Source organism: Pinus tabuliformis, chromosome 9 (assembly GCF_031772625.1).
Source record: "Pinus tabuliformis cultivar Carrire ecotype Pingquan chromosome 9, CPIR1, whole genome shotgun sequence".
Classification (NCBI taxonomy): Eukaryota; Viridiplantae; Streptophyta; class Pinopsida; order Pinales; family Pinaceae; genus Pinus; species Pinus tabuliformis.
Genome location: NC_142307.1, coordinates 245,254,604 through 245,326,692, shown reverse-complemented (window position 1 = coordinate 245,326,692; position 72,089 = coordinate 245,254,604). Strand labels below are relative to the sequence as shown.

The following is a 72,089-nucleotide window of genomic DNA, read 5'->3' as shown; positions in this document are numbered from 1 at the left end:
GTGACCCAACTCTACTGTCTCTAGGAGTTACGAGGACTTTCAACCCTTCAGGCCGACTCGGTGAAAACTCAGGAGGTTGGCCCTGAAGTCTACAGGACTTCCACGGTAATTCAGCCACGGTTAAAAACTTTTAACTACTTCACATGCAAACAAAGTAAAATCTCAATGAAAACCACCTAAAGTCTCTAAAGAACCAAAAAAAATTGAATCACACGCCTAAAGAATCTAGGAGATCAAACACACACAAACAGTAACTTTCCATACTGAAAACACTAGTTGGTGATGAAATCCAACGTCGCATAGTTCAATACAGAAATGGCGGTTGGAGCAGTTACCCCGATGACCTGCTTAATGAATAGACTGGCACAAGTTCCTCCACTTAACCGTCTCGAGTGAAGAGAACCCCCCAGAAAATCCAAGTGAGTCTAGCTGACGTCTGCTCCAGGTATAGTGGGATCTTCCCACCACTGTCACCTTAGGAAGAATCCTAAAGAATATGGCCACTAAGGTTACCAACTGAAACAAATATACCTGGGGGAACAATCTACGATCCGATACGCACGCAAGGGCAGAGTAGCAAGCTCAATCCCCTTGAAGGCTCCTTGACATAATCCAAGGTTTACCAACAAGTGACCCCAGGCTCTTCGATAATGGTTAATCCGAGGTTTACCGTTTTTAATACGTGAATATCTGGCGTCGTTCCCAATGAGGAAGGATTGATTCCCACACTGGTTCGGACACAATCTCGTGCTTCTCCTTTAAGAGGAGCTTTCCTAGAGCATAAATGCAACAATTGGATTTCTTCCCTACCACAAGATACAACTACTTGTTTGTTTTTATTGTCTTGGAGAGTTAATTACTCTCCTACTCCAAGACACTAGCCTAAGCTATGTTGGTGTGTTAGAGCCCTAGAAATAAAAATGTTACTAGATGAATTTTACTTTAAGCGTTATTTTTATTGGTTTTTGTTTAAGTCAAAAGGTGCGGAGATGAAACTTGTGGTATGAAGACTCGACTCAAAATCACTAAAAATGCACCTAAGATGATTTAAACAATCTTTTCCCTTCGATGAACTTCTAGCTAAGAAAGAGTTTGAGAATGCAAATACTTTGTAAACACAAATCTTTCTTAACAAACAAATTAAAAGAAGAGCTTTTTTCCTTTCCAATGCACTCAAAACGAGACAACTAGTTATTTTCACAAAAATTTTCCCTTTTCGTTTCAAAGCACTCAACCACTACAAAAACAAACTTTTTTCAAAAGAGATATTTTAATTTTTTATAAAACACTCAAAACTATGAAAATGGCTAACTTTGAGATCTATAAATTATAAAAACCTATTTGAAGTCAAAGCCTACAAGATGTATTTTTTAAGGATGTTTTACTTAGCTATATGTAAACTAAGGACCAATTTATGCAGAATCACAAATCAGTAAAAAACAACCAATTTTGTTTTCCTTTTAAAAATGAAAATCCAAACTTTTAAACACAAGCTTTTCAAAGTTTTGTAAAGAGAAAACACAAAGCGGATTCCTCAACAAGGGTAGATTTCATAAATGGTCAGACTCATAAGAAGGCTGGCAGAAACCAAGGTGATTTGAGGTCCCTACAGCTTCTAAGCTCAAAGCTACTACAAGACCAAAATGAAAAACAAACACAACAAGCAAAACTCCTAGGAATTTCACCTAAAACCCTAACACCAATGAAATAAACCTAAGGAAAGCTTCTGACAGGTTATATGCAAGTCTGGGCAGTGGATAATAACTTCTAAACAAAAACTAAGCTGACTAACAGAGGAAAACTTAGGTTTTCCAAAATTTTGATAGGGTTCGCAGGCCCACAGTTAACACAGGTGCGGTACCGCTCTGTGCTAAAAGCAAAAGTGCAGATAAGTATGCATTGTGTCAAAAGGCTAGGGTGCGCTCCTCTCCCAAAGCTATGAAAAACGAAAGATAACCTTGGATCTACAATCTCTACCCAATTCCACACACAACAAGCCAAAAACAGAAACAAAAAAATAGTTTCTCGGGTCAAAGTAAAAACAAGGAAAAAATCAAGTCCCCAGTATGGTCACCATTTTGTCAGACGGAATGAGTCGATCTTGCGGACAAGATAGACCTTCCTAGAATCTAAAGAAGACCTAATGACAAGCAAACCAATCACAAACTATCTTTCTCTAAATATGCACTTATAAACAAAGGCAAACAAGTGTTTTAGGCCTACCTTGGGTCCAAAGCAAGTTTGTGGAAGCCTCACTCCTTCAATCCAAATGAGCTCCCTCGTCGCGAATCTGCAAACACAAACAAGCAAACACATTAAATAGCATATGAAAAGCCAATATCATAAAACATATTTAACATGAAAGTCAAGGAATTCATGAAACAAATGACATGAGACAATTTGTTGAGAAAAATGAATCTGATTGTATTAATTCAAATCAAAGAAGAACTTTACAAGCTGTGCCTTGACGCTGTACAAGCTCCTCCCAGGGTCCAACAAGAAGTCTCCTCTACTTTGACAAGTTTCACTCTCTTCCCAATGAAGCAAAAAAGGTATGTGATCTCTCGTCTTAAGCTCAACTAGGAAGTCTTAATTTCACCAACATTTACCCTCAAAAATGTTCAACTTCTAACCTCCCTAGCAACCAGCCCAATGTCTTAATTTATAGTGCAATGGAGGGAAGTTACTAGGTCCTCCTTCAAAGGGATAAAGCCCTCCTTCAAAGGGATAGCTCCTCTCATCAAGGGATTAACTCCTTCTCTTTTGGGATGCATGAACCACCTAAGAGCGGCCAATCCACATCAAAATTCCTTCTAAAATCATCTATAATTAACCCAAAGTGAGTTTTTTAGAATAAACTTGCACCTTTTTGACTTTCATAGGGATCCACACCCACACCTTTAGGGACAGAGCGGGCAGGTCCGCAGTTTTTTGTAAACAAAAGTTGCGGGACCTCAGGAAACAATGAGAGAAAGTGCGGAACCAGAGTTTTATTGATTTTCAATGTCTTTCTCTCATTTTCAAAGCTTGACTTGAAGAGCTGAGGTCTGAGACTTGCTTAGGAGGACAATACAAGTGATGATAGACCCATACTGACTGCAAATAATCATGGTGACGATATTTTTGTGTAACAGGTATGAAACAAAACTTTTAGGGGTTTAGAAGCCCTTGGTTTATGGACATATGTGATTGGGGTTGCAATTCCCAAATATGTCTATAACAGTTTCCCCCTAAAGCATGAGGTCGTAAATCTTTTGATGTCGGGTGAAATGCTTTATAATGAGGATCCGAGGTTTTTCCAGCTGGAAGGTGACCTGTAATAAGATACAACACAATACATTATCTTCATAATATTTTCATGATCTAGCTGAGGCGGGAATTCCCATGCTCAACTTTATAAATTCATATTCATGTACATAAGATAGACAATCGTCTGTGTGGCAAACTGATGATTCTTGTAGAGACATCATCCTTTAGTTTGGATGATTATTTGTGCAGCTGTGATGTACATTTGATGTCTTTATTTTCTTGAATATATTGCAGCTTAGATGGATGAAACTAGATTCGGGGTCTTCAAACTAATTCAATCTTCGCCCGAAGTACAAGTCGATCCATGTGAAAAGATGTTCTGATGTCGAACATGGAAAGAAATCGCCTAATTACCAGCCAATGATGTAAGTTGTTAACAGGCGCGAGAGGAATCACTGATGATGATGATGACCCTCAAGGTACTACAGTACAATTCATGTGGTGTGAATACATGAGTTGATGTCGAACACCATGTAAAATCTTTCGGTCGAAGGCCATTGATGTAAACCTGTCACCAGAAGTGAGAAACTTGCCATTGAGGCATGCAAGCTTCAAAGTACTAAAAGGGTTGTTATTAAGTCAACTTCTTGGATAATGCGCTGATGTCGACAAGAAGTGACCCATTGTAGGAGGGCCTTAATGAATCCCACATCTATGACATGAAACGGAGCAAATTATTTTGTGGAGGTGAAAATGATCTGATGATAAAAGGTTTAGGGTGGCGGTCATGAAAAATGGAGAGTGAAGGTATTGTAGCAGATGCGGCGTTAGCTAGGTTGGTGAATTCTCTGAGCGACTTCTCTTTAACATACCGATGACACTGAAATGGATTGGTAGCATTAACCCCAAGGTGGATGGTACGACAGACCAATGGTGATATGACCGGTGAACGGAATAACCCAACCCGCCTCAATCATGGTGACAAAGTGAAAGTGTCATGTTCAAGAGCGACCTGCTACCAATGAAGCTATTCAAGTTTTCTTCCCATTTTCCCCAGTCATTGCTGACCAGTACCTCTTTATTTTTGTCAAGCTTGAGGAGGATAACATATGCTTGTTCTATAATTTGCCCTTTGGGCAAACCTATCATTATGTTTTAACAAGCCTAGAGATAGTGAAACTCGCTCTTGTCTGCATGGACAAGTTTGTCGCTATTGTTTTAATGGGTTTAACGACAAAGATAACCCAGTCCTTTTCAATTTTAGAGAGTCTAAAAAGGGACGGAAAGGCAACTCCAATAATCCTTTTTCGTAATGTAATCCCTTACATCCAAAAAATTATAAAATAATACAAAAGGGATGACTTTTCGATAGTTTTAACGAGCCGAACAAGACAAGCACTCGATATTTTTGTGTAATAATCCCTCGGGTCTAAAAAGATTAAAATCTAGAGGAGGGATGGCACTTCCGATCGCTTTAACGAGCTGGAGAGGCCATTCTCGACAACCTTTTCATATTTTACGAGTTAGATGAAAAGAGCTTAAAGGAGGCTCGTTTTTTGAGGAATGAGTGATGCTTTTGGATAGCAACTCATTCCAAGTAAGGTTTGGAACCTTTCAATCACGGCAGTGTAAAGAAGGTTGCTAATAGAATCACTCGTTGCAGCTGTTCCTCAAAAGGGCTAAAAAATCAAATGGAGGCGTATGATCAACTAAAAAAGAGTGGAGGAGATGGTAAGAACACGACCAAGGTTCAAACACTGATAATTATGCAATCGAAAAGATTATTTACTAAAGGTGGGTTCATTTTTTAATGAGCTTAAACTTTGGGGGAACATTTTCTCATTGCTAGGTTTATTTTTTAACGAGCTTGAACTTCACGTAAAACTGCTCATGGCTAGGTTTATTTTTTAACGAGCTTGAACTTCACGTAAAACTGCTTGTGCCAGTCGTATAATAAGGATGTCTCATCAGTAGGTTCATTTTTTAGGGAGCTTGCCCCATGCGCAACTTTGCTCCTAAGCCTTTCGTTATGCAAGCTAGGAACAACCAACCTATGAGTTTAAAGGGTTAAGAGCCTACAAACTAAGAAAATAAATGGTCGCTTTTCACTTGCATGCCAAAAGGTTTGCATGCCCCCAGGTATAAAGTAGAGTTTCCAGGTCACCATATGGAAGTTCTCGCATTAGCAAGATTGTTCCATCCGCGTCGTAGACAAAACACTTCCTTGGCGATGTCCATCGAAATGGAAAAAGGTGACTGTTGTCAGTGCCAATCACATAACCTTTGACGGGGGAATCCTTTTCCAGTCCAAATCCATTTTCCTAAATGGACAGGGGTATCAGACTAGTCATATTCCTACGCAGAAACCTACCTTATATCTGGGGTTTTCCTGCTGAAGCAGACTAGGGCGCATGCCTCCTAGGTTTCAGTCACAATCACCGAATCACTCACGATCATCAGGTGGACAGACTGGAGATTGATTAGACATTCCTTGTGCAAAAAGACCAGTTAGGGATGGAATTTGACTAATAGCTGTGTTTGAACCAGGGAATGAAAGCTGATCAACTAGGTGGACCACTCTGCCTTCATGTGGAAAACACATCACTTGGAAGAGTGAGGAAACGATAGCTCCCATGCTATAAATGTAGTCACACCCAAGGAGTAGATTGTAATCTAGAGGTCCTTGGACTACCATCACATTTAGATGAACGATTTTCCTTCTCAAAGTTATAGGCAAATTTGGAAGGATCCCTAACGGTCGATTGGTTCCTTTGTTGAAGCCTGTCAGATTTCGAATCTCAGGCAGAAGCGATGGCGAACCAAGCGCTTTCCAAGTAGTTGAGGAAAGGATACTCAAAGAAGCCCCTTCATCTATGATAATACCAACCATGATCACTCTGTAAGCTTGTACTATGATTCAGAATGGTACATTAGATGGTAGGCGGGGTCTGCCTAGTAGATTCCAATCGAAGGAAACGACTAGATTGCTTGGAGGTGGGACCGAATAAACGGCCGGATAAATATCTGACAAACTTCCTTCCTGCGGTAAAGGAATAGGTAGATTTCCCCCATGTTCATCGGAGTCTGTGTTTATGAAAAGAATTTGAACGGTGTCGTTCTCATTCTCTTTGGTGACAATATCATCTGAAGGTGGACCCTCTGAAGACAAGATTGGGTCGACTGTCATCTTGACTTGTTGACTTTGGTCCGGTGTGGACTCAAAGGGTTTATCTTCAATGATAGGTGCTTCAACCGACAACAATGGTGTGCCAGTCAGATTTTCAACTAGTGATGGACTCGGCAAAAGTTTCTTGTATCCAGGAGGAAGTCGCTGTGGTGACGTAGGATGGTTAGCCAAGACTCTTTTAGCTTCGTCTAGGAAAGGACAACGGTGGAGCACATGATCGCCTTCACACAGTCTAAAAAAAAATTTAGATCTTCCTTTATTTCCGTTGGCTTCGTTTTCGCTAGTTGATGGTGTGCTTTCAACATGATCATCAACGGTTGAAGACACCAGATTATGCAAGTGGGGAGACTAGTCCCTCAGGATCCGTGGGATGCAAGGACAATCTTGATGATAATGGTCTCCCTTGCAAATGACACATGGAGATTTAGGTTTGGAAGGTGCAGTGTGTGGATTTTCACCAGACAATGTAGCCATGTGTGGAGCACCAACATCCCCCCAAGAGGAGAAAGGACTAGGATTTCCCCCAAGGGGAAATCCTTGATTGGTAGACTACATTTTCTCAACCTAAGATCAACGAGGGAATAGTGACGTTATTCCGATTAAAATAAATTTTATGACGCTTTGACACAACTTTCTTTTTCAATTTTTAAGATCTATGTAAATTTTGAAACGGGAATTATAAACTCAAAATGGGAACTCTGGCCAAAAAACCCCGAAAAAACATAAAAAACAGTGCTAAAAATGAAAAGTGTGTATACTGAAACGAGGATTTTATTTTTTAGGGGTCAATTTTGAACATGTTTTAAAAATGGCAGTGACTACGAAATTTACTATGAAATTTTCATGCAAAATATAGCTTCAAAACGAAAGTGATGATACTGGAACAATGATTTTTTTTTTAGGGTCGATTTCCAAACTTTTTAAAAAATGTTAGTAAAACCAAATTTTTATGTGCCAAACAAAGTTGTTTATGAGGAGAAAAACACATTAATGTTTCTGGTAGAATATCATTTTTATTTCCTAATTATAAATTCAACATGTTTTCAACCATAACATGTTAGATACAAAAGAAATTGAATTTTATTCAACTTTAAAATTAAAAAACCATGACATTATGAACGAATTACATCACTAAATGAATTCAAAAGTCATTATTTGTATATTGAATAAAACATACATTATATATCTAATTAATATTGCATTGTAGATATTTTAAACAATAAAAATTATCATAACTAAGACATATAATCCAACAATATAAAAATGCCTCATAACTTCTCATTTAACACGATATGGAAATCATTAATTTTATTTCAAGATACGATGCATACATCAGTTATATAAACTGTCTTAAACAATTATTCAAAATCACTCATATTTTCCTACACACCATCAAAATTCACATCTTCAGATGAGTGACTGGATGCTGACGAAGATGTTCCATATTCTTCTCTTTCATCAACTAGTGCCCCATCTGAGTCCACATGCATGCCCAACACTTCAGGTTTCAAAATTCTTCTAGATCTACGACTAGTTTCAGCAGACTCCCATCTCAACACTGTTCCTTCTGGTAACAACCTTTTCAGAATCTCTATCATCTTGAAGCAAAGAGTTCCTCTCTTTGTTAAATTGAAGTCATAAACAAGTATGTCAACATCCTCCAATTTTAATATGTCTGTGCGACGACAATTTATATTTGTACCCTTTCTTTTTCTCTTTCTGCCATTTTTTTTGTCAACTACCATCTCTGGCTTATACACACCATTGAATGGGTGTGTATTTGTGGCATACCAATGTACTTCAACACTTGTAACATCCTCATTTTCTGTAAAGACCTTTATAACTTTAGCAACCCAGAATGGATACCCATTGGGATCTCCATCTGCTAGAACTGCAATCATGCAACCCTTCTTAATATCATGTACTGAACCCCTGTAAAGGTCTTCCATGGCTTCACGTTGTGCACGATATCTTTTGGAACCAATATACATCTCTCTTTCCTCTGCCTGTGAAGAATTAAAAATACCTTGAGATTGTTATTGTTCAACAATGTTTATTTCCTCATGTTCATTTGACACATTTTGTGGCCAAATAAATGGATTTTTCAAAAGTATATCTTCATTTGTTGTTGTTGAAATGATATCACTTTGATTATTGAAAAATGACTCCCACCAAATTGAATCAGCAATGTCAAAGTACTCATATGTATATCTAATACATTTTTTAATTTCTTCCAGGCAATCAGAATAATTTATATCTCTATTTTGTCTGCGTGCATTCTGAACTTCACCAACTGATTGTAATAATAATATTTTTGATGCAAATATTGGATGATCTGGAATGAACTTCAAAAATTGCAAACCTGATGGTGGTGCCCATTCTGCAGTAGTTGAATACTTCTTGCCCCATATTAGTGTTTTCCCATCAATTTTTGATACGAAATTGATGTTGGAAGCTAATGTCATTAAGTTGTTCAATGCATTTCCCCTCACCATATGATCCCAGAATAAACCTTCACATATCAACAGTTTCTTCCAACACATCAAAAGTAGGCTCTGGCGTGTATGATTTCTTAAGACATTCAATTAGTGATGGCAAGCTCCTAACTTTCTTCCTCCTCAATACGACTGAAAAACGACTGAACATCTAATCAATATGGTCATGAGTGTGCCCAACAAGAAGGAAACCAACCTTTACCTTTTGAAAAATTCTCAATTCAAAAAGCATGTTTAGATATCCAAAAACAACTTGATTTTTGTTTTCACGACAAGTGTTGTCCAATTGTAGATACAAAACTTCAAGAAGAGTACCAGACCAATGAGAAATCACATCATGAATTATGGTTATGGTAAGATTTGCATCATTATGAATATTTGGAGCTGTGAAGTACACCCTTGGCAACATTTTCCCATTGAAGACCATACAATCGACCAAGTGAAACTGAATAAAATTTTCCTCTTGTAAATTTTTGGGTGTGCAAACAAAATGTGGTAAAAGAGTTTTCTTCCGGTCCATACCATCAATTATCAAACCCAAATATTTATTTGGATTATCATAACACTTCTTTCAATGGCTGTACAACTTCTTCCTTTCGTTTGTTTGTTGTTCATGATGATCCTAAAGTTCTTTGACAATTAAATCTACACAACATAAAATAAATTCAGTAAGAAATATGTTTTCATAGTTGATGACTATACAATTTTAAAAGTTAAAGTTATGAATGCTTACCTCTTTCTGACCCTTCACATTTGTCCCTTTTTTATTTTAGAGAAGAACATGTACAACAAATCCCCATCCTTGCCTTCTTAGGAATATGGACATTGTTGAATTCTTTCTTCCATATTTTCACAAAATATTGATATGTAATAAACTGGCCATGTCCCTCAGCACCTTCTGCATATTCTTTGTACAAATTGTAGATTCTCATCTTGAAAAATTATCTGGAATATGTATTGTCTCTCTATTTGGCATACACTCTCCATGCTTTGAAAATAAATCTTTCATCCATGACATTGCAGTATTTGATAATGGCCCAAACTGTCTTTTATGATGTACTTCTGAATAAAATGTGGGATCCTTTTCCAAATTTTCTTGAATTCTCAAGAGACGAAAATTCCAAATTGAATGAAACATTTTGAAAGCTTTTCTACAGATAAATAAAATCCCAATATGATAATCATAACCTGACAATGTAGATTGCATGCACCCAACTAAATATGAATTTTGCATGCTTTTATTCATTGACAAATATCTCTTCCTACTTTCTGATGAAAATTTGAAATCCATATGTTTCAAGCAATCTTTTTGGCAACATTCACTTGAAATGAGAGCAATGATAGAACTTCTTCTCGTCAAATATTCTGCTCTACCCCTTGTATAACTAAAGAAACTTGCATTGATACGAAAAGGTCTTCTCCTACTCCTCGATACAATATTTCGTGGCAACATCTCCATCATTGGATCATCATTTGTATAAGGCTTTTCATCATCATTAAGAGGAATGTTATCCACACTATGATCAGCTCTGCTTTTCAAATATTGACTTCGAGGATATTCTTCATCTTCTGCTTCTTCAGTGCTACTGTCGTAGTCCTTAGAATTCAGACTGAATGGAAAATCTGACTCGATGTTTAATGGATATTCTTCCTCATGTGCATTGTCAGTGCTACTCTCATAGTCCTTAGAATTAGTACTACATCGAAAATGTGACTGTTTACTTATTGAAGATGCTACATCCTGTCCTTTGTCACTGCTACCTTTATACTCATTAGAATTAGGACTAAGTGCATCATCCTGTCCTTCATCACTACTGCTCTCATAGTCCTTAGAATTAGGAATAAGAGGACAAAGTGACACTCCATTCTTGTAAGGGCATGATTCCTATTATTAGAGTCTCAATCTATTATACACTAACAGATCTATTTTCCTGTTAATTTATAAATAATAAAAGGAGCTTGCTGACCTTTTCACATAGCTTTAAACATTTAACATCTAATCATTTTATCATAAGCAACATAAATTAAGGTGAGCATTCCATTGATATCAACTTAACAAGAGTAGTCCATGGAAAAATACCTGTTCCGGCGGTTGATGATGATACCTTTGTCCGATAGCTCCAGTTGAACGCTCCTTCTGGCCGACCCAACCGGATTTACCTCCCAGCCAACTAGGAAATAAATTCCTAGCCCAGGAAACCTCCACAGGTTCCCTAGCCCTCCGTGCCCAAGTCCAACCAGATATAGTGTGTCCTCAAGAAGAATGTGCAAAACTAGATAATGATACTTTCCTCCTCTCAAACCCAAGAAACCTCCACAGGTTTCCAAGGTCTCCCAAAATCATAACAAGGCCAAACAATCACAACCAACCCCCACAATCCTAAGCAAGACTCCCACTCCCCTCTTCTTCCTTCCCCCTTCCCTTTTATACCCTCTTTCCTCAACCACATCTCATTAATGTCATTAACTCTCACCCATCCTTGGTTGACTTCTCTTCCAAGCTAGAGTACATTTGGAATTGTGATATGAATTTAAAATTGAGAATTTAATGCAGAAGGATCATGTCTTCTCCCAAGTAAATCTGAAAAGTACATTTGGGAATGTGAAGTGTAATTACATGGGGAGGACCATGTCTCCTCCTTAGTAAATGTGAGGGTACATTGGGGAATGTGAAATGAATAAATATATATTGATGATAAGATGGAGAGGACTTTGTCTTCTCCTTAGTAAATGTGAGGGTACATTGGGGAATGTGAAATGAATAAATATATATATTGATGATAAGATGAAGAGGACTATGTCTTCTCCAAATTAAATGTGAGGGTACATTGGGGTGTGTGAATGAATAAATATATTTTGAATTAATGGAAGGAGACCATATCCTACACAATATTCAAATTGAGAAGGTAAGTGGGGAATTTGAATAATGGAAATCATAAATTTATTTTAGACAAATATTTCTCAATATTTTCAGATAATGTAAATATTAACACAATTTGTAGGATAAGATTTAAGTGGGGCATTACATACACCCCTCCTTCAGAAAACTTCGTCCCAAAGTTAGAATGAAAAGATACAAGGAGTTTGAAAGCATAGCAAACCAGAAAGAGTTATAGCATTAAAATTCGAAGAGTCAGATAATGGCATTACTTCCCATCAAGAGTCTCCAACTGATCTATAGCTTCCTATCCACCCTGGCCTACTTCCGTTCCCACCCTATCCGTCCTCTGCTGCCTTATCAGTGGCAAAGGCCCTACTGACCACTGATAAAACCGACATGGTGGGAGCGTCGAATGCCTCGACCAACTTTCCCCAGCAGGAATCTGGTAATCGTCATCACACTTCTAGGGGGAGCGTTCAGCTGCCCTCCCCATGATTCCAGGTTTCGGAGGATACACGGTGGGAAACACCTCCACCCCTCCTTCAGAGCACGGACCACACTACAGAGCTGGTTGGACTTGTCATCGAATAATCCAGTCAGGTCGTCTTGCCACCTGTCATTTGCATTTTTTTTTTTTTCTCGTGTCATAAGAGTGCATATCAAGTAGATACCAATAATGTACATTATACCTTCCTCATGAGAGGTCTCATCCTTCCCTCTTGGCCATCACATAGTTCTTTTCCCCTGCGGGTTAGCCTCTCATTCGTGCATTTATATAACAACAAGAAATATAATAATCACATTACTAAGTCTAGTATCCATGTGTCAATCCAAGAATTCTCGCTAAGTCATTCATTTAAATAAATCATATCCACTTGAGCTATATATGAACCAAAGTAATTCTGATAAGTTACGCACTAGATAGTCCATCACTAAGTGAGTCATACATGTAGTCCATACATCAACCATTTCTATCATTAATATCAAGTCTATCAACTGATTCCCCTACTTCTCTTCTGCATATAAAGATGAAGCAGCATTGTAAGCTTATAAACTATATATCAAAATAGCATATTCATAGTAGATGAGTGAAAGGCAAGAGAAGCTACAACCCAGTTGTTGTGTAGGCATGTACAAGTCATTTATAATAATAATCCTCTGAGATGCTGCTGTGAAGAAGCTCTAGGATTGCAAGACTGAAGTGATAGTTGTGCTGTCATTCAAGTGTTTGTTGAAATTGATCAGTCTCAGATAATTTCTTCGCTGTTCAAAATTCTCCTTCGAATTTGCTTTTGTGGACTTCTTTGCAACTTGCTCCTCTAACTTGCAAAATTCCAAATCTATTTCTCCTTTTCCAATGAATTCTCTTGTGAAATGGTATCTGATGGTTGTGTTTGCTGCATCTATGAAACACTTGATTATTACAAAATATTATTCTTCACTTTTGTTGTTCATGAAATCTTATATTATCTTTCTTAATTATGTAGTTTGACAAGCTGTTATGTTTGCTGCCACATGCTCCACTTCTTTTGTGGAAAATGACGCAATGGCTTGTTTCTTTGAAACCCGTGAGATGCTTCCTGACCCAAATTTGGAACACAATAAATATGCTCTTTCCATCACCTATGTTTTCTCTCCAATCACAATAAATGTACCCAATTAACTCAAAGTTATGTACTGCAATATACAAGATTCTTCCATGGTTTTTGGTGCCATTCACCTACCTTAAAAATATCTTTCTTGCTTGCAAGTGTGCTTACATTGGAGTCTCCATATCCGTAGAGATTAGACTGACTGCATACATGTTATCAATTCTTGTTGTTGTCACATACATAAGACTTCAAACCAAACTTCTATAAAATGTTGGATCTATATTGCTACTGCAATTATCTTTGCTTAGTTGCAGATCTCTTGTCGTTGTTGTTGGTGTTAGCTTGCTATTCAACTTCCTAAATCTTTTCAAGATAACCCCTGCATACTTGGTTCGAGATATAAAGATACTTTCATTTGTTTGTTCGACTTTAATACCAAAAAATATCTCAATAAGCCCATTTTTGTTATTACAAATTCTTTCTCGACTGCTAATCTAGATTCTTCTATGGATAGATTATTTCATGTAAAAATAAAATCATCTACATACAAGCAAATAATTATAATTTCACCTTCATTGCTAACTTTGATAATTTCACCTTCATTGCTAACTTTGATGTAAACTGTTTGGCTTCCTACTACTTTTACTAAAACCATTGCTCAATAGTTACGAGTCAATGCAGCTATACCAAGCATTTGGCAACTGCTTGAACCCACACAATGCTTTTCTTAACTTATACGTCATTGGGAAAAGTTGATTTTACATCCATCTGATGGACTTATCATTTGTATTGAGCTACTATTGCCATGACAACTGTAACGGTTTCCATTCTTTGTACAAGAGCAAAGGTTTGATTATATTCTCTTCCATATTGTCGTTTGTACCCTTGACTACAAGTTGTGCTTTGTGCCTTTCAATTATGCATTATACATCATTCCTGGGTTTATAAACTCACCTCACACTAATAACTCCTTTTTCTGCTAGAAGATTTACTATCTCTCAGGTCTCATTTTTCTCAATTGTTTGGATTTCTTCATCCATGTCATCACACCATTTTCTTTCTTTTACTACATTCTCAAAATAAATAGAATCAGATTAAAAAAAATATAGCAAAACTCACAAAGTCATTATCATCATCTTCACACTTGGATATCTCATATATTTCTTACAAGTAGAAAAGAGTCTTCATCTTGATGCACCTGATACCATTTTCCCATCAAGCTATGGCACACTACTAGCCATCTCAAAACTGCAAAATAAACACCAAAAAGCCTCCAAATCTTCTTCTCCATTCATACCTTTTACTTCTCTTTTACATATATAGATAAAACAACTCTGCAAGTTTAGAAACTAACTTCCACAATTCTAATTTAATTGTCAATAAAGTTTCAGGATCCATAGTTTGAGTAAATGAAAAATGTTACGCTGGTAATATATGATAAAAAGAAAGAATATATTCATAAACCCGGCACTTCAATTATCATCAAAATTTAGAAAAAGAACTAGGAGAAATAAAACACAACCATCTAAAATTTCCTAAATAATGGATCAGTATATAAATCATGGTTGAGGCCACCATAAGTTGTTAGATTCGAAGGCTGATATCGATACTCGAATTGGTCATTGAGACATGCGAGGCCCAGGGAATCTCAATCGCCAGACTATCAATTTCCCATTCCAGTTATATATCGATATATTCATTTTCCGATCCATTACCATTACCAACCCACTGCTATTAACTGCTACTGAATCCAATAATGGAATGCTGCATTTTGCCAAACGGTTCTTTTTTACATCACACCATACTTCTGCTTCATTCAACTTCCATATGCGAACAGAGTCATGGCCCTTGTGCTCCACTAGCACCACTTGCCCATTGTAATCCCCTAAATTTTCAGGACTAATCCTTTTGCATCTCTGTGGCAACGGGATTTCTGTCCACAGCCCGTCGGCAATATTGAAGGCTACCATGAGATTAGGGATGGGATTCGGGGGATTGGGAGGCAGAGACACCCAGTAAAACTTGCCATTACAGAAGATACCCTTTCCAGTAGGCCGAATATGGTCCGGACCATCATGGAAACTTGAGTCCAGGCGTTGGATTCTGAATCATAAATACACATCACAATTCTTCTCCTGCTACTAGAATATCTGCCCAGCAGGAGAGTGCAACGCCTTGTGGAACAATCGAAAGCCAATCCATTGCAAACGAAAGCAGGTATTGGAGGACGAGGCAGCTGTACCCAATTCCTGGTACTGGGAATGCCTATGGAAAGATCAACATATCCCCTTTTCTATGACAACAGAAGATGCCCTTGCAAGTATTCACAACGACGTGATTGAGCAAAGGAACTTTGTACATGTCTGAACTGCGTTCTTCTATAACCCAAGAATCCACGTCATCTTTTGGATTCCAATGGACCTGAATAAAAAACCCAAGGGTGGAGTACAGCGACCCAATTGGAACAAGTCCTTCGAAGGCATCACGGGAAGACAATAGATATTTCCACTGTTTGCACACAGTCCTCATTTTGCCAAGAACCCTAATGGGCAGCCTCACTAAAATCATATGCAACAACTCTTTTGGGATCCTTTGCCATATTTCAGCTTCCATTGCTACAATATTTCTATTTCACAGAAAATATAAGAAATATTTTTCTTCCTGTTGAGGCTGCAACTCTTCCTGGAAACCTCCCAGCACTTCTGCGTAGTCCGCTCTATTTTTCAAGATCCAGAATTACCTCAACAACATACACCAAGATCATGGCATTCCAAAACACCACACTACATATTCATAAGAGAAACCTTTATAAAAGCATATGACTAAAATCCATTCCTAGTTACATAACTATGAATCAATTTACCTTCTTCTAAAGTTTCTAAATGATCACAAGCTTAGAGCACACCTACCACTGTAACTGAGTCCAGAATCACACCCACCAGCTACAGCTGATGAAAGAATGCGAATACCTCCTTATATGATCTATGATTTCTCAGTGCATAATCGAGAAGCATTGTAGAGCATTAAACCACACTCAATTTAGATGTTTTCTCAACATTTGGCATGAACCTCGACAGATCCAAATTTAGGATAGAAGTGATTTCATCCACCACAAAACGTTGGAATTGAACCCATTTATGCCTATATGATAATGAACTTCTTGCCCTATTGCAAAGTTGATATGTCACTACAATCCTAGTACCAATGGGAACGTAAAGTAAATTGGAAATATGCCTTCATTTTACATTTGGTACTACAGTGTAGGTGTTTGCCCGCTCAGCCGGTTTGTGGCAAACTCTCATAATTACATTCCATGGGTTAATATTTTTCCTAGAATTTTATCATAAAATAGTCGGTCATCTCCTGGACTGCCATACTTGGCATACATGCTTACGATGTTGTTATCTCAAAATGGATTTGTTAAAGGCCACTTATAACTATTTGGGTATGATGTTTTTAGCTCTCTCAGGGCGCACGGATATCAGCATAGGCTTGCAATAGAGCAGCATCAGGGTCAATTAGTGAACCTCGATAGCTCTTGTCATACAAAATATCCATATCCTCCTTCAATGAACGATCGTTGCATTTGTCATGGAGGTTGTTGTTATTGTTTCATTGTGGTTTGGGGAGAAAGGATGAGAAAGTTAAAAGTGGTGATATGCATGATACGTATGTAAGCGTTCCAGTAATCTATTAGTTCAAAATCAGCATAACCTAGGGAACATTGTGTAGATGTTATCATTGTTAACTATAAGTATCCATTGAGATTGTGAAATCCTTCAATGAAAATTTGTTATTGGGTAGAATCATACTTGAGGAACTTAAAAACACACATGATTCAAATTGCAATGAAATAAACCCAAAATTTTGATATTCCTGAAAGGACCTTAACTGTGATGGTTCTGTAATTGACAGTTTACAATTGAGTATTAAACCAACAAGTGTGCAAGCATTCGAGTGGTCCACTGAATTGAACCTAGAAAGTCTGATCCTACTTTGATAACATGATATAGTGAACTAATTTCCTCAACCCCATCCTTTGAATACTACAATGCCAACCAATGCCTTCTACATATATGGTAGGTTTGAATCTCCTCAAATAATATTAATGTTCCTATCCATAATTATCCAAATTGGCCAATATGCCAACTAATCTACCCTTAGTCATTCCTAAAACTAATGGTAAACCTAAAGAAGATCCCTCCAACCACATTATATCTGTAGGGGAGATATATTAACTGTTGGTTGTAGTTTTTCATGTTATACTTTAAGGGCATGATTATTGTTCGATCACTCACAATCTCAACTACATGCGTACCTAAGGCACTATTATGGATGAAATTAAGTTGATACCAATACAACTAGAAATTGGTACAGAAAAGCAAGCCATGAAATATTAATTGAACCAACAAGGTCAAGGATGGCTTAGACAAAAGAAAAGGTTCACTCTTGGAATTCTTCATTCGTAAACACTGTTAGCTGTTCACTTACCAAGCTTGTAAAATGTAAAGTAAATGTGAATACAAAGGTCTTATGTTCAAATCCCCTATTTTTCAAATGGCTCCAGAAAAATTAATGGTTGGATAGGCATTTCCTCTGATTTAGTTGGTTGGCCCATTCTTTGGCATTCATCACAATACCTCACATATTCCTTTGCATCCTTATGCAATGTTGGCCAATAAAAACCTGTGGAGAGTACTTTCTTAGCAGTTCTTGTGGCTGCAAAATGTCCACCACTAAGTTAACCTAAAAACATTAAGCGTCTCGAACCACTTCCTGCATGTTCACACTCAAACCTCTGCATGAAGTTCCAAATCGAGCTACATTTCTCAATAGTTGGTAGCAGTCCCACATTCCCCTTTAATACTCGAGCTTGGTTTAATGATTACATGTCGCAGCATGACCCAGAATCAGTGCCTTCAACCCTTCACAGATACCCAGGCAGCAAGGTATCAAATCAATAAATTATGGATGTGGTAGGATAGTTATAATCCTGTGGTATGCGGAAAGAGGATGCTTGTACCCAGTTCAAGCAGGAAGCTCACACTCTTTACGTACTGAATGCTGGCATTCAGACAACTGACATTAGCCATTCATGGAAAAAGGACAAGGGCTTCATGAGGAAGGTGCTCATGCCTGGCTGTGGTAATGGATGATGTGAACGACAAACATCCACCTACCATTATTAAAGAGGAACCCATTATAGAAGACACAGTTAGCAACAAACGGGCAGATGAAGTAGGACCCTTACTTGAAGACCATATGGATAAGCTTGAGGCAAATATTTTGTTTCAATATCTGTTGCAATGGTTTACTTAATTTTTGTATTGGGGAATTGTGTGGCCAAAGAGTCATAGCAATAGATAGCTTTCTATGTTCAACTGTGATAGTACTTAGGACTAGGCACTGTTCTAAGCTCCATGGGGTTATCATGGTAAATTTTGTATATTTTGTAAATTTTGCTCTTCAAAGTGAAAGCAAACTGATAGTGGCCATCTGAACTGTGGATCTCTCTTTGGAGAGAATTATATATATATATATATATATATATATATATATATATATATATATATATATATATATATAATGTAAAAACATAGAATATATCTTGCTTTGAGACACTTGTGTTGACTGGCAAAAACAGGTGGCCAAAGTTATGGCTATCTTCCTGACATCCAACTCAGGTAAGTATTGCAAAAGACATCCAGCAGCAAATGCAAACTTAATCAGAATATTAGTCTAATAAATTATGCATGAAATTAGTGCTTTGGCACCTTCTTTCCACAAAATTCTCATGCCCGCCAACAAAAAAAACCAAAGTGAACCTCAATTAGCAACAGCGAAATTTTAGACAATGACGAGCTTTACTAACCTTTACAGCATCAATATTCTTCTGCTTAATGTCAGCAGCAGAGTGGAGAGATGTGAACTTTGCCACAAGTTCTTGTCTTTTATGGCATTATACAAGAATGCAAAATATACCTTAAATAAGGTGACTGTAATTTGATGACCGCTCTTGAGTGACTGTAATTTGACTTTAACAGAAGAGTTACTCTATATTTGCTATGTGAAACCGTAATATCGATTACGCAGGTTGTTTCTGCCAACCAGCATGATTATAGTGACTCTCATGTGCAACTAAGGCAAGTCAAACCAGGGGAGTAACTCAACAAGATAAATGAACTGACAAGTAACCTCTGGTTATCAATCCCATGGTACAGAGGAGAAGATCTGCCAAAGTTAAAATGCAACCTTCTTTCTTGGGATGAAGTGGCAGGAGACCAAATGAAGCTATGCACTCTCCTGAAATGGCAGGAGACTAAAAGATACATTCCTTCTGCAAAATTCCTCCTCGGTTTGGAACGTAGGGTTGAGAACCATAAGGACCATCAATGCAGATCAAAAATCGATTAAAATCATTAACTCAGAATTCCAACAAAGTTTATATGCACTCGCAGTAGCACCTCCAAGACTATATTGGTGAGGTAAATTTTGTTGCAATGGATATTACTGCTGGACCACAAGCAGAAATTTGTCAAATCATAGAAGATAAGGTCCTCAAACTATAGTTGTGAGAATGGCACAGATGTTCATGTTTTGCTCCTGGGACAGAAAAATCAGTGCCTATTGAGAAGTATTCCAATATCCATTGACTTAGAAGAACCGGGACCTCAATCTATAGAAAGATATTCAAGTTGCATGGTGAAACATAGCCGCATTGCAGCTGGGCATAGTGGTCAAAAGTACAACAAATCGCTGTAACTCTAAGATAATATGAAATGTTAACTCGGTAATTGGGCAGGCTTAATTTTCTTCTACATTTTCATTAAATGATTATTTAAATGGCCCATATGCACATGCAAAATTTTCACATCATGTTGCAATTTTTGAGATAACAGGAAATGGCATATGACCAGGCATCTTCATTAATGAAGTAATATCAGATTTATCATAGTTAAACATCCATTGCTTTTGCTAGGCCTGAGTTTGAAACCACTAAAAGGCCCCATGTCTTCAGCATATCTGATTTATCATCTCAGTGGCAGCTATATTGGCATCACAGTGGTATACCATCTCAGTGGTATGATTGATCTTCGCCCTTCTCATCTTGGCTGACAATAACATGGTTGACTTCTTATGTAAGATGGCATCACAACTGTGTGTATGACAGCTCAGTCAATTCATTTTAGTTCAACGATCTATATTACTTTATTACTTTTCATCAGCAGTGATAATATTCAAAAACTCTAACAGAAGCATTGACAATGGATTTTGTTCACAATCGAAGTTGTGAACAAGATGTGTAAGTTCTAGACAGTCTGATGAATTTAAGGACAGATCTAACACTTCGTCCTTGACATCTTGCGCAAAAGACTTTTGATGAAGTACAGAGGTAATTGTGTGACAAGTTTTTGGAGGAATACAACATAAAGGAATATCCTGGTTAGGAAAGGTTTCGGCAAATCGCTCATCTCAACAGATGATTTGAAACCGGATATCCTTGATGTAGCAGCACTACTTATTCCTTATACAGCAGTTGATGTCATACTTCCTCAATTCAAAGGAAGATGATGAAATTCAGAAGGCAGAGAAAAGCCACTTGTCATGGTCATATGGATACAAATGGCTGGATGAGAAAATCATCCCTATTGAGTAGTTTCATGCACATGGAAGAAATCATTTAGCAAGCTCATCGATGAAAGCTAAATGACCATCTGACGTATGGCCTCAGAGGGAGCCATAGATTATTTCAAGAAGGATAACCATGTCAACGGGTGTCGATTCATGACAACTGATTATAATATGATATCTGATGACTCTAAAAATGATATCCTTGTCTTAAGCGGCAGCATGATTGGCTGACTTTGGTGTATAGACCGAAGGATGAAGAGCAGGGTGCAGATGGCTTGATGGATATGCTCTGAACAAGCATACTTTTCCGATGTTCAAAGGGAGCCATGATGTGTATTGAGATCCTCGCATATAAGAGGAAGCTGATATCTTCCTTTAAAGAAAGGCTGGAAGTCAATGATCTATTTTATTTTTTATTTTTTATTTTTTTTTAATTCAGTACATTGGAGGGCCACCTGGACTCATCATTATTGATTGAGTGAGGAGATCCCTATTATCTTGGTAAGATCAAGATTGTCTTTCTTCAGAAAGGAGACTTGGAGTCATGGATAGATCCTACTATGAGGATCCCGACTATACATTGAGCTCTGGTAGACTTATATCGTTCGCATCCGTAGGCAGACAAATTGTCTGCAGAAACAGAGTAGTTCTGATTTTGTCTGGTGATGTATAGGAGCGGGGCGGGCCATTGAAAACATTCGAAGGGGCTGATTTTATTTCCATATATGTCCTAGCATTTTCGCATTTGATCATAAGACTCTGAATTAGTTTCTCTGGAACGGGCTTCTTCTCAGCAGGTTTATTCTCTCTTGGTTTTTCTTTTTCTGCCCACTATTGTTGATAACAACAGAAAACACTCAACAAAAACGCAAAGCTCACTCTCTGAACACGGAATTGGTATCAAAACAGAACATAAACGCACAGCTAATTCTACTCACACTGAATTGGTATCAAAACTCAATAGAGAATTCGATGGCGAACAGGAGAATATGGGCATTGGAGACTACTAGGCTCTCTGTTTATGGGTGGGTAGACACACGTTGAATTGATGAAATATTAATTATTCAGCGAGGTTATTTGAGCGAATGTATCTTCCCTAATGACAGTTCTTGTAATTCCAGATATGTTTGGAACATCTACAGTGTCTCTGGAAGATGGATCTACAAACTCTGTTGACTCTTGGTGTTTGAGATTAACTTGATCCGAGAGTGGAAACTGAAAATGTCAATGGAACTGAAAATGTGCGGTGATTTTCCACTTCGCATTATCACATGGCAGGCAAACAAATGCCATAAATTGTGTGGCAATTTTCTATTTTTACCTTACCCACGGCAGGCAATGAAATATGGGAAATTTATTCCATAAAGAGTTAATGCAAACAAAAACCAGATTCACAGACAACAGACAGCCACTCATATCCTACATTTTCATGATTAATATAGATTGCAACATTGATTGCATTATTGATTGTCATGACAAAACATGCGGGAGGAGTGCTACCCACCTCAAATTTTTTTATTTTATTTTTTCGCTCGTTTTGGGGAAGACTAGCAGATAATCGAACCAGCGCAATTTCATCACGAAATCACTGATTTCTGCCCTGAGAATCCATGATGTCGAAGGCTTTTCATCTCAATCAGGTTCTCCGTTAACAACAAGAAATGGCTGCCCTTCATAAAATAATGCGGGGTTCTAATAACTTCCATTGTTTAAACCTGGACTCTATATCTTCGCCACTCGCCTCTCTATGTTTGCAAATTCATAAATAGTTAGACAGACACTGATACCATACTCGGAGAGGCGCTCATACCGCATTTTCAAGTCCAGAAATCAGGTTTATGATGAGGCAATTTAAGACCTGTAAATGGGTGCAAGGTGGGCTTTGGAGGCAATTTGTAGAATCTATATATTAGAATTATGAGTCCTTATGAGGGTTACCAATTTTTTACAGCGGAATTTGGGTTTAGTGGGTTTTGGGCCCAGATTATGAACTAAAGCTCTAATACCATGTGTAAGGGCCTGATTCCTATTATTAGAGTCTCAATCTATTATACACTAACATATCTATTTTCCTGTTAATTTATAAATAATAAAAGGAGCTTGCTGACCTTTTCACATAGCTTTAAACATTTAACATCTAATCATTTTATCATAAGCAACATAAATTAAGGTGAGCATTCCATTGATATCAACTTAACAAGAGTATTCCATGGAAAAATACCTGTTCCGGCGGTTGATGATGATACCTTTGTCCGATAGCTCCAGTTGAACGCTCCTTCTGGCCGACCCAACCGGATTTACCTCCCAGCCAACTAGGAAATAAATTCCTAGCCCAGGAAACCTCCACAGGTTCCCTAGCCCTCCGTGCCCAAGTCCAACCAGATATAGTGTGTCCTCAAGAAGAATGTGCAAAACTAGATAATGATACTTTCCTCCTCTCAAACCCAAGAAACCTCCACAGGTTTCCAAGGTCTCCCAAAATCATAACAAGGCCAAACAATCACAACCAACCCCCACAATCCTAAGCAAGACTCCCACTCCCCTCTTCTTCCTTCCCCCTTCCCTTTTATACCCTCTTTCCTCAACCACCTCTCATTAATGTCATTAACTCTCACCCATCCTTGGTTGACTTCTCTTCCAAGCTAGAGTACATTTGGAATTGTGATATGAATTTAAAATTGAGAATTTAATGGGGAAGGATCATGTCTTATCCCAAGTAAATCTGAAAAGTACATTTGGGAATGTGAAGTGTAATTACATGGGGAGGACCATGTCTCCTCCTTAGTAAATGTGAGGGTAAATTGGGGAATGTGAAATGAATAAATATATATTGATGATAAGATGGAGAGGACTTTGTCTTCTCCTTAGTAAATGTGAGGGTACATTGGGGAATGTGAAATGAATAAATATATATATTGATGATAAGATGAAGAGGACTATGTCTTCTCCCAATTAAATGTGAGGGTACATTGGGGTGTGTGAATGAATACATATATTTTGAATTAATGGAAGGAGACCATATCCTACACAATATTCAAATTGAGAAGGTAAGTGGGGAATTTGAATAATGGAAATCATAAATTTATTTTAGACAAATATTTCTCAATATTTTCAGATAATGTAAATATTAACACAATTTGTAGGATAAGATTTAAGTGGGGCATTACAATTCTTTTGAAATTAATCATCACGCTCTTCATAACTATTGCTCTCATAGTCCGTAGAATTAGGAGTAAGTGGACACTATGACAATCCAATATTTTGAAATTCATCATCCCACTGTTCATCACTGCTGCTTTCATAGTCCTTAGAATTAGGACTAACTGGACACCGTGACACTCCATACTTTTGAAATTCAACATCATGCTTTTCATCACTACTGCTCTCATAGTCCTTAGAATTAGGACTAAGTGGACACTTTGACACTCCATTTTTTTGAAATTCGTTATCACGCTCTTCATCACTACTGCTCTCATAGTCCTTATAATTAGGACTAAATGGGCACTGTGACACTCCATTCTTTTGAAATTTGCCATCATGCTCTTCAAAACTGCTGCTCTCATAGTCCTCGGAATTAGGACTAAGTGGACACCGTGACACTCCATTCTTTTGAACTTCACCATCATGCTCTTCAAAACTGCTGCTCTCATAGTCCTCAGAATTAGGACTAAGTGGACATCGTGACACTCCGTTCTTTTGAACTTCACCATCATGCTATTCATCACTGTGGCTTTCATAGTCCTTAGAAGTAGGACTAAGTGGAATCTGTGACTCTTTATTTATTTGAAATTCTCCATCCCCTCTTTCATCAGTGCTACTCTCATAGTCCTTAGAATAAGGACTAAGTGGAAGAATTGACTTTCTATTCATAGTGGAAGAATTCCCGCTATATTCATCAATATGAATAGAGTTGTTATGCGATGAAGATGTTGATGGTGTATAAATCGAAACTTCACTATCACAACAATCCATCCCTTTCAAATAGAAGATGTTGAATGATACAAATGGAGAGTCTCCTAAAGATGTTATATAGCTTAAAGAATGAAATTTTCCCTCCAAAAAATTTCGCGAAAATATTTCCCTCCAAAAAGTCTGTTAAATTTATTTACCTTCATTATTTTGTTCTACAATTTATTGAAAAATGTAAACTAATTTTTTTTATGAAATAAATCATTAAAATTAAAATTGTAAACTACAACTTCTACATTAATTATTTTAATAGTTAAAGTATATAATATTTACTAAACAATTGATTTTTTTTTTTAATATATTCTAAAACAAATTATCCCACATTCAACCAGTTGTAAAAAAATTCTACAATATTCGTTTTATAATATTTTAAAACAAATTATCCCACATTCAACCCATTGTAAAACAATTCTATAATATTTGTTTTATAATATTTTAAAACAAATTATCCCACATTAACCATACAGTAAAACATCTCCGTAATTTCACTTATATATTAAAATTTCATTATCACTATTAATCACATCACATTCCGACTTTCTGAAAATCGTTGAAAGACTTGTGAATTTGTGGAGAAGCTACATCGCTATCAACAACATATTCAATGAAGAATTCTCGCAATTGAAAGGTAAGTTAATTTTTTTTCCTTGAAAAGTTTTATATTAAATTAGTTTAATGAAAAAGATTTTTTTTTTTTTTAAATTAATAATTTTTCTGAGCCAAAATAACAATTACATCCGTCATGAGCATGGTGGGCCTAATCAAACTCAATCGCCCAATACCCGTGGGTGGACCGCCGTGGTGTCATGGGGCGGGCGGGGAGGTCGGGCGAGCATGGGGGTGTGAGGGCGTGGGCGGGTGGTACGGGGTGTGGGGGAGCCCAGTGGCTCACCCGCCTATTGTGGGGTTGGGCGATTGTCAAAATCGCCCAATCCTCGCAGTAGGAGGGTGAGCTGCCAAGGTGGGCGCCACAGCTCGACTCGTCCCCTACCTCCAACCCCCCTCTCAACACCCTCACTCCCTTTACCCACACCCCGCGCCCCTCCCCACTTAACCCCCTCAACACCACCCTCATCCCTTACCACCAACCCCCCAGAGCCCTCACCCCGCCTGGCCCTGTCCCGCGTCCATCCCTCCCTCACGCCCCTCTCTCACCTCCTTGCACCCCACTGGGCGCCCTCACCCTTCCCACGCCCATCCTTCCCTAATCCCCCTCTCTCACCTTCACGCACTCCCTGGACGCTCTCCCCTCCCACAGCCCCAACGACGCCCTACCGAACCCAACCCCTCGCTCGCTCGGGTGCCTCAACCCAACCTCCAGCTCGCGCCCTCCCTCCGCCCGGCCGAGCTACCCACCCTCCCCCGGCGTCTCGCGTCACCCCATCCCACACCACCCTCCTCCCCTGGGCGCCCCCACCCCTCCCAAACCTCCCTCCTCCCCACCTGATCGCCACGCCCCACCCTCCCCCGGGCGCCACCCCACCCTTCCCCCCGGGGGGATGCCCCCCGCCCCACCTCCCCCCGCCCGGGCGCGCCCCACCCTACCCCCACCCACCTTCCCCCTAGGCGCCCCCCGCCCCACCCTCCCCCCCCTAGGCGCTGTGCCACCCTTCTCCCCTTTCCTCCCCCGGGCGTCACCCCAAGCCCCACCTCCTCCCACCGGGGCGCGCCCCGCTTTACCCTCCCCAATCTTCCCCGCGGGCGCCGCACCACCCTCCCCTCCTTGGGCGCCTCCCCCCCCACCACCTCTCCCCGCTCGGGCGTGCTCCACCCCACCCTCCCCTCCCCGGGTGTAGCCCCACCCTCCCCCACCTTCCTCCCCCGGTCGTGCACCACCCCACCCTCCCTGCTGCCCCTCTCCCCCTCCCCCGCGCGCGCCATGCCCCACCCTCCCTCGGCCCCACCACCCGAGCGGCCCATGGCTAGGATGCCTCTCTCCCCCTCCCCCGCGCGCGCCACGCCCCTCCCTCGGGGATCACCCTGCCAGGCGGGGGCGCAGGCCGCTTGGGCCTAGCAAGTGACAGGGTGATCCCCGGAATCGCTTTGCCGCCTGCCGGGCAGGGGCGCGGGCCGCCCGGGTGGCGCGGCCGAGGCAGGCACCACCCGGGTGGCCTGCACCCCCGCCCGGTAGGCGGCAGGACGATCTCCGGAATCACCCTGTCGCCTGCCGGGCAGGGGCGCGAGCCGCCCGGGTGGTGCCTGCCTCGGCCGCGCCACCCGGGCGGCCTGCGCCCCCGCCCGGTTGGCGGCAGGGCGACTTCGGGGATTGCCCCTCCGCCTCCCGGGCAAGGGCGCGGGCCGGCTAGGATTTCGCCTGTCGGGCGGGGGAACGAGCTGTCTAGGTGGCGCGGCCTCAATTCCAGCTCCCTACCGAACCCAACCCCTCACCCACTCGGGCGCCTCAACCCAACCTCCGGTTCGCGCCCTCCCTCTACCCGGGCGCCCTACCCACCCTCCCCCGGTGCCTCGTGCTGCCCCATCCCACACCACCCTCCTCCCCCGAGCGTCCCCCGCCCTCCGTACCCTCCCTTATCCCCACCCGACCGCCCTACCCCATCCTCCCCTCGGGCGTCGCCCCACCCATCGCCCCACTCTTCCAACCCGAGTGCCGCCCCCTCCCCACCTGCCCCCACTCGGGCGCACCCCACCCTACCCCGACCCACCTTCCCCCCGGGCACCCCCCGCCCCACCCTGTGCCCCCCCGGCCGCCGTGCCACCCTTCCCCCCTTTCCTCCCCCGGGCGCGGCCCCTCGCCCCACCTCCCCCTGCCTGGGCGCGCCCCGCCCTACCCTCCCCCACATTCCCTCGGACGCCGCCCCACCCTCCCCTCCCCAGGCGCCTGCACCCCCACCTCTCCCCAACCGGGCGGGCCCCACCCCACCCACCCCTCCCCAGGCACAACCCCACCCTCCCCCCCTTTACTCCCCCGGGCGCGCCCCACCCCACCCTCCCCCTGCTTTTAGCCACCCCTCGCCCCTCTCCCCCTCCACCGTGCACGCCACGCCCCTATCCCCCTCCCCCAGGCACGCCACACCCCACTCTCCCTCTGCCCCGCTACCCAAGCGGCCTGCGCCCCCTCCCGGCAACCGGCAAGGCGATTCCCGAATCGCCCTGCCATCTGCCGGGCGGGGCGGCGCCACTCGGGCGGCCCGCGCTCCCACCCAGGGGGTGCCTGCCTCGGCCGCGCCATCCGGGCGGCTTGGAATCGCCCTGCCACTTGCCGGGCGGCCCGCGCCCCCACCCGGGGGTGCCTGCGTCGGCCGCGCCATCCGAGCGGCTTGCGCCCCTGCTCAGCAGGCGGTAGAGCAATTCCAGGAATCCCCTTGTCGCCTGCCGGGCAGGGGCGTGGGCCGCCCGCGCTCCGCCTGCTGGGCGGGGGCGCGGGCCGCCCGCGCTCCGCCTGCCGAGTGGGGGCACGGGCCGCCCGCGCTCCGCTTGCTGGGCAGGGGTGCGAGCCGCCCAGGTGGCGCCTGCCTCAGCCACGCCACCCAGGCGACCTGCGCCCCCGCCTGACAGGCGGCAGGGCAATTCCCAGAATCACCCTGCCGCCTGCCAGACGGCGGCGCGGGCTGCCGGGTGGTGCAGTCTCAATTCCGACGCCCTACCAAACCCAATCCCTCGCCCGCTCAGGTGCCTCAACCCAACCTCTGACCCGCACCCTCCCTCCGCCCAGGTGCGCTACTCACCCTCCCCTACGCCTCGCGCTGCCCCATCCCACACCACCCTCCTCCCCCGGGCGCCACCCGACCCTCCGTACCCTCCCTCCTCCCCACCCGATCACCCTGCCCCACCCTCCCCTGGGGTGCCGCCCCGCCCATCGCCCCACCCTTCCCCCCTGGGTGTCACCCCCGCCCAACCTCCCACTGCCCGAGCGCACACCACCCTACCCCCACCCACCTTCCCCTTTGGCGCCCCCCCGCACCCTGCCCCCCAGGGCACCGCGCCACCCTTCCCCCCTTTCCTCCCCCGGGCGCCACCCCTCTTCCCACCTCCCCCCGCCCGGGCGCACCCCACCCTAGCCTCCCCCACCTTCCCCCCGGGCGCCGCCCCACCCTCCCCTCACCGGGCACCTCCCCCCCCACCTCTCCCCAGTCGGGCACACCCTACCCCACCCTCCCCCCCCCATCCTCCCCCGGGCACACCCCGCCCCACCCTGCCCCCCGTCGTGAGCCACCCCCCGCCCCTCTCCCCCTCGCCCGGGCGTGCCACGCCCCACCCTCCCTCGGCCCCGCCACCCGGACAGCCCGTGCCCCATGCCGGCAGGTGGCAGGGCGATTCCCAGAATTGCCCTGCCGCCTGCTGGGTGAGGGCGCGAGCCGCCCGGGTAGCGCCTGCCTTGGCCGCGCCACCTAGGCGAGGACGCGATCCTCCCGGGTGGAGCCTGCCTTGGCCGCGCCACCCGAGCGGCTTGTGCCCCGGCCCGGCAGGCGGCGCCACTCGGGCGGCCCGTGCCCTCGATCAGCAAGCGGCTGCGCCACCCCGACGACAAACCCCCCCATGGTAGGCGGCAGGGCGATTCCGGGAATCACCCTGCCGCCTGCCGGGCGGGGGCACGGGCCGCCCGGGTGGCACCTGCCTCGGCCGTGCCACCCGGGCGGCTCGTGGCCCCACCCGGCAGGCGGCAAGGCGATTCCCGGAATTGCCCTGCCACTTGCCGGGCGGGGGCACGGGCCGCCCTGGTGGCACCTGCCTCAGTCGTGCCACCCGAGCGGCCCGCGCCCCCGCCTGGCAGGCGGCAGCGCGATTCCCATAATCGCCCTGACGCCTGCCGGGCGGGGGCGCGGGCCGCCCGAGTGGCTAGGCCGAGGGAGGGTGGGGTGAGGCGTGCCCGGGTTGGGGGAGGTTGGGCGAGGGGCAGCGCCCCGGGGAGGAAAGGGGGCGAGGGTGGGGACGGTGGAGATGGGACTGGAGGAAAGGGGCGAGGGTGGGGCCGCACCCTGGGAGGGGAGGAAGGGACGGAGCGGGGAGGAAGGGGTGCGCTTGGGCATGGGGAGGTGGGGCGGGGGGCCGCGCCCGGGGGGGTGGGGATATGATATTATTATTTCATAAAGGTCTATATAAGCGTTACCTTATTTAAAAAAAAATAGATTATATGTGTCTTATAATATCTTATACTATTTCATAAAGACCTATATAAGTGTTGCCCTATTTATAAAAAAAAATTATATATCTTATATATTTTATAAGTTCCACAATATATTTTATATGAAAGAGTGCCTTATTTATCAAAAAATAGAGTAGATTATATATGTCTTATAATATCTTATATTATTTCATAAAAAGCTATATAAGTGTTGCCCTATTTATGAAAAAAATAGATTATATATATCATATATATTTCATAAGGGCCACAACATATTTAATACGAAGAAGTGTCCTATTTATTAAAAAATAGAATAGATTATATGTGTCTTATATATTTCATAAGTAGATTATATGTAGCTTATATATTTCATAAGGGCCACAACATATTTTATATGAAAAAGTACCATATTTATTAAAAAATAGAATAGATTATATGTATTTTATCTTATATATTTCATACGAAACATAACATATTTTATATGAAAGAGTGCCTTATTTTTTAGAGTGCCCTATTTTTTAGGGTGCAAGAGTGCCTTATTTTTTAGGGTGCCCTATTATTTTTTAAAGGACCCTAAAGAGTGCCCTATTAATTTAAGTTAATATGTTTTTATTATTTACTAATTTATGTGTTTCTATTTTTCAGGAAAATGGCATCAAAGAAAATTTCAGTGAATCTTTCTGGACCAAAGACTCTTAAAGGTGCATCTTGAAGAAACATTGGTGAACAAACTCCACCTGAGCTCATGACTACAAATCTTTCAAGCGCCTCAAGTGATAAGAAGATGATTTTAGACTGGAGGAATTCACAAGAAGTGAAATTTCCATCAAGAATCTGGTATGTGAAAGAAAGAGAAAGCACAAATGTGAATATATATCTATATATTGATATACCGAATGATAATGGAATTTTTGAGGTGATGGGAAGATTCATAGATATGTGTTCGGTATCGGACACTGAAATTGTTTACATACTTACAAAAGCTCCCAAGTCACATGAAAGGATTAGATACCGACTATCATATTTATTGTATGACACGAGAGAGGTATCTACAAGTTGTGTAAATAAATCGTAAATGAGATGACACAAAACATCGTAAGTATTGTTATTTATATTTGTATTTTGCGTTCTTGAAAGTGTCTCGCTATTTTTTTTAACTTTGTTTTTTATTAACATATGATATTTTGTTTGGGAGAATTTTGTTGAAAGTTGTTCAATTAGGTTGGGAGGCATTCATTTCATAGAGCATGATATCATGAAAGTTGTCAGCAACTTTTAATCAATGTCAGAAAAAGATATGGAAAATAGGCAAAATGTAGTAATTGATGATGCTATAAAACTACATCCAAAGAATCAGAAAAAAAAGGCCTCTAGTGGATAAATCTAGCAAGGGTAAACAAGTTACTTTTGAGAATGATGAAGTTGAAATTGACAGTGAAGCATATGTTGCCATTATCGAAGATGACATTGGAACTGAGAAGAGCCATAAAAAACCAAAAGTAACAATGCCCAAGAATAAATCTGTTGGGAATGTTATGACCAAGAAAAGTAAAGTTGAAGATTTTGAAGCAGTAATTACCAGCAGTCAAGAACCTAGTGAAACTTCAAAATAAATCAAAGAAATCATTACACCAGGAGCTGATTTAGAGGATGGCATTATCAAAACAAAACAAAATGCCATTCGAGAGAATTTGACAAAGAGAAACTTAATTGATGGTGGTCGCACATTTCAGCGTAATGTCAGGCAAACCTATAAAGCAAGTGAAGGACAATGTCAATATCAAGTTAGAAAGCCACATCATCTGCATGTTCACAACTTGAAGACATTGATGAGGTACAATCCATATGCTCATGTGGTTAGTTATGTGCTTCTTATTGATCCACTTCAAGTTCTCAACAAAGAAGCATTTGATAAGTCAAAATGTTTTGAATACAATTATTATGTGCTTGGGGGGAACCATTCTGTAGAAGCTCAAAGACAATTGATGGAGGAATATCCTAATAACCCACATTTTGAAACAATGAAATGTATCACTTACGCTGGCTTATTAGATACAAAATCAAAGTTAGTGGCATGGGATCATAATTCAGATAATGAATATAGGATGTCTATGACTTTCATCCAAAGGGTTAGATTTATTCATAGTGAATTTGAAGAAAAATGTGGTGGGGATAGGATAAATGTTACTGCAGATTTCCGAAAGGAATGTTGTATGGAAATAGGATATCAAATTGAAGAGGAAACCAGTTCAAAAGGTGGAAAAGGCAAAAAAAATAGTGATTTATTCAGAGGCATTGATAACATTTTCCAATTGGCATTTAGAACTGGAGATGTTTGGAAGTTGATTGATGATATTTTTAGCATGTGGGAAGACATTGCCATTAAAAACCAGAAGGTCAAAAAGTCTAAGCTATTGATATGTGGCAACAATAACTTAGCTCCTGAAATGAAGCAACTTCCAGATGATATGACTATCACACCTTGGAGGGCGATGCAAGGAGTGAAAGATGAAAAAATTGTCAAAACAATATTATCTCATGTGAGGTCAGGGGAATTATCATTGGAGGAAATGTCTGAAGAATTTCAAAAGTAAGTTTGTTGAATTATTTTTATTTATTTCTAGATTATAATTATATTTTAAATAAAACATGTTGTTCTTGGTAGTATTTGTTATACATATCATTATATTAACTTTTTGTTACTTTATCTATGCAGTCACAAAGTTTATATGAAAATTCAAGAACAAATGGTTAGATTGTTGAATGAAGATAGTTGGGATGATGTTGTACGCAACTATCCAGATTCAAGCTCTACATCAACATTAAAAGCTTTTTATCTTGCATTTAAAAAGGTATCTTGATTTATACATTCATTTTTATTCACCTATGTACTCTTTTTAATTTATAACTTACACATATATTTGTTTATTTTATAAAATATGAGGAAGGATGATAATGGAGCGCCATATAGTTTCAAAACCTTTATTGAAAAAATAAAGATCGAAAGACTGAGAAAGAAACGTATTAAGAATGTTAAACTTGATCCAACTCTTAATCATTTCATTTAGAATGGGCTAGACACTATTCAATATCAAATAATACAAGGCAACTGTGAAGACATTGCTAAACTCATACCTAAAAGGGATTATACCCTAGTCATTGCAGATATTCCCCATGATTTCAATATTCCAAACAATGACAATGATAGTAACCCTTATACTTATCAAGCTCTTAGGAAAGTGGTTGCGGGATTTGTAGAAGTCACCTCATCACCATTATGGAGATTTGTGACATTTCATTCAGACACACAATTGGAAATGATATTGTCAAGCTTCAAGGGGAAAACAAATTCAAGGATGCAGCTTACATGGTAAGACATTTAAAATGTATATTTGATTAATGTTGAAAAATTTATTTATGTACAAGTTAATTGAACTTTTACTATTTCATGTTACAGGAAAAAGTCAAATCTTCTTAACAATGAAGATAAACAATTTATAAATGATTGTGAGTTCATTCATATTGATAGTTGGGCAAAAGATGATATCCATATGTCTATGATTTTTTATCGGGTAGACGGAAAGAGTCATAGCCAAATACTGACTTATGATGCTGTTGTGAGAAAACTAACATATGAAGAGGAAGAAGCAAAAGGAGAGATAGTTAACATTTATCAAAAACCACAATTATTGATTAACTATCTTATAGACATTTGTTCAAATGAAGGAAAATGGGTTTTGGATTTATTTTCTGACTCAGGCAAGTTTTATTATATGGAATTGAATTTCAATATGCTATTTTTTAGTTAATATGTCATTGTACTAATTTAGTTCATTATTTCTTTTGTGCTTGATAATTAGGTACAACACTAGCATGTTGCCTTCAAAAAGGAAGAAATTGCATTGCAATTGAAAAAGATCCAGTACAATGCAATTTCATTCAGCAAAGAATTAATGCTCTTCAATTTCTTCCAGATGCAATGAAAGAAATTGGGTTGAAGAAAGGGGATTTTAGTGAATCATGTGTGGCAAAAAAGGCAAAGGAACCCCAACCACCATTACATGGAATGTTTGGAAAGACATACATTGGGAAATTCACCGACATCAAAGATCCATTAGAAGAGGAAAATGAGCAAAAGGAAACAGAAAATATTGTGGAAGAAGACAATGATGAAACTCTAGAGGACAAAGAGTTTGGATTACGTGACATTGTGATTAAATTTAAGTTATGCTTGTAAATCAAGCTTTGTAATGTTTTGACTTTGACATTTTATGAGAAGAATAAACACTCAATTAGGGTTGTTATACGTTCAATATTTGTAATATGTGATTTTCACATTCATTTTTAAGTTAATCATTATTTAAAAAAAAAAATAGTGATTATTATTATTTTTTTGACATGAAATTCATTAAAAAAAACTATTATTTAACCATTTTTAATTAAAATTGTCGTATAAAAATTGTGATTTTGACATGTCAATTGTAGCAAAAAATTATCAAAACGTGTAGTTTTTTAATTATATTTATGTTTAAAATGGTTATTTTTATGTCCGTTGTTAAAAAATATTGTTTTTTCGGAACAATTATTTCATGTGGATTGAAAACTTAATTAAGGATGTATAAATATGTAGAATATCAAAAATTCTAAATATTGACCTTCTAATTTAAAAATGTAAAACAATAAAAACCTCACTAAAAAAAAAATTAAAATTAAAATAAAAAAAAAATGTGAAGAAAATGACCACTTCAAAAAGCAGGTCTTTTGAAAAAAGGGTGTGATGCAGAATACTCATTTTTTTAAATCAGCGTGAAAATCACTGCCATTATAAAACATAATATACATAAAAAAAATTTTAAAGTGCCAAAAACTATGCTCTAAAAAAACATGTGCGTTCTGCATCACCCCTTTTCAAAATCAGGTCACTTTTTTGCTATCTCTATGAAATGGGTAATAGTATCAGTTCCCGTTTCAAAGTTTACATAGATTAAGAGTCGAGGAAAATATAAAGATGACTCTAGTTGCCTTCGATTTTTAATGAGCCTGAAGTGACAAGTGCTCATATGGACCTTTTCTTTTAAGGAGTCTGAAAAGGAACGAAAGTGACTACTCTAGAAGTCTAGACAGAGGGATTACCAAACCAATCACAAAAATTCAGAATACTTTTTGCGGTACGACAGTAAATCTTCTTGAATGTTGTGTTCAGTGCATTGCGATTGATAGGGCAGTAGACACGGCTTCCTAAGGATAAAGGATGTAGCCTATTGTGGTCTCCCAATATATACTTGATAGTACGTGGGAGCACAAGTCCGTACTGGAACTTGTCGTCTCAAAGAGGAGTAATCACCCAACCTACGATGAAAACGATAGTTACCAGGCTTTACAACGCCGGAATACGTCTCTAGCCTAGACTTCTAAATGTTGTGTGTTAAGTTCCAAAGCGTTTTTATGTTCATTGAAGTTTATTTTACAGTTGATCTTTCTAAAGAAGTTTTCCTTTAAGGTTCACCGCGTGATGTAGATATACAATTCCTAAATATGCAATCTAAGATGATAAACAATCATTTACTTTCTTTTTGCAATGAAAATCCTAGCTACTGAGGAAAGAGAAATGAAATTCTTTCAACATAGAGCAGAGAGCACACACTAGATGCACTTTTCCTAAATCAACTTCAGCATGCAGTCTTAATGCAAACGCACATGCATGTATTGTTTTTCAGTTTCCTTAATGTGAGAATGACAAAAAGAAAACTAAGTATAGATCTAAATTATCTTCTTTCAAAGCGATGGTACTAACAATTTTCTTTTCAAAAAACGAAAGTAAGGTCAAGTCGATACTTTGCAATTTTGAATTTAAAACTACTTTCAACACTTTAAATACTAATGATTCAAATCAAATACAATGGAAAAAGTGTAATCAACTATCTAAAAGAGGAATGCTTTGTGACACTCTTTTTCTTGACTGAAAACGACACTTGCGACACTTTCAAATCAAAGGACGACAGTTTGATTAAGCTACTATTTGCAAAGGAGAACTGTAAATGATGAAAAAATACATAAAAAACATTCACAATTCCTTCTGATGGAGGCTGAATAATGCAAAGGAAGATGGTTTCAATAGAGATATACTGATCATAGACAGCAAAACTACTGAATAAAGCTGAAGACAATGAAGAAAAAACCAAAATCTGGAGGCAAAAACAGTCTCATTCAATCATCGCACCTGTAACACAAGGAAACAGTGATGCATCTCACCTGCAATACATGGGAGGTGCGATGCATCTAGGTTGCCAAGAAGAGACAGTGCGATGGTCCAGGGAAGAGACTATGCTTGGTTTTCACTCACAGTTTGCAGCAAAATTTAGGGATTTAGGCTGAGCTAATGATAGTCAGTAAACATAAAGTATAGGGGCTGATCTAATGAGGTTATTTGAGCTAACACCAGAGAACTTAGGATGTTTGCAAGCTAGATGTTCAGTTCATAAAACAACCTAGAGATTGATTGAAGCAGCGTTGATCTACTTTGCAGTTGCATAGAAAAAATAGTTCAAAGGCTAGCTGGCTTGACTTCAAGCTCCGTCTGTGGTTTATAAAACAAACAACAGTAAAAAAACAAACAAACTATTCGTTCCCTAGTGGAGTCGCCATTTTATTATCGGGAAAACTAGTGTCCATTCAGAGCCGCTAGTCCCACTAAGACGGGTAGCTATCTTAGAAACAAACAAACTAAAGTCACTTGTGTTTTCCTTTATGAGAGATAGATGAGAGAGAAGCAGAGAGTGCCAACCTCAGTCTTTCGCTAGTCTCCTTGCTTGTATCCTCTCCCCCTTGGTAGAGCTTTCACCACTCCTTTCTTGCTCGTCCCGCTTCAAAGAACACCTGTGGAGTCAAAACAGAAAAATACCATCAAAATATAGAGATCTATAACCATAAACAATGTAGGATCAGATGTACATTAACCATATAAATGCATATACAAACACAAGATTCAAAGATATACAAGCATATGGAGGAAAACTAAATTAGCTTTATTGATAGAAGTAGTAGAAGAGAGGATTACAACCAAGCTGTCTAATCCAACATCATCCTCCCAGCATGAAAGCCCTCTTCACCTCATACAAAGCAAGATCCCCCAACAATGTCTTCAAAGAGAAACCAACAACACTTCCTTGCAAATTACAAAATTCCAGCCTTTGGATCTCTAAGATGAGGGATCCATATATAGATGTTTACAGGAGACTGAGTCAGCTTCTGGGATTTTGATTAGTGTCATTTCACTGATAGTTCTTGGTTCCACTTGGAGATTTTAGATATCTTACTCATTCTTGGGTGAATTCAAAGAGGCAAGTGTCATATGAGCAGTTTCTAGAAGATTCTCTCGGTTTCCACCTAGCAATCTGCTTCTGCCATTTGTCTGCTCTCGCTCATCGCACCCTACAGAAGGGCTTTCCAGTATGCATTGCACCCCCCGTGTGTAATAGGTGATATGCATCGCACCCTATGCATGGAGCAGTTTGTATGGTCCAGTTTTGACCAGTTCTGAGTAGTTTTTCATGGAGAACTTCTGAGAGATGATGTAATCAGCTAACCTTGTTCCTTTAAGGTATGAAACAAAACTTTTAGGGGTTTAGAAGCCCTTGGTTTATGGACATATGTGATTGGGGTTGCAGTTCCCAAATATGTCTATAACACCTAGAGAATTATTTCTTATCCTATGCCTCATTGACCTCCTTTGGCCAACACTTAGCCAAATTCCTAGCCTTCCAAGCCCCTACTTCCTTGTGCTCACAAGCTCCATGCACAAACTTATGCTTCTGATTGCTTGGTCTCACCAACTTGTGCTCACCAAAACAATGATTAAACTTGTGCCTTAATTCCTTCTTTTAAAGGAAATTTCTCTAATTAAGGAATAATTTATATTAGGCCTTCTTCTGATTGCATGCACTATTTGTACAACTCAGAAAATTATACCACTGATAGTACATTGTGCTTGAACTCTAATCTCAACTTAGTCTTCCTTTGAACTGACATGCATGAGTTATTTTGAGTGATTTATCAGTTATCTTATTGATCATTGCACGTGAATTAAATCCAATTTAATTCACTTGACCACTCACTAGTTCCTCCAAGAGTTAGAACTAGTTTAATTGAATTTAACTCAATTAAATAATTACAACTCAATAAGAACTCAACCTAGGAACCTAAAATTTAGGGATCACTCTACATGACTCTAGATAGACTTCCAACTCGAATTTACTGAGCCAACTAAGTCAGCTTAACTTAGTTAACTGCTACAAGCTGCTATGAGAATAGAATTACAATTTAATTCCTAATTTAATTCAAGGACAAATTAAATTAGATTTTCTTGATGCTATTTTTAACATTTCTTGTAGCTATTTTCAACACTCCCTCTCAACAAGAAATGAATTCAACTCTATCCGAATTCGATACCTTTGGAATGTTCTGTATGAAACACTTCTCTCTAGTGTTGTTGCTGTTGCAACTTCTGAAACTAAAAAAGCATTCAATGTGAATCAGTATGAAGCATCTGTGACCAAAGTCTCTGACTGCTACTAGCTCCTGCACTGTCTATTAAAAACTTTGTGATTCTGATGCCTCTACACTGTTCCATCTGCACTACTATAACTCTTCTTTGTGCTCCCCAGTGTTTGACTGCTACTAGTCTCTACCTCTGTCACTCTGACATGTGACTGCATCAACCACCACTGATCCATCCAGCTACTGTGCACTATGGGATCACATAGTAAGGTAATGATCCATGAGACAAAACATCTCAATGGACCCTGCCCAATTTTTGAAACTCTTGGACTAAGGTTTCATATCACCCCACCTCACACCTGGAGGTATGGCTGCATTTTCTCCTTCTTCCCACTTGGTGCAAAATTTCCCCCTACTGGAGGTCTCTGCTTGAGTGGATGTCTCCACTTGGTCTCCTCTCTGCTTCTCCAATTTTGGTTGCTCCAAAACTTTCTGAGGATGCTTCTGAGGCTGCATTTGAGGCCACATATTGAGAGGTAATTTATGCTCCCTCTCAACCACCAATTCTCTAACCTTTTCCATGATCCTCAAGGCTTTGCATGCATCTCTGACCTCGAGAGTATACATGTTCTTGACTCACACACCAATATGTTTCATCTATCCCATGGAAATGTGTCTAAGGAAAACCTTCCCTTTGCTAAATATCACATCCTCTGGGCACTCTGGAAACTCATATCTGCTCTGTAACTATCCCACCATCACAAGATTTCCTTCTGAAAAAATAAAATCAAAAAATAAAAAATAAAAAACGAATTTTAAATCGGAAATATCTCCCTCATCCAAACTCCAATTCGGCCATTTTTTTTTTAATTTGGTTATTTTTCAGCAAAGAATCCAGATAATCTATTTGTTTTCGAAAATTTTCCTCAAAAAACTTTATATCTGCTTTGTAAACTCGCCACCCAAAAAACTTCTTACTCCTCAATCTGCCAATATCAATGATCACAACTCCTTTTGTGTCACGAAACATTAGCTCATTGATCTACCCACTAATAGCCTCCTAACTCCATTAAGAATTTTTCATATAGGGTCTTCTGGATCTGCCTTGAACTAGAGCTCCATCAATCTGCAAGAACAACTTCGAATTCTTCTCTTCTATACTATCTTTAGCTTCGATACCATGTAGATTTTTACTGTAGATTCAATAGCTTATGTGATATGCTAAAACATAATACAAGAATCTACTCTACTCATCAGTGGAAACAAAAATTTATCGATGAAAACACTAAGCAGAAAAGGAAGAATTTCAATTGCACATAACACAATATTTTTTTGGGGAAAGAAACTGCTCAAAACCCCGAATATCTATATTGCATTAACTAGAAGATATGAGAAGAAAATACAATGCTTGTTCATCCTGAACAATTCCTGCACTAGTACAATCTATCCCTCTACTTCCTAGGCAATCCTCAGATGAATACAATATGGTATTCTCAACCTTGAGCTCAACCTGCACAAGTATTTCCTATCCTCTACCTGACTGACTTCCTTTGGCCGACACTTAGCCAAATTCCTAGCCTTTCAAGCCCCTACTCCCTTGTTCTCACAAGATCCATGCACAAACTTGTGCTTCTGATTGGTTGGTCTCACCAACTCGTGCTCACCAAAACAACAATTAAACGTGTGCCTTCATTCCTCCTTTTACAGGCAATTTCTCTAATTAAGGAATGATTTATTTTAGGCCTTCTTCTTATTGCATGCACAATCTCTACAACTCTGAAAATTATACAAATGATAGTACATTGTCCTTGAACTCTAATCTCAACTGGGTTTTCCTCTGAACTAGCATGCATGAGTTATTTTGAGTGATTTATCAGTTATCTGATTGATCACTGCATGTGAATTAAATCCAATTTAATTCACTTGACCACTCACTAGTTCCTCGAACAGTTAGAACTAGTTTAACTAAATTTAACTCAGTTAAACTGAGTTAAATAATTACAACTCAATAAAAACTCAACCTGGGAACCTAAAATTTAGGGATCACTCTACATGACTCTAGATAGACTTCCAACTCAAATTTATTGAGCCAACTAAGTCAACTTAACTCAGTTAACTTCTACAATCTTCTATGTGAATATAATTACAGTTTAATTCCTAATTTAATTCAAGGACAAATTAAATTAGATTTTGCTGATGTTATTTTTAACATTTCTTGTTGCTATTTTTAACACTCCCTCTCAACAAGAAAGGAATTCAACTCTATCCTGATCTGATACCTTTGGAATGTTCTACATGCAACACTTCTCTCTATTGTTGTTGTTGCTGCAACTTCTGAAACAGGAAAAGCATCCAACTTGAATCAGTATGATGCATATGTCACTAGAGTCTTGACTTCTACTAGCTCCTGCATTTTCTACTAAAAACTTTGCGCTTTTGTTGCCTCTGCACTGCTCCAACTCTTTTCTACGCTCCCCAGTATCTAACTGCTCCTAGTCTCTGCCTTTGTCACTCTGACATGTGACTGCATCAACCGCCATTGATCCATCATGCTATTGTGTACTGTGGGCTCACATAGCAAGGTAATGATCCATGAGACAAAACATCTCAATGGACCCTACCCAATTTTTTAAACTCTTGGACTAAGGTTTCATATCGCCCCACCTCACACCTGGAGGTATGGTTGCATGTTCTCCTTCTACCCACTTTTTGCAAAATTCCCCCCTAGTGGAGTTCTCTGCTTGAGTGGAAGTCTCCACTCGATCTCCTATCTTCTTCTACAATTGTGGTTGCTCCAAAACTTGTTGAGGCTGCTTCTGAGCCTGCTTCTAAGGATGCACCTAAGGCTGCATGTTGAGAGGTAATTTATGCTCCCTCTCAACCACCAAGTCTCTAACCTTTGCCTTGGTCCTCAAGGCTTTGCATGCATCTTCAACCTCAAGAGTATACACGTTATTGACTAGAACACCAATCTGTTTCATCTGTCCTGTGGAAATGTGTCTAAGGAAAACATTCCCTTTGCTAAATATCACATTCTCTGGTCACTCTGGAAAGTCAGATATGCTCTGTAATTGTCCTGGCGTAAAAACGTTTTTGAAAAAAAAAAACTAATTTTAAATTGGGGATATCTCCCTCATCCGAACTCTGATTCAGACGATATTTTTTTTGAACTTGGGTATTTTTCTGCAAGGAATCCAAATTTTCAATAAAAAATTTATATATTTGCTGCAAACTTGCTGCCCAAAAAAATTCCTGCTCCTCAATCTGCCAATATCAATTATCAGAATTCCTTTTGTGTCACTAAACATTGGCTCACTGATATTCCCACTAGTAGCCTTCTAACTCCATTAAGAAGTTTTCACATAGGGTCTTCTGGATTTTCCCTGAACTAGAGCTCCCTCTATCTGTAAGGACAACTTTGAATTCTTCTTTCTATACTATCTTCAGCTCTGATACCATGTAGATTTTTACTCTAGATGAAACAACTTATATGATATGCTAAAACATAAGACAAGAATCTACTCTACTCATCAGTGGAAATAAAAATTTATTGATGAAAACACTAAGCAGAAAAGGAAGAATTTCAATCGCACATAACACAGTATTTTTCTCAGGAAAGAAACTCCTCAAAACCCCGACTATTGGTATTTCATTAACTAGAAGATCTAAGAAGAAAATGCAATGCTTGTTCATCCTGAACAATTCCTGAACTAGTACAATCTATCTCTCTTCTTGCTAGGCAAGCTTGGGATGAATATAATATGCTCTGCTCAATATTGAGCTCAACCTACACAAGTATTTCCTATCCTCTTCCTCACTGACTTCCTTTGGAAAACACTTAGCCAAATTCCTAGCCTTACAAGCCCTACTTCCTTGCGCTCAGAAGCTCCACGCATAAACTTTGTGCTTCCGATTGCTTGGTCTCACCAACTCGTTCTCACCAAAACAGTGATTAAACTTGTGCCTTCATTCCTCCTTTTAAAGGAAATTTCTCTAATTAAGGAATGATTTATTTTAGGTCTTATTTTGAGTGCATGTGTTATATGTACAACTGGGAAAATTATACAATTGATAGTACACTCTCCTTGAACTATAATCTCAACTAGGTCTTCCTCTGAACTGACATGCATGAGTTATCTTGAGTGATTTATGAGTTATCTGTTTAATCACTACATGTGAATTAAATCCAATTTAATTCACTTGAACACTCATTAGTTCCTCCAACAGTTAGAACTAGTTTAACTGAATTTAAATTAGTTAAACTGAGTTAAACAATTACAACTCAATAAGAACTCAACCTGGGCCCCTAAAATTTATGGATCACTCTACATGACTCTAGATAGACTTCCAACTCAAATTTACTGAGCCAACTAAGTCAACTTAACTTAGTTAACTACTACAAGCTGCTATGAGAATAGAATTCCAGTTTAATTCCTAATATAATTCAAGGACAAATTAAATTATATTTTCTTGATGTTATTTTTAACATTTCTTGTTTCTATTTTCAACAAAAATGCACAACTATAAGAATAAATCTCAATCCTTGATTTGTGGGCACTATTAAGAATATTTTAGAATATATTATGGAGGTTATATCTACCAATCAATTGGTAATTATTGATATTTAAAGTAAAATTCTAGATGTCAAAATTTTAGAATTCCTATTCCTAAATAGACACATGTATCAACATAATTTTTAACTTGCATAATGATATAAATTAAATAGGCGGTAAAGGAAGATAGGCATCAATCAATAATAAAATTTATAGATTATATATATATATATATATATATATATGTGTGTGTGTGTGTGTGTGTGTATATATATATATATATATATATATACATATATATATATATATACATATATACATATATATATATATATACATATATACATATATATATATATATATATATATATATACATACATATATATATATATATATATATATATATTTATATTTTTATGAATGTTTGTATGTCTACTTTTTTTATTTTATTTAATAAGGGTTTCCAAGCACTACTTAATTTTAGTCCGTCATCTCTATGCCTACTTTTAACACCATGGATTTTAAATCATGCCACTCATATTTAGAATGAGGATATTAAAGTGTAACTTCTGATTAGGGATGCCTCCGAGATATTTTTTTTTTTGAAATTTTAAAAGCTGGTTATTTTATTCAAGTAATAACACCATCCTTGCAATTTAGTTTTTCCAGGGTAGCTTTTCTTAAAATTAGTCTAACAAATAAGGAGTCCAACAAACACTCTGTTTTTTTAGAGAAAGCTTTATCTAGCGTAGGAAATGTGATCACACATAATTCCAGGAACATCATTACAAATGCCTATACATGTTTTTATTTGTTTTTTCGCAAGGGAGTAACAATACCATATTTCCTTGCATGAGTACATGCAAGATGGTCAGCATGGGGAGATTTTGTGCCTCCGTTTTGTCCTATTCTTACTCGGAGTCTCTCATGCTGTTGTTTGGCTAAATGATTATTTTCAACAATATTCATTACTTCCCTTATTTTATTAGGATTAAAACACTATTAATAAAGGTTTTTATGTTGTGGGTTTAAAATTGGTTCGATCATGCATTTATACAAGCTTTGGTCTAGCATTTACCTTCTTGGATAGTGTAGCAGATTCCTGCACCACGCAATAGATTCTTGTACCATGCAACATAATCTTGTACCAATTGGGATTCCTGCACCAGTTACAGTGGCCTTCCTACACTCTGAAGAGTTTTTGGACTACACTCATTTTCAATTCTCGTCGGCATCATATTGTTTTTTGTGTTACATGTGGTTGGAGTTTATTAGTGGTATAGAAGAGATGATCTACTATATCCACTTGTTATGCTTCCTCCAAAAACAATACCACCCTTTTGGCATGCACTGTTCATCATTGGGGTCAATGATACAATGGTGCAGTAAGCTGCAATGGTTTTCAAATGCGGGCTTTTAATATATTATAAGAATATTTGAGGATGTAACTATCAGAAGCAGGGCCAGATGTTGACTTTGGTTGAATACATTATGTTACTCTATCGTGTATTGCTTCCTATACTTGTTTGGTATCGTTTCTTCTTGAACAAAGAATATGGTAGCCTATTTTCATATCTCACAACAGGGTTGTACCTTACCTTTAAGCTGACATCAATTGTGGAGAAGGTGCAATCATTCTTTGCAGCATTGAAGGCACTATCCCGCAAAGAAGTCCAGTATGGGTCATATGCTACTACATACGAGGTTCTTTCGGTTGGAGACTTGTGCGCAATCTGCGAGGAGAAAATGCACGCTCCCATATTATTACGTTATAAACATATATTCTGTGAGGAATGTGTCTCAGAATGGTTCGAAAGGGAGAGGACATGCCCACTTTGTCATGCTTTGGTAAAGCCAGCTAATTTGAAGTGGTCAGAGACTCCATCAAATTGGGAAAATGATTTACAACAAAGAAATATAATTCGTCATAGACACTACAAAACATTGGTGGTTTTATTGGAGACCGTTGCTCTTCGAAGGACCAAAGATTTATTGAGTGTGGGATAGTGTTAACTTGATTCACAAATAAAGTACGCTTGGCTCCCAGAAAGTGCAATCACATGATGGATTCCATGACAAGGGGAATAAGCTCCAGGTCATTGCAGTGCCATGAACGAGGGAAGGGATCGAATTTGTTATTGGTCTCCAGCTCGAACACAATGCCAGATTATCTAATACGATGCATTGCCGCATGAGAAAGCAACATGTGGGAATTTTTACCATCATCCTCGCTTGTTATGATGGTAGAGGTTTAGAACCAACATAATGATGCATCGTTTTGCCATCTGATGTAGAGTCATCATTGTTATTTTTAGAATTAGAAAATGTTTAAGGAAATTTGAGTTTTCTGAAGAAATTAATCTTATTTGAACAGGAAATTCGAGGAAGGAGTTGGTCCACCCATAACATCATTCCAGGAAAAGAGGAATGACTTGCCAGAAGCAATTCCTATTTTGACATTTAGTTTCAAACTCCATTTTATTCTTGGAAAATTGTTAAGATTCACAATCTGCCCCTCTTGTATTTCGATTGGATGTTAAAATCCTTACTTTGTATTTCGATCCATGTATAAGTTGAAGAGACTGCCTGGAGAGGGGTGAGTTAGTCAATTAATAGATCGATCAACAGATACACACACATAGGCATGCACAGACACATAATGAACGCACAGAAGGGAGGAGAAGCTGGTCCCGATGTAGCATCATGCAGTTATAATTAGTGGATCACTTCTCATGGTTGCTGGAGTTAAGTGTTTGTCTACATAATGCAAAATACTGATTTTAAATATTAATTGAAGCATTTCTTTCCATGTTGTATTTATTTGTTTGTTGCATCTAATGATTTTAATTCCTGTGTGAACTAGGTTACTAATAGAGGGTGCGAGTTGGCTGGGTTGGCCGCTAGACCAGCTCGACACCACTCTACATCTTTTAGATTAAATTTTATTTAAATAATTATTTTCTGTGTGAAATTCTTATCGTAGGATTTAATTACTTTCAGACTCTTTCCTCCTCCAAACTGATGTTATTTAATCAGGCAACAATGTTTTCCTTTCGACTGCAATATTGATTTGATTTTCTGCATTAGAAATTGCTCTTGCACTCAAAATATTTCCTTATATCAAATAAGGATTGTGTCCCTTTAGAACATATGAATTTACAAGATCGGCTTATGCATTGACACTCTACATTTATGAGTTGTAATGTGCAACTTGAAACCATTGAATTGATTCCGATCCATTTAATTTATATTGTAGAACCTGAGATCGACTTGAGTGTTCACGGTTTCAAAGTATTAACGCATTTATTCAATCTATGCTTACAAGAAACCATATGTTACTCAGAAGCATAGATCACATATATATTTATGTCATTTTAAATAATAATACTTGTAGAGCCGACATTTATGAAAAGGAAGCTCCCTCATGTTTGAAAATCAATAATTATTATTTTCAACTATAGTTGTCTTTAAACTTCTAAACAATTTTACAAGATTTATTTCTAGGGACAAGGAAGGTGAGAGAATCTATATTGAATCCATTTCTTTCATAAGTTTATTTACACAGTAAGTATTGCCAATTCTTTCATGTTAATTTTACATAGAGGTAGAGGCAATAGAATTAGTGCAGGCATAATGGTTTTTGTTTTTCTCATGAATTTATTCCAGCATTTACAGTCTTTTTCATATTGTGTCGGCACTGCTTGGTTTCCAGTTCTAATTTCCCTTCTGTTTGAACATACTTAGAATTTCCTTTCGCATTATTAAATAATATAGGATTTCCTTTTATTTCCTGTATGATTTTAATTGTTTGGATATGTGTATCTCAAATTCTCTTTTAGTGCAGGATTTCACTTATTGTCAAGATTAATGCACAAGATAGACTAGAATATGTTTTGCAGGTTGCGAGGGACTCTCTTTGGAATTTCCAGTGGTGCATCTCAAAGTTCATGAACTATACAGATTGACAATTAAATGTTGGTACATTTATAGACCCTATACTGCACCCAACAGGTTGTAGCTCCCTTCCAGTAGAAGTTGGAGAACGAGTGAAGTTTTTAACCTTCTACAGGTGGGTGCCTCATGAAAAATTTTAGGTGCTAATGTTCGCCTAGTGGACTAATTTTCCATGATTTTTTCACAAAAAAGATTCGCTAATTTCCAATTTTTATAAAAGTTGATTCGCCCAAATTTTAGAATATAAAATTATTTTACCTTAAAAATTGCCAACATTATATAGAGACTATATATAAAATCATTATAAATTTGAATAATTTTACAAATATATCAATAAACATTTTATTGTTTTCATATTAGGGATTAGTGAGATTCGCCAATGTTTTTAAACTTCAAGAAAATTTTCCATCCTCAAAATTTTCCTTGGGGTGCCCACATACTGGTATGAGTCTGCACAGTACAAGATTGTAAAAAACTTTTTCTTTATATTAAAAAGAAGGCAGAGACAACAACAACAGGTGGTTTTCTCCCACTTTGGGTTTCCACCTTAAATCCCGGTGTTCATGTGTGTTGCTTATGTGTGATGATTCTTGGTAATAAACTAATCTAACTTGAGTATAATTGCAATGGAAGAGTACAAATTTAAAGGAACTCTCTATGTCTAAGTTGAAATAACCACATGTTTTCCAACCTTTATTTTTCAATATATAAATAAAATATGTCAATATCATTTGTTTAAAAAGGAAATTAACGCACTTATTTATCTAAACATTCTTCAATAATATGCACATTTAATAACTACCTTCCCAAAATTTAGGCATTCTAGTTTTAATTAACTAGTTTAGGCTCACAAGCCCCATAGAGAATATGGATGCCTAATAAATATGAAGTTTTATTTCTTAATAAATATGAATTTTTATATGAATAGCACTATGACTAATTCAAATTATATATTGCATTTTTTTTGTCTCTTTCCTGATTTATTGTAATAATGGCTTGATTCCATATTGAGGGTGCTAAGATCTTTTAAAGGGTCATAATAATAAAGCACTAAATTCATGAGAAAAAAATCACCTTGCTTAGATATAAGACAACTAGTATCTTCATGAAAATGGTGTGCTAGTGATCTAAGTTATCTCTCAATTTGCAACATGTCTCCCTTAACATTACCTACATGAAGAAATCAACTTGGCTTGCATCATCTCTCACAAGGGACCGCAAACTACCCATGAGTTCCCCACATGTAAAAATAATCTTTCACGAGTACTTACACACTATCCATCCACAAAGTTACATGTAAATATCAACTATTTCAAGTGCTCACAAACAACCCAGTTGTAAAAGATATCTCTCCTAGAATTAGTACCCTTAGTGAATATCAAGTGCTACAATGATCAGTATTAAGCGCTTATATATAAAATTATGTACTTAAAACAATTTTTTTTTCTTATTTCATCAACAATGAGAAAAGAGCAAAGAGAGTTGTGTTCTTATATGTATATGTGGGTTTAATTGACCCTTTTTTATGTTTTAAGTTGTTAGCACTCCTCAGTTTCCCATGGCTGAGAAAGGAGACTAAAGGAGGTAACCTCAAACCAACTTTTGACTTGGTATATAGCCCTACCAAATCAGAGAGGGCTCTCTCAAACAATCTCACAGTCAATGAAAGTGACTAGAGAACATGTAGATTTTAGGCTAGGTAATTGGCACAGTAGGGTTTGATTTAGGGTGTGTTGGACAGAAGCACTAGGTCTAAAAACTAGGTCAAGAATCCCAAATGATCAGTTGCAAAGATAAGATGGGGCAAGGTAAATACAATCAGTGGCACAAAGAAAATTTTGTCATTGTAGTATGGTGAGGGAAAAAGAAAAAGAAAAATGAGCATATAAGTATGAATTCATTTGCTTAGAAGAGAAAACACTTATGTGAAAACCTCAAATAAAACAGAGCATATTGATCATGAAATCTTCTTTAAAACTTAAGAGATAATCACCAGAAGAATATAAATGGATGCTAAAATACTTAATCATCAAATGCATAAAGAAAACTAAAGAAACACAGTGCCACAAACCACATCACGGGTGTCCCATGAAAATAGCTGCAACTACTTATATTTCTGCAAAAATGTCTAATACACTAGTCCAAGAGATGAGCTTTAGGAATCCAACTCCCTCTATGAGTTCATTTTGACTACATATAGATGTAAAACAACATTCCCCCTCTCAGGGGTCAAATCCTCCTTCTTAGGAACTGATTTCCTACTCCTACCTAATCCCTGCCACATCATGAGTAGATAGAAACTACTTTCATCTTTTACATAAATTGATTTGAATTTGACTTGAGAGCATTTAATTACAAAATATCCACTCTAACCGTCATTATAATATTCAAATACAACAAGTAAAAATATTTTGACATTAATTATATTGGCCAATGTTGACTTTGACCAAGCAAAACTTGAAATCTGGCTTTCCCACATAAACGCAACAAAAAACTCAGAAGCGCAACGTGGTCTAGTAGAAACGCAACGTGGTCTTTAAGTGTTTTTTGGTGGCTTTTCCTAATCTCTGAGCTAAATTGATGGTTGGTGAAGGTAGTTGAGAATGTCTAGAAGACCTCTAAGTATTCAAGCTTGCAAAAGTCCACCTCCAAGGCACCTAAAAGTCCAATCTCCTAAGACTACTCCAAAAGCACAACGTGGGGTGTAGAATAGTGGCAGAAACATGAAAAATTGCTATTTTTTTACTTTTCCTTCAAAACTGTTCATGTTCCTAACCCTCATCTGGCACACCATGTTTCTTACATAATAGTGCCTTGCCATATTCCTATACAGGGCAGTGTTTCTTTTTGCCTTCCTCACAACCTTCCCTAGGTACACATTCACTCTCTGAAACCAATATTCCTTGTCCTCTTCAATTTCAGCTACTATGGAGTCATGAAAGGTTTTTGGGGTTTGAGTAGTAGGAGGATTTTCTACTTGTTGTACCTTCTTAATCATGGCTTTGGTTGTGGGTCTCTTTGACTCTACCTATGTGTCTTAATATTACTTTGCTTCATCAATGAATGCCTTACCTTTTCCCTTACCTGCCTTACTGGATGATGGAGGCTCTTCATGTGATTTACCTTGCTGCATTAGGCTTAGCTTCAATTTCCTATTCTCCTGTTTCAAGAGAGCCACCGTGAAATTTTCCTTGGCAAGATCATCTTTGAGCTCCCTGATATTTGCCTCTTTCTCTTTGATTATGTCTTCAGCTTCTTTGTCTTCATTTTGTTCTGTTAGGTCAGCCACGTCTAAACCAAGAGATGCTTGTTCTGCACTGTGTAATGGTGTATCATCTTTGCCTCTTAATGATTCTTGTATCATAGTGCTAGGCTGAACTCTTTCCTCACTAATAGTCTTCCTAGGAAGCATCTTAGCTTTAGCCTTAGTTCTAGGTCTACGCATCTCATCTATTTGAGGGGAAAACACCAAACCTTTACCTTTACTATAAGTATTTGTAATCTCATCCCTAGGTGTCTTTGTCGTTGATGACCTACTTGATGAGCCAACCTCCTATGGCCTAGATGGTGCTAATGGAGTGCTTTGGCTGTTAGGTTGACTAATGGTAGGCATAAGATAAGTTGCTTGCATGAATGTATCCCATGGTATGTTAACCTATGAAAGCTGAGGAAGAATTATAACTTTGACCAAACCATGATGAAATAAACTTTCCTGATGATATCTCCCTTTGCTTTGTACTTTCTCAGTCATCTTGACTAGGCTCCTGAATAAGTAATGGGGCAAGTTCAGTGGTTTGATGGCAGTGAAGTGCATCAAGAACCTTATGTGATACTAATACAACCTAGAAAACCTCCCTTAACAAGTAAAATACTTCATAATCACCTTCATTAAAGAAACATATCTATCCAACAATTACCTAAAAGGAAAGATATGAGTGGGAGCATCTTTGTAGTGTGATTTCAAGAAGACTTTGTAGTTTTCAATGTCCAAATCCATCCCCTTAAACCAAATTTCTTATTTTATAGGGATACCTATGGCTGAAGCTATGACATCTGCTGATATGATGAAATCCATCCTTGCTATGGTGGTTTTATCCCTCTTGAAATTTGTACCAAAAAGGTTGGTCAACTTAGCATGGAAACATACCTCTTGTATCTTTTCACAAAACCCTAGGCAAACCACATCTTCAAATGATTTCTTGATGAATGTGTTGGCCTCCTATTGCAACAGGTGTTCATTTTTCATGATTGACATTTTTACATGCCAAATATGTCATACTTTGCATGCTGCAGTGTTCCATATTTCCAAAAGAGGTCAAAGAAGATACTATGAAAGTGTGCCAATCCAAATTCCACTGCTGAATTCCAATTTTGATGACTTAACCATTTTTTGTTCTATAAAAGGGAGGGCCAAACAGCTTAACCTTGGTCTCCCTAGGTTTTAATTTTCTGTTTTAGAATATAGAGAATGATATCTGTCCAAACAACTTAATCTTGGCAGATTTGTAGATAGGAAGAGAATCAAAGGATCCCAACTGCTTAAACTGGGCCCCTGGTAGAAATAAGTGTAGGCTTAGATAGGAGAATAGAAAAAAGAAAAATTGTAAAGCTGGGTCTGCAAGTCTAAATGCACCCAAACCAAAAAGAAGAAAAAATGTTAGGAAGGTAGGCTGGGTAGGTAGTTTTTTGAGGTTGAAGAATGATGATTCATGATCAATTTTGTATTTCTAAGTGTTATATCTTTTCAGATCACAATCATGATGCAGTTTTTCATCTGGAGGAAGTCAAGCTGGACATAACTAACTCCCCCTTCCTCTTATTCCCCAAATCACTCACTAACTTCCTTGAAGAGATCAAGATCTACTTGATGCCTCTTAGTCATCATTTTCCACATCATTGGCCTTGGTAAAGATCTGCCTCACTCAAGGATTTCCATTCTTCTCTTACAAAGTTCTATTCCCCCAAAATGGCCTAAGGTTCCTTACTTTAGCGCTTTCTCATCATCTCCATATTAACTCCTGACTATATTATATAGCCCCCTATCTATTTCCCCTTCCCCTACTAAATCTATGCTAAATAACTCCCCTATATACATACCCCACCCTCTAGCACTATAGCTATGTATTTATCAGTTCCGGGACATAATAGTCCACCTAGGACTACCATGAACCCATTCGTGTCCTAACAGGAGTTAGTGTGACACCTGGTCATGTTAACAACCTTTTCCCCTAACCCTAAACCTACAAAACCCACTTCTTCGCCCTTATCCTAAAGTTTTGTTCATATACATTCAACCCCCGCTCGTTTAACACCCACGAAAACCCGCATTTTCCTAAGTTTTCACCCTCCCCGCCGCGCTATATCAAAAACCGAATATTCGCACACCCGTCCATTATTCCCCCGCCAGCTCCACGCTCCGTCCACCGTCGGATCGAGACCTCCCCATTCGACCGCTCTCGGGGATTTCAGAGGTGCCCCGTTGCTCAACCGTTAGCTTCCGATGGCGAGGCAGTTTTTCCACCGTACCAAAGACACTTTTCCACTTTCTATTGCATCGGAGGGGCTCTGACAGATACCGCTCCCGTACAGAAAGCAGTCCGATGGAACCGCTTTCCGACTTCTGTACGCGCACCCCATGTAACCTATCTTATTCTACGTGTCTGCCTCGTCACCATGCCACATCGCCTGCACAACATCGGCCTCCTGCCGAGTCACCCCTGCCACATCATCCATCGTACATGCTGACGTCACCCTGATGATGTCATCCTGCCACGTCATCCACCGTACAGTGGTCCCACCCACTGACGTCATGCTGACGTCATGGTCAATTTTTGAGGCGAAAGGCGAAAATCGTGCTTAGGAAGCCCGGATTCAAATTCCGAGGCAGTTTTTCATGCGCGATTAGTGCCTAGCGCTAATCGCGCATGGCTACGGGAAAAGGGCCGAAGTGGAAAATCCCTCATTGCGCAGCCCCCAGCAAGCCCAAAAGGTGCCGAATGACCCATTTTTCTTCGCGAGGCATGCAGAGATGAACAAAAGATGATTCTAAAGGAAATAGAGGGCCGAACAGCGGCCATTAAGTTTTGATTTGACCCGCAGCGAGAGAGAAACCAACCCAATTCATTTGTCAAAGAGTATCAGAGGAGAGATGAAGCGGCAAAGAGTATCAGTTAAATTTTTTAATAGAAATCTTCAATTCCCAAAGTAGGTCAGCATTGATTGGCCTCCAGCAGAGTCAAATCAGGAGGTGTAAGCCCATCCCAGCTCTCAAATCACAGTTAAAGCACTTAAAGCCACCGAACTACAATGGAGCAGACGTCCATGCGAAGTTATTGCAGAAGCACTGCACCAAGCCACCGAGGACAACGCATTAATTCAGTTTTGATACGGCTGCCCTCAGCGCAGCCCATAGATATTTTCTTGCATTTTTTTCTGATAAGTTTACGTTAAAATAATCACTTACTTTTAGACCTGTTTAGGTCACAGTTGTAATAAACAATTTTGGAGAATTTTTTCCTATATATACCACCCTCTATATTGTTTCAAGGGTTGGTTGATTGATAACTTTTCATTAGAGACTTGCACTGTATGTCTGATATTTTTCTTTAATCAAAGATTGCTGAAGAGATTGGAGGAATGACTGCCTGATGCGTTGTTAATGGTCTTTGGAGACTGAATGGTGGAATTCTTGTGCTTCAACATGAATCAATAAGTGCCTCTTACCTCTGTTTTCATTTTTCACCATCTAAATAGCAAAAAGAAAGATTAGCTTAGAACTTGTTTAACTGCACTCTAGGCTCAATTTCTGCTATTTCTTTATGTTTTTCATCTGAAATGAACTGGAAATGAATATGAATTCCCTGTGGCTCATATTTACTCTAATTCACATGTGTTTGACAGTTATCTAGGGATTCTTTACTGCCCTTAGATAGAGCTCATCCACTTTTCTCTGTTAAGCTGACTGAGAGATTCTTAATTGCCTCTCCTTCCTTAGAATTCTTTCCATCCTTTAAAACTTGGAAAATTGCTCCATGTACAGCTACCTTGCTCCTTATTCCTCCTGTGACCAAGAAAACGCATCAGCAGTCTAACTTCCTTGACTCCATGCCCAATGGTTTGAAACTTTCACACTACACCTGCCTCTTTACGTGAAAACATCAATCTTCCCACCAAAACACAAACAAAACACAAAAAAATCCCTGAAACTCAATAGCTAGCCTAAGATCATCATCAACAAAGCTAAATCATAAAGAGAGAGCCCTCTCTGACTGTAAGTGGGCTAGAACCTGCAGTCCAAAGTTGGTTTGTGGTTACCTCGGCCGTATCCCTTCACTCCGACCTAGGGGACAACCTGAGTGATAACATAATGGCGATCATACTGGGGAGCATCCTCAGTTAATTTCACTACGAAGGTTGGAAAAATCCATTGAACAAATCGATTTTCTAATTGTTTTATATCCCTTAAAACTACAGATGAAGCCTGAATGTCAGCCAGGAAGCCTTTTGAAACTGTTCCTGTTTTACATTAACAGAAGCAAATAAAAGCTGCTTTAGTCAATCTTCATGCTAGTTTGAAGCTATACACAACCATTTCAAAACCTGATAGTTCCTTGCTAATTTCAAAAATATTCCCATAAAAATACCAAAAAAAAACATTCGGAAGCTAGCTCCCAAGAAGAATCCACGATATACAAGGTCAAATCCAGATCCAGACCCTCCAGCTGTTTTTGAAAATCCGAACCTAATCCCAAAGATCCTTAGGAAGCAAGAGCAAAGACAATATTTTGCTGATTTGAGTCCTGAAGCAGCTCTCCCAAGTTGTGTTCCAACGCCTGTTAAGGTTTTATTTCTTTCAACCCCTACTTCCCCTTGTTCATCATCCACATCTCAAAGCACTCCATCCTCACCTCCATTCACTGCACATACTACAAAAACCACAACTGTTGTTCCAGTTACTTCTGTTATCCCTGTTATCCCTGTTGTGCCTGTTATCCCCGTTGTCCCACTTATCCCTGCCAATATGGCTAATAGATATGCACCCCTGCAATTGCCTGCTAATCCCGGGGCTTTACCTCAGGAGTACCAATCTAAAATTACCTATTTTGACAGTACGGTCCTTTCACATCCCTTCAGCATACCAAAAAGATGCAAGACTATTTCGAAAACTACGAGATAGATGATGATAGTGTGAGAATGAGAATTTTTGTTCAAAGTTTAACCGGTGATGTAAGAACTTGGTTTAGATCACTTGCTGCAAATTCCATAACTACTCCGGATGAGCTTTACCAATCCTTTACCAACAGATGGGAGAAAAAGAAAGACCCCTTGCACATACTAGCTGAATATGATACAATTAAAAGAGGTCCTCAGGAGACTCTCTTGGAGTACTGTGCAAGGTTCAACAATGTCTATAATGCAATACCACAGAAATTGAGACCCCCACCTGACCTTGCCTTGTATAAATTCCCTGATGGATTCAATCCGGATATGGCATACCAGTTGAAAGAAAGAGCTCCTCAGACCCTTGCAGACATTCAAAATGTTGCTGTCAGTGTAGAGGCCAACCTAATTGCCAAAAGAAACAGAGCCAGAATGGAAAGAAGAACCACCTTTAAGGAAGAACCCTCAGCCTTTGATCAAAAGCTTGATGCGATTATCAGTGGCCTACAAAGGCTGGGAGAAAGAGCAGAAAGCATTGAGAGAAGATCATCATGGGAAGGGCAACAGTCCAATACCATAAGGAACCCACATTTTAGGAAAACGCAAAACACAAAAGTTGGTAGGTCAAGCCCAAACCATGACATAAGACCCCCTTTTCAAGATAATTATGTTGAAGGATCTACATCCAACGAGCAAATAGAAGACACTCATATGAATCTGATGGATCTAAAGGGCGAGCATCAAACTTTTCTGAGCCAAGAAGACCAAGATGAGCATAACTTTAGTAAATTTCAAACTAAGTCTGGGGAGTCTTTTGATTTTAAAGAAGGATATGATACTGTTGTGTATGAAGTACATAAACAATATAAGCTGAGAACTAGGACCATTGACATTTCTGAACCTAACAAAACAAAGGATGGCAAATAGCCCAACAAGATTAAGAGCAAGGTTGTCATAACAGAACCAGCTGATACAACTGTCCCAAATCCGCATCAAGTAACTGTAGAAGATATTAGAGAAGCGTAGCCTTCTGTAGATCAGCTTTTGCCACCTTCTTCCCGTGAACAAAACTCGAACAACGTTCCAAAAAGCCTTCCTGAAGTTAAAAAACCGTAAGAAATCAATTCCCATAACGCTGATAAAAAAGAGAAAAACACTGATAATTCAAATGAAACAGAAAAAACTGCCATTATCAACACCAAGACTCCATTGGAAAAGCCATTTAATTTAGAGGCAGAAATAGCCAAGTTGAAGATATCCATCCCCCTCTCAGAACTTGCCAAACATGATGTATATAGGCAACAAATTCAAAGATCACTTCAAATCCCAGAGAATAAGGACGATGTAAATGTTTTGGATGATACCCCTGAACTATTGTTTGGCCCAGAAGTTAATGGAAAATCAACATATGGACCTATTCCACCCTTTTATGTCAGTTTGCATATACATGACAAAGTTTTGCACAACGCTATGTTTGATTCAGGAGCATCACACAATCTGATGCCCAAAGCAGTTATGGAAAAGCTGAACCTTGATATTACAAGACCCTACAAAGATTTGTACTCATTTGACTCAAGTCAAGTCAAGTGTTTAGGCCTCATCAAAGACTTGTGTGTCTCCTTAGTCCAATATCCCAATAAGACCATCCTCATGGACGTGGTGGTGGCTGACATCCCACCAAAATATGGTATGCTCCTGTCAAGATCATGGGGAGCAAAGCTCCAAGGATCCCTTCAACTAGACCTCTCCTATGCTACTACTTCAGTCTTTGGGCAACCAAAGAGATTGTACATAGAAACAACTCATGAAATATGTGGTAACTAGTGAGAGTAAGCCTGAACATTTTCCCATTTACTCAATTCATTCTGATATAGATTCCTTTATTTTGTTTAAAGATGATACAAACTCTCCAACTAAGGATGAGCCTTTGGCTCTAGAACAATGAGCACAAATCAATGAAGAATCGGTTGCATATACCCATGAGACTGTCACAACAATTAATGCAACCAGCATGCTTCAAGTAACTCCCCAAATAGAAATTTCAAATCTGCCCAATCCTAACATAGCTGAAACTCTTAGCATAAACCACAAGCAAGAAATCACATGGTATTTAGAGTTTGATGGCTCTGTCAACAAGTTAGGAGCAGGGGCAGGTGTATGGATTCATAATATACATAACAATCATGCGGAGGGTCATGCCTATAGACTGAATTTCAAATGCACAAACAACATGGCAGAGTATGAGGCTCTGCTTTTAGGCCTTAAACTGCTCAAAGCTTTAGGAGCTGCAAAAGTGTCCATTTTAGGTGACTCTGATCTAATCATACAACAGATGAAAGGTAATTTTGTTACCAATGACAATAGAATGAGGGCCTATAGGACTGCTGCCACTAATATACTCAATGCATTTACTGAATTCAGCCTGGCCAAGATTTCAAGAGAGCATAATATTCATGCACACAGCCTAGCCACCTTTGCTAGTACATGTAAGCTTCCTTTTGAGCCAGGCCATCACTTTACTGCTGAAATAAAACATAGGCCTGCTGTCCCAAATAACGTTAAAGATTGGCAAGTTTTTGAAAATGACGCCCAGATCAACAATTTCCTCACCCTCGAGCAGGAGTTCTCGAATATCAACATTGACATGGATGCTATGAACGATGTCCAACAACAAACAAATGAAAACCAGCAGGCTGTACCAACTGCAACAGACAAACAAATCCTAAACCCCATTGTTTTTGACAAAACAAACATAGAACAACTGAAACAAATGCATTTGGAGGGAATTGCCAAAACAGAGGCAGAGATTATTGACCTGAAGGATAATTTTCTGCCTGCTGGCCTAACCCCATTAGAAGACATGTTTGACACCAATGATGTTCCCAGAAAGCCAAAATTGCAACCATTGAACACTGCTATAAAAGAACACAACATTGGGACAACAGAGAATCCCAAAATGATCAAATTTTCCAGAAACTTACCACCTGATCAAAAGCCCAAGTACATTGATTTGTTCAAAGAATTCCAAGATGTATTTGCTTGGAGTTATGAGAATTTGAAATCCTATGACACCTCGGTGATCCAACACACAATTCCCTTAAAACCAAACCAGAAACCTTTCAAATAGAAACTTAGGAGAATTAACCCTATGCTTCTTCCCATGATTGAGAAGGAAGTAAAGAGGATGTTTGAAGTAGGCATAATAGCACCCATCAGATTTTCTGAATGGGTATCCAACCTCGTTCCTACAAGAAAAAAGACAGGTGAAATTAGACTTTGTGTAGATCTGAGAAATTTAAACCAAGTCTCCCTAAAAGACCACTATCCTTTGCCCAAGATGGACCACATCCTACAAAGAGTAGTGGGGTCATCTAGAATCTCTTTGCTAGACGGCTTTTCAGGTTTCAATCAAATACTTGTTCACCTAGATGACCAAGACAAGACAGCCTTTACCACACCGTGGGGAACATTTAAGTATGTTAAGATGCCATTCAGACTTAAAAACGCTGGTGCAACTTTTCTTTTTTGTGTAAGTAAGCTTTGATATTAACAATAGTAACATATGGTACAAAAAATCTGCCAAAGCAGATGACTGGCCGCTTTGAGGCAGGCCTTACCAGCTAAAAACTGTTTGAAACATAAGACTGGGAAAGTGACAAACATGAGAGACCGAGTGCTGCCAAAAGGTACACCACGCAGGGTGACTTAGGCCAAAAAACTGGCAGGCACATAACTGAGATGATGAAAACAAAAACATACATGACAAAGTCCGATAGAGGGACATGGAAGACTGATTAGAATTTTTTTGGGGGGTCTGGCACTAAGTCCATCTCTTTGCAGTTGAGTGCATTTTCCTGGTTGACCATCGACGGACCACCCCATTGCAGCTCTGGAGGCTTGCTGTCTGGCTCAATGGTTTTCCTGAGCAGCTTGATTAGGACAGTGAGCTTGGTACTTACAGAATCCAGCTCCTCATGAATAGCGGTGAGCTTAAATTCACTGCTCTCAACCACAGCCATATGGTCATGAGTCATTGTGGCAACAAACCGCTGAAGAGTTCGCAGCTGCTCCGCCTGTTCCGCTTGGACATCCATGGCCTTAGCCAGGATGGTCTTCATACGCCACGCTTCGTCTTGGGTGCAGACGAACTGAGTTGCCCGAGTGCTGGTCGTCCCCGGATCTTGCAGCCAGTCAACTTCTTGGCCTAATTGATGGTCGGAAAGCTTGCTTTCTTCCTCCTTTTCCGATGCTTCCAGGTCAATGATTTTTCGTTTGTTTCGTTGGGAAGTTCTCCGCTCATACATTTCTCTGGCCAGCTGCAGCTCTCTGTTTGCAGAATTATTTTGGCATCCATCCCCCGCCATGGGAGCCCTCACCTGGTTGTTGCTTGCCTGAAAGATAATGCAAATCAAAGATCGCAGATTGTTGAGCACCGAAGCAGTGTTGTTCCGATGGAGAGCAGGGGAGGATATATAGATAGTAGCGGGAAGATTTCAGGCGGAGGAGCGGATCGCGACATGCAAATTGCATGTCCGATCAACATAAATTCTACAATTCGGGGTTGTGGAAGGCAATTGCGATGATTGAGAATGTTTTCGGTCACCTCCGCCTGCACGGTTCTGAATGCGCCATGTGTCCCTCTGTCCTGCGGTTCTGTGGTGGCTTATGTCACTCTGGATCATGAAACCGTACAAATTTGTGTGACCTGTAGTGCGCATTATTTCCCTCAACCAGGTTTTCCTTCGATGCTTGCTGTGTATTGAAAGCTTGCGTCCCGTCGGCCTGTCCATGCACTTGAGGTAGTAAATTAGGCAGCCTGTCATTCTGCCTTGTCAGATGCCACCAAATCTATTTGTGCGAGGTGAGAGCACCGTTCCTTTAGTTGATTACTCTCGACCTGATGCCAACAGCTGTCCACCATTCCGTTTGGGTTATCTATCCCATGGTTAGCCAAGTGGTCGGCAACCGAATTTGCCTGCCTTCTTACCGCCTGGAAGACAAGGCCTTTCATTTTTCCGAGAAATTTCCCTATGCTCTCTGTGACCATAGCCAGGCGCCAGTGCTTGGTTACCTTGCTGATCGGCGTACCCCCGTAGATTTTCCTTGCCACCAGAATGGCAATCTCAGAGTCACCCTCAATTACTGCGTTGTCTACCTGGTTTCTTTGAAGAATTGTTAAACCTTTTTCCATTGCTGCGAATTCCATCTCATTATTAGTGCCTTCGCCCAAAGCTTGACTGTAAATATGGATTATTTCACCTCTCTGGTTTCGGATGAGGCCTCCTATGCCGGCTGGCCCCGGGTTGCCTCGCGAGGCCCCATCGAAGTTCAGTTTCAGGAAGCCTTCAGGAGGTCGAGTCCATCGTTGTGGCGTGCTGTTGATGTTCTGCTGTTTAGCTGGGGGCTTTTGGCTTTGATCGTAGCGGATGTTGAAAGCATTCAGGATTATCTGGTCTTCCGCGGAGGTTTGGTTGGATGGGTCTACTTTACTTTTTACCAAAATCAATTGACGAATGTTCTCAATTAAGGTAATTTTCAGGTGCTCTATATTCCTGTGTTCATTTTGAAAAATTCTTCTGTTCCTTTCTTTCCATATTGTCCATGTGATAAAACCAGGCAGAATTTTCCATATGCTGTTGATTTGGGGGTTTTCAGAGTAATTGCTTGGCCAATTGGTGATGGTATTTTGTATGGAGTCCATATCTCTTCTATATTGCTGCATGATGGCTTCTATCTCGTGCCAAATATGGTTAGCCCATTCGCATGTATTGAATAAGTGATTCATAGTTTCTTCAGCTTGATTACACATAGGACAAAAGGAGGGGCCTTCGAAGCCTTTTTTTCTCAGGTTCTCCCAGGTAAGCGTCTTACGCCTCATAAGGAGCCAAAGAAAGGTTTGAATTTTTGGCCAGAAAAGGGGGTCCCAAACCTTGGTGAACCAAGGGGCTGTCTCCCCCTGCTCTGAGAGTTCTAGCTGCTCTCTGGCTTCTTTAAGAGTGAAATTTCCGTTGCCCTTCATACCCCACCTCACCTTGTTTGCCTCCGAGGTTATCCTAATTTTTCTTTTGTGTAGGACTTGAAGCAGGTCTTGAATGCTATTATGTTCCTCATTAGGGTTTTCGGTATCTGGAAGAGTCCATTCTCTCAAATCCTGTTCAATGCCATTGGGGATCCAGTAATGATGGACGGTGTATTTTCCCCTGTTATGACAGTTTATTTTGTAATCTTCAAGGTCTGGGCTTTCAAGCTTGGGATGCTGATGCCAGGAATCTTCCTAGAAGAGGGTTGATTCCCCATTTCGGATCTCCCAGAAGCTGTGATCCTGAATAATGTTTCGGTTTCTTTTAGCTAGATTCCAGATTGGAGAACCTTTCGGCTATTCCTGAAGTCTTATGAGGTCCTGGTCTCTGCAGCTAGGGGTGTATTTCTCCTTCCAGTGACAGGCCCAGGGGAGGTTGGTCTCTTTGAGCCAGCGCCACCACAGTTTGGCACCACCTGTTTTGTTGCTGATATCAGGGTCTATTAGGTTTAAACCTCCAGCTAGTTTCGATTTACAGATCTTATCCCAGGCCACGAGAGCCCATTTCCTTTTTTCTGCGCTGCCACTCCATAAAAAGGATCTTTGGATGGATCGGATTTGCTGCAGGATGGCCTTGGGCGCCGGGAGGATAGAAAGCATGTACTGAGGGATAGCCTGCAGGATGGCTTTAGTTAAAACTAGGCGTCCCGCAAAGTTAAGAGCCCTGTGGGTCCAATGTTTGCATCTTTTTTCCAGGTTTGCTATGAGCCTTTCCCAGTGGACCCTTTGCCACGGCTTGGTGGTGAGCAGGGCTCCCAGATACTTCGAGGGAAGAGATCCTTTTCGAAAGCCTAGGATGCCGGTGAGATGGTTCTGAATTGAAACATGAGTGTTAAAGAAAAAAATAGTCGATTTGGAATGGTTTATGTCCATACCTGATGCCCTGCTGAAAAGAGATAGGATAGATTTGAAAGCCTTGGCCTCTTTGACAGTTGGGGAGCCATGCAGCATAGTATCATCGGCAAACTGCTGGTGAGTAGTTGCAGGGGTGGAAGGGAAAGGGCGCAATCCATTAATTTTCCCTTCCGCTTTGGCTCTGTGAATATATCTGCTAAGCCCTTCCATGAGGATCACAAAAAGGAAGGGGGACAATGGGTCTCCTTGCCTTATGCCTCGGGAAGGAGAGAAGGTGGCCGAGGGGGATCCATTAACCAGAATAGAGAAATTTGTTGACTTGATAAGAGCGAGAATCCAGTTGGTCCACCGATTGTCAAAACCAAAAGCCCTTAAAGTGGCCTCCAGATAATTCCAATTCACTTTGTCGAAAGCTTTTGAAAGGTCTAGCTGAATCATCATACCAGGGATTTTTTTGGACTGCAAAGTGTGTATCATCTCCTGCGCCAAGAGGATGTTGTCCAGAATTTGTCTGCCTTCCACGAAGCCTGACTGCTCCTCCGAGATGATGTCAGGGAGGATAGGTTTAAGTCTGTTAGCGATGACCTTAGAGATGATTTTATAAATCACGTTGCACAGAGCTATGGGGCGGAACTTTTCTGGAGTTCGGGCTTCCTCTTCTTTGGGGATTAGGGCTAGGAAAGTAGAGTTTAGGCCTTTAAGAATTGAGCCAGATCGTCTTGAATCTTCAACTACTTCCCAGACCTCTGTTTTGATTATTTGCCAACAAGCTTTGTAGAAGTTTATAGTAAAACCATCTGGGCCAGGAGCTTTATCATTTGGCATGTCTTTAACAGCCTCCTCCACCTCTTCCATTGAGATATTTCTTAACAGAGAGGCATTTTGTGCTAGAGTAATGATTTGGGGTATGGCCTGACTTATTTCCTCACGGGCTTCCAATCGATCTTCTTGAGATTCCTGGGAAATTTGCTTGAAGTGAGAAGTAAGCAAAGTTGAGATCTCATTGTGGTTTTGAATAACTTCTCCAGAAGCATTGGTGAGCTTGAGGATTTTGTTAGCCCCCCTGTAATCCATCGTCGATCTATGGAAGAACTTTATATTTTTCTCTCCCTCCTTCAACCATTGGATGCGAGATTTTTGCTTCCAAAGGATTTCTTCCTGTTGGCATCGGAGATGCCATTTCTGCATTAGAATCTTTTCCTGTTCATTTGAGTCCTCCCTGTTGATCCCTGAGGCCCAGTCCTTATGAATTTGACTTAGTCAGTCTTCTATATTGTGCTTGTCCTGGAAGATATTACCAAACTCGGTTGAATTCCATTCCTTGATTTTGTGTTTGATGAACTTTAGTTTGGACTGGAGTTTAAACATTTTGGTCCCTCTTATATCCCTGGGCTCTTCCCACCATTTTTTCACCAGTTCCGGAAAATTTGGGTGAGTTAGCCAGAATTTCTCAAACTTGAAGGGCCTGTTTTTGGGGGTCTCAAGAAAAGCAGCTTCCAAGGCGATGGGCCAGTGGTCTGATCCCCCACTAGGGAGGATATCAGAGTCAACTGTTGTTCCTTCCAGTAAGATGTTTTCTGAGATCAAAAAACGGTCAAGGCGAGAGGCTATCCTGTTTTCTCCTCCTCTTCGGTTATTCCAAGTGTAGAGCCCGTTTTTTGGGGGTATGTCGACCAGTTTGGCGGATTCCATGAAATCGACAAAGAGTTCTGAGTCTCTATTTAGTCGTCTAAGGCCTCCTTTTTTTTTCCAGAAAGGTGGTAATCATATTGAAATCCCCTCCCATTATGATCTTGGAACATTGGTATCTTTGCTTTAACTTCGTTAATGAGTTCAGGAAAGAAATTTTATCTTCTAGACGCTGAGGTCCATATACATTTATACAGAGGTAGGTTTCAGAATTACCTGTTAGTTGAAATTTTGTGGCGATGTATGATCTGGTAGCTTCCATAGAAGTGATTTCGATGGCTCTGGAGTCCCAAAGAGTTGCAATGCATCCTTCCCATCCTTGACTTGCTAGGTCTATGTATTTGATAGTTTTTCCTAGCTTTCTGGTGATGTTCTCCAGCTGAGCAGTGGCACATTTTGTTTCCTGTATGAGCATAATATTTGGCTTTTCCTGTTGTAACTTCCTCTTGAGAAGTCGATGTTTGACGAGGCTGTTGATCCCTCTTGTATTCCAGGAGATGATTTTCATTAGTAATGATGAGGTTATTGGGAGGACAGGAAGGCATGTAAATCCTTCATTTTACCTGAATTGATCAGGAAGATACCCAAATCATGGAGAACCTCTCCATTCGTCCTTCTGCCTCTTCTCTTGTTTTTCTTCCATCCTAGTGAATGAAGAAAAATACTTTTGGATTGGTTACCTGTGCCTTTCATGATTCCTAATCTTTTCTTTTGCTTGTCTAGCGCCGCTTGTTGTTTTGCTATGAAGAGGTCTCTGATCTTCTTTATTTCTTCCTCTGGGATATTTTCCAGCCCTTGTGTTCTCTAGTGCTTTTCCATATCTGGCAGGTTTACCCCTTCTTTTTCTAGAACTTCATTGAGTTCCAGGTCTTCACTTCCCCCATCGCTTGTTAGCATGTCTATGTCTTCATCTCGTTCGTCTGCTACTTCATGCGTTTGTATTTCTGTGTTTTCAGTGGTCTCCTCTGCATCCGTTGATCTGTAGTCTGTCTTATTTTTTTGAGGAGCTTCTGGTAGCGTTGTCTCTTTGTTGTTTCCTCCTGAGTCTGCTTCTGAGTCCAGGATGCTGAATGGATTAAGGGTTTTGCTGAGATCTATCACTGCTTTGTTTATTCTTTTCCTGTAAGCCCTTTGTCGTGGTTTTGGCTTTTTGAAAACCTCCTGGTTCTTTGGCTGCTCAAGTTTGGCATCTTCCACTGGTTTGTTTAATGGGCATTCCCTGACAAGGTGACCGTGTTCATGGCATTTCCTACACCGGAAGGGGATCTGTTCATAGTCGATGGCTTGAAAGTAATCTTCATCTCTGAACTCTAGCCACAGTCCTTCATGTAAGGCGCCTGAGACATCCATTTCAACGCAGATCCTGGCACAAGAGGTGTACTTCCTTTGCATCGTTGCCTCTGAGGCTTTAATGAAGGTGCCGAGTCGGTCTCCTATGCGCTTTAGGGTTGCTAGGCCCCGATAATCGATAGGTAATGAGAAGAGGCGAATCCACACGGGGACTTGGGTGAAGGTTTCTTTTTCAGGCGCAAAGTTCGCCTTCCATGGCCTCATGTAGAGGCCTGCTGATGAAAGGAAGTATGGCCCTCCCTCGAAGACCCTATCTTTATCTTCTAGGTTAGAAAAGACAACAGTGAAAAAACCTTTAGCTCCAAGATGCAGTTTGACATCACCTTTTGGTCGCCAGCGTTGCTTGATCCACTGGCAGAGAGCTCTTTCTGCTGGCCACAGTCCCATAAACTTACATATGATTGCATGTTCCATCATGTGGTCTCTGTAGGCCTGAATGTCTGGATCTGAGAAGACCACAAGGAGGGCTTCCTTCTTTTTGGGTTTACAGACTCCTTGCAGGGTATTTTTGGGGCTGAGGTTGGAAGCTTCCGTTTTATCCTCATTTTCTGCAAGGCGTTTTCCTTTCCTGTGGTCCTTTTCTTCATCTGACGGATCGATTATTGGATCCGAGCTATTTTTTCCTGCTTCCGGTTTGTTCCCGTGCCTCTCCTATCTGTTGTTGACTTTTCCTGGCATCTCTGATCCGTGATTTGGATCTTTCTGCCCCTGGGTTGCTCTTCCGCTGCTTGTCCCAGAATTGTCTTTTCGGGCTTCATGCCCAGAGATATTGAAACCTTCATGAGCTTTGTGTTTCTGCATGACTATTTGCCTGTAAGTTGGGGTCCCAGTGGACCCCCCGTCTGCCATTTGTCGGGCCAGAACACGGCCTCTGAGGAGAAGATCACCTAATCGGTATTTGTGTGCTGCCAAAACTGTTGGAGAGCCTGATCAGAACAGTGCTAAACCCTAGGTGCAGGGTTTTCCCGTTACGCTTATTGAGGATTCTTCTCAAAATGCTCCTCCCATTATGCTGAGTGTAAGCGTCTCTAAGTCTTGTACGCTGGTGCAACCTTTCAATGAGCAATGGATATTGCATTTGCCAAAGAAATACATGATTTCCTAGTTGTCTACCTTGATGAATTAACCCCTTTTTCCAAATCTGACGAAGAGCACCTGAAGCATCTTAGGAAAATATTCATCACATGCAGGAAATATGGCATTTCCTTGAATCCCAAGAAATCCCTCTTTGGCCTTGAAGAAGGAAAACTACTCGGCCACTTCATATCAAAAGAGGGGATTAGAATTGATCCTGAAAGAATCTAGGCCATCCTCCAAACCCCATATCCAAGAAACATAAAAGAGCTGCAAGCATTCCTTGGAAAAATCAACTTCTTAAGAATATTTATCCCAAATCTAGCTGAACTGATACGACTGTTAAACAATATGTTAAAAAAGGATGCCAAGGTAAAATGGTCTCTTGAAACCAAACAAGCATTTGAGAGTATCAAATCCGCCTTAACGCAAACCCCTGTCCTCACCAGCCCATAATTTGACAAAGGCTTTATCATTTTTTCTTTTGCATCTGATCATACTATAACTGCTGTCCTTTTGCAAAAGGATGAACAGGGAGCTGAAAAACCGATTGCATTTTTCAGCCGAGCTTTAAGAGATGCCCCTTTGAAGTACCCAATCATGGAAAAGCAGGCCTATGCACTTGTTAAGGCCATCAAGGATTTTAGAGTGTACATTTTATATTCCCATGTGATTGCCTATGTCCCACACGCTGCTATAAAAGACATATTGACCCAAGAGGGATTAGAAGGCAAAAGAGGCAAGTGGATAGCAAACATCCTTGAGTATGACATAGAAATAAAACCAACCAAGCTGATAAAGGGACAAGGTTTAGCCAAACTGATGTCCGAAACAAACTTTCAAGCCTTAGACATTAACCAACTAGACAATGAATAGGAGCTGGCAACTCCACAGATCAGTGAGGCCTTTTTGCAATCTCCATGGTATGCTGATATATGTTTTGTACTGTTAAACCTGTTTGCTCCACCAGGATTGTCCAGAACCAAGAAAATATTTTTGAAAATGAAATATTTAAAGTTTTGTGTCATAGATGGTGCATTATTCTGGAGAAATCATGAAGGTATATTGCTTAACTTTCTAACCATGAACGAAACTAACAATGTCATGAAAGAATTTTATGCAGGTGACTGTGGAGGACATCTATATTGGAAGTCCATTGCTGATAAAATTTTAAGGGCTGGTTTTTATTGGCCCTCTCTTTTTGCAGATGTAAAGAAGTTTACCATGTCATGCCACAAATGCCAAATCTTTGAGGGCAAGAGAAAGCTATTACCTTTTCCCCTGAAACCCATATCAACCGAGAAGCCTTTTCAACAATGGGGTCTTGACTTCATTGGAGAAATCCATCCCTCTTCCTCAGGCCAGCACAAATGGATCCTAACAGCCACCGACTATTTCACTAAGTGGGTTGAAGCCATTCCCTGCAGGCAAGCCAATGACACCATCATTATCCAATTCCTTGAGTGCAATATCCTTTCTAGATTTGGTTGTCCTAAGAAAATCATCACTGACAATGCCGCTGCCTTTAAGTCCAAAATGATGATCAATTTTTTCCACCAATTTCATATTACCCTGGTCCATTCTACAGCTTATTACCCTCAAGGTAATGGCTTAGCCAAATCATCTAATAAAAGTCTCATCAACATCATAAAGAAAGTGCTGGAAGAGAACAAGAAGAACTGGCACAAAAATATGATAAATGCCCTATGGGCAGACAGACTTTCAAGCAAGAGATCCATTGGAATGAGCCCTTATGAGCTGGTATATGGCATGGAGGCGAGATTTCCATCATCCCTGGGCATTCCTACTATCAGACTGTTACAGGAAATTCAGACTGAACCAAATGACATTCAAAGAAGGATTAATCAGACCATTCATCTTCAGCAAACCAGAGAAAAAGTCTATGACAGAGCTCAAATTTTACAAGAAAAACTTAAAAAGATGTTTGATAAGAGAGTTAAAGCTGAGCATTTCTACATTGGTGACAAACTTCTAAGGTGGGACTCAAGAAGAGAAGACAAGGGCAAGCATGCAAAGTTTGATTTTTTATGGAAGGGACCATTCGTTATTTCTACTGTTCAGGGAAATAACACTTATTTTCTCAAGTCTGTAGAGGATAGTTCTATTGAAGAAGGCCCTGTCAATGGCCGTATGCTGAAACATTACCATGATCCCTTTTAGGGGATACAATGCAGCTTTGTATATATCTTTTGTACAGTGATATTTGCATATATCAGCACTTTGTTTTTATTTTTATATAAAGCAAACCAATTGTCAAGGGAGCAGCAGTAAATTTTGAGAATACACAGCCAATACAAGTGTTCCAGTTTTAAAAGCTCTATCTCTGCACTAACCTCAACAAAACAACAAGAATGGCACAGTGACATTAAGCAAATCATCACAAGGGGGAGCTATTTGCGGTCTACAGTCAAAAGTAGCAAAACAGAGCAGTATTTTCAGTTCATAATCAGCACCCTTGCTCAAAGCAAAAACAAGGCAAACATATCAGTTTTGATCCATGTTGTGAAAATGTTTCAAAAGTACTAAGCTCAAGCAAGATTCTACATAATAGCAAGCACACAGAAGAAAGCAGGCAGTGCTATGCATTTCACAATATTTTAGTTGAGGAGGAGGTTGTTTATATTACAAAGTTTCAATTATCTAAACAACCAGCATAAAGAAGTTCCTTCAATCTGCAGCAACCATAGAAGATCAAGGCATTCTGACCTGCTGTTCTTAGCTTTTCACAAGGAAAAACCATCCCCAAGTGGAGCCACTGTTGGCCTCCTGTTGCAACAGGTGTTCATTTTTCATGATTGACATTTTTACATGCCAAATATGTCATAATTTGCATGCTGCAATGTTCCATATTTCCAAAAGAGGTCAAAGAAGATACTATGAAAGTGTGCCAATCCAAATGCCATTGCTGAATTCCAATTTTGATGACTTAACCATTTTTTGTTCTATAAAATGGAGGGCCAAACAGCTTAACCTTGGTCTCCCTAGGTTTCAATTTTCTGTTTTAGAATATAGAGAATGATATCTGTCCAAACAGCTTAATCTTGGCATATTTGTAGATAGGAAGAGAATCAAAGGAGCCCAATTGCTTAATCTGGGCCCCTGGCAGAAATAAGTGTAGGCTTAGATAGGAGAATAGAAAAAAGAAAAATTGTAAAGCTGGGTCTGCAAGTCTAAATGCACCCAAACCAAAAAGAAGAAAAAATGTTAGGAAGGTAGGCTGGGTAGGTAGTTTTTTGAGGTTGAAGAATGATGATTCATGATCAATTTTGTATTTCTAAGTGTTATATCTTTTTAGATCACAGTAAAGATGCAGTTTTTCATCTTGAGGGAGTCAAGCTGGACATAACTAACTCCCCCTTCCTCTTATTCCCAAAATCACTTACTAACTTCCTTGAAGAGATCAAGATCTACTTGATGCCTCTTAGTCATCATTTTCCACATTATTGGCCTTGGTAAAGATCTGACTCACTCAAGGATTTCCATTCTTCTGTTACAAAGTTCTATTCCCCCAAAATGGCCTAAGGTTCCTTACTTTAGCGCTTTCTCATCATCTCCATATTAACTCCTGACTATATTATATAGCCCCCTATTTATTTCCCCTTCCCCTACTAAATCTATGCTAAATAACTCCCCTATATACATACCCCACCCTCTAGCACTATAGCTATGTATTTATCAGTTCTGGGACACAATAGTCCACCTGGGACTATCATGAACCCATTCGTGTCCTAATAGGAGTTAGTGTGACACCTGGTCATGTTAACAACCTTTTCCCCTAACCATAAACCTACAAAACCCATTTCTTCGGCCTTATCTTAAAGTTTTGTTCATATACATTCAACCCCCGCTCGTTTAACACCCACGAAAACCCGCATTTTCCTAAGTTTTCAGCCCCCCTGCTGCGCTATATCAAAAACAGAATATTCGCGCACCCATCCATTATTCCCCCGCCAGCTCCGCGCTTCGTCCACCATCGGATTGGGCCCTCCCCATCCGACGGCTCTCGGTGATTTCGGAGGTGCCCCGCTGCTCGACCGTTAGCTTCCAATGGCGAGGCAGTTTTTCCGTCGTACCAAAGACACTTGTCCTCTTTCTATTGCATCGGAGGGGCTCTGACAGATATCGCCCCCGTACAAAAAGCGGTCTGATGAAACTGCTTTCCGCCTTCTGTACGCACGCCCCATGTAACCTATCCTGTTCTATGTGTCTGCCTCTTCACCATGCCACATCACTTGCACAACATCGGCCTCCTGCCGAGTCACCCCTGCCACGTCATCCAGCGTACATGCTGACGTCACCCTGCTGACGTCATCCTGCCACATCATCCGCCGTACCATGGTCCCACCCACTGACGTCATGCTGACGTCATCGTCAATTTTTGAGGCGGAAGGCGAAAATCGTGCTTAGGAAGCCCAGATTCAAATTATGAGGCAGTTTTTCATGCATGATTAGCGCCTAGCGCTAATCGCGCATGGCTACAGGAAAAGGGCCGAAGTGGAAAATCCCTAATTGCGTAGCCCCCAGCAAGCCTGAAAGGCACCGAATGACCCATTTTTCTTCGCGAGGCATGCAAAGATGAACAAAATACGATTCTAAAGGAAACAGAGGGCCGAACAGCGGCCATTAAGTTTTGATTTAACCCGCAGCGAGAGAGAAACCAGCCCGATTCATTTGTCAAAGAGTATCAGAGGAGAGATGAAGCCGCAAAGAGTATAAGTTAAATTTTTTAATAGAAATATTCAGTTCCCAAAGCAGGTCAGCATTGATTGGCCTCCAGCAGAGTCAAATCAGGAGGTGTAAGCCCATCCCAGCTCTCAAATCACAGTTAAAGCACTTAAAGCCACCGAACTACAATGGAGCAGACGTCCATGCGAAGTTATTGCAGAAGCACTGCACCAAGCCACCAAGGACAACGCATTAATTCAGTTTTGATACGGCTGCCCTCAGCGCAGCCCATAGATATTTGCTTGCATTTATTTCTGATAAGTTTAGGTTAAAGTAATCACTTACTTTCAGACCTGTTTAGGTCATAGCTGTAATAAACAATTTTGGAGAATTTTTTCCTATATATACCACCCTCTATATTGTTTCAAGGGTTGGTTGATTGATAACTTTTCATTAGAGACTCGCACTGTATGTCTGATATTTTTCTTTAATCAAAGATTGCTGAAGAGATTGGAGGAATGACTACCTAATGTGTTGTTAATGGTCTCTGGAGACTGAATGATGGAATTCTTGTGCTGCAACATGAATCAATAAGTGCCTCTTACCTCTGTTTTCATTTTTCACCATCTAAATAGCAAAAAGAAAGATTAGCTTAGAACTTGTTTAACTGCACTCTAGGCTCAATTTCTGCTATTTCTTTATGTTTTTCATCTAAAATGAAATGGACATGAATATGAATTCCCTGTGGCTCATATTTACTCTAATTCACATGTGTTTGACAGTTATCTAGGGATTCTTTACTGCCCTTAGATAGAGCTCATCCACTTTTCTCTGTTAAGCTGACTGAGAGATTCTTAATTGCCTCTCCTTCCTTAGCATTCTTTCCATCCTTTAAAACTTGGAAAATTGTTCCATGTACAGCTACCTTGCTCCTTATTCCTCTTGCGACCAAGAAAATGCACCAGCAGTCTAACTTCCTTGACTCCATGCCCAATGGTTTGAAACTTTCACACTACACCTGCCTCTTTACCTGAAAACATCAATCTTCCCACCAAAACACAAACAAAAATCCCTAAAACTCAATAGCTAGCCTAAGATCATCAT

At 40.1% G+C, this 72,089-nt stretch overlaps 1 pseudogene; it reads left to right on the top strand.

Annotated features, from left to right (window-relative positions):
• Nucleotides 1-29,258: 29,258 nt before the first annotated feature.
• Nucleotides 29,259-45,145, top strand: LOC149148104 (uncharacterized; annotated as a pseudogene).
• The last annotated feature ends 26,944 nt before the right edge of the window (nucleotides 45,146-72,089 follow it).